This window comes from Nothoprocta perdicaria, unplaced genomic scaffold, assembly GCF_003342845.1.
Source record: "Nothoprocta perdicaria isolate Ctin4 unplaced genomic scaffold, notPer1 scaffold_169, whole genome shotgun sequence".
Classification (NCBI taxonomy): domain Eukaryota; kingdom Metazoa; phylum Chordata; class Aves; order Tinamiformes; family Tinamidae; genus Nothoprocta; species Nothoprocta perdicaria.
This window is the reverse complement of record NW_020454860.1, coordinates 420,171-492,259: the sequence shown is the minus strand read 5'-3', so window position 1 is coordinate 492,259 and position 72,089 is coordinate 420,171. Positions and strand designations below refer to the sequence as shown.

General features: G+C 41.5%; 2 protein-coding genes across 2 annotated transcripts in view; one reads left to right on the top strand and one right to left on the bottom strand.

The window, feature by feature from the left end:
* Window positions 1-8,528, top strand: part of LOC112944419 (cell cycle control protein 50C-like) — an 8,683-nt gene extending 155 nt beyond the window's left edge. Inside the window, exons 1-7 of the mRNA XM_026035859.1 lie at window positions 1-119; window positions 860-970; window positions 2,189-2,290; window positions 3,426-3,516; window positions 5,073-5,210; window positions 6,152-6,361; window positions 7,452-8,528. The exon at window positions 1-119 is cut by the window's left edge and continues 155 nt beyond it. Coding sequence (XP_025891644.1) covers window positions 1-119; window positions 860-970; window positions 2,189-2,290; window positions 3,426-3,516; window positions 5,073-5,210; window positions 6,152-6,361; window positions 7,452-7,639 — 959 coding nt within the window. The 3' untranslated portion in view covers window positions 7,640-8,528. The remainder of the gene's footprint in view (window positions 120-859; window positions 971-2,188; window positions 2,291-3,425; window positions 3,517-5,072; window positions 5,211-6,151; window positions 6,362-7,451) is intronic.
* Window positions 8,529-19,229: 10,701 nt separating this feature from the next.
* DCBLD2 (discoidin, CUB and LCCL domain containing 2) lies at window positions 19,230-43,659 on the bottom strand. The gene is made up of 15 exons (XM_026035880.1): window positions 43,611-43,659; window positions 42,346-42,573; window positions 38,637-38,774; window positions 37,434-37,485; window positions 36,011-36,083; window positions 33,730-33,863; window positions 32,281-32,321; window positions 30,542-30,757; window positions 30,278-30,402; window positions 25,058-25,205; window positions 24,516-24,686; window positions 23,475-23,568; window positions 23,064-23,113; window positions 21,821-21,958; window positions 19,230-20,893 (listed from the first exon to the last, which is right to left on the bottom strand). The coding sequence occupies exons 1-15, from the start codon at window positions 43,657-43,659 to the stop codon at window positions 20,457-20,459; spliced, it is 2,094 nt and encodes a 697-aa protein (XP_025891665.1). The 3' UTR covers window positions 19,230-20,456.
* Between the last annotated feature and the right edge of the window lie 28,430 nt (window positions 43,660-72,089).

The following is a 72,089-nucleotide window of genomic DNA, read 5'->3' as shown; positions in this document are numbered from 1 at the left end:
CCTGGAAGCCGCAGCTCTCCATTGCCACGGTTCTCTCCAGCTTCTTTGTCATCGGAGCGGTCTGCCTYGCCGCGGGAATCTGCCTCATCCTGTCCACAAACAGCGTCAGGGAGATCGAGGTTTGTTCTTATGTCCTGTTAAGGAGAAACTGGCCTGTGTCTGGGGTAAAAACATTCGAATTTGTGCTCTGGATAAAGGGGATAGCAGTGGCTTCCTGCACTGAGCACATGTTGAAGAGCCAATAATCCTTTGAAAATCTCCCGGGATACGTGGTCACCGATCAGAAGTGGTTAGCACTAGGCAACATCTGAAACACTGGTATTTCCAAGTATTTCATTACTTTCTGATATTTAAAGAGAAATGAAATAGTCTCTTTGATAGTGTTCAGTAGTAAAAAGGCAAAATACTTTACCCCAGCAGAAAGTGATAATGTTTAAATGCTGTCTTTCGGTGGATGCATTGTTTTTGCCTTTGTTGGTGCCCACAGACTTCTGCTTGGACATCCAGATGGTTGTTCACGAGGGACAGACCACGATTATGAGGGTGTTTGATGTGCTCGTTGAGCATTGCTTGCTGAGGAGTGAATGTAATAGTTTTCCTGCAGTCATCAAAAGGCACTAAACAAGTTTTTAAAAAGGGGTTCAATTTGTGAATGTGCCAGTCTATGTCGTGAGTCCAAGCCCTGATTCTTTATTTTTCTATTGTGGACTGGTTTATGTGTTTGTCTTACCAATACTTTTTGGCTATCTGGAACCTTTAGGAGAGAACTGCTCTGAGAATTCTTGAAGCAAAAGCCCCATCTTTTCCTATTTTCATGTCCTTTAGTATGATGTTCTGTCCTTGTTCACTTCTCTGACAGATTAATTATTCAGATAAATGCTCAAATTGTTCGAAACTCCGTGAAAATTCCTCTAACTGGAATCAAGAGTGCAACTGTTCTGCTGGCTTTGTGCTAAAGGAAGATATGTTGGTGAGTGGACGTGAGAATCCAGCTCAAATTGCTTAGTACTTATATCGCTGTATGATAAAATACATACCTTCTGTTCTGGGGCGCTCCTGGCTGTGTTTTTCTTTTTACTTTTCATAAATACGAAATATTCGATTTTACACTTTTGCCTTTCCTATTGGTTTTGGCCCATGTTAAAGAGGAATTCTCCAAGTTTCCAAGGGTGTCTCCAGGACTAAGGGGTGGAAGAAAAGCTGTTGATTCAGGAGGTGATTCCTCTCTCTGAGTCAGTAGCAAACCCTTGCACTTGGCCTGGTGTAAGTTGTTACCGCAGTACTAAGCTCTCAAGTGAGAAATGAAACTGCAGCTCTGAGCTCTTGTCCTAAGTAAGTCCCTGTGGTAGTTTTGACAGGGGTTATGCTGGTAGTCTCTAAGGTCCTGGATACTTCTCAGGGCTAGAAATGTCACTCTGCAGTTTCTTTTGGAAAAATTATCCTTCATTTCCTGTCCTAAACTGCTGGGTAATGTTGCTGATGCTTTTAAAACACCTCATGTTCTGCCAAGGAGATCTTATACTTAGTGCTGCATAAATAGTCCTGTAAAATTACAGTGTGATTTGAAATTACAAAGTCACTTCAGGGTGCCTCAGTATTAAAGAGGCTGTTAAAATATTTTGCGAGTATTCCTTCAGCTACAGTAATGCCTGGGAGATGAGAAAATTATTTAACTGAATTATGATTTTGAAATAGTTTAATAATCTTCTTCTCAGCTTATATTTGCCAGCCAGCTTTCTACTTCAAATCATAGGGCTGAACTTTGCAAAGGATTCAAACAGCTCAGGATAGGCCTATTGTACACACACACACAAAAAAAAAAAAAAAAAAAAAAAAAAAAAAAGCAGAAGGAATTAAGCGTTAATGTCTGCTTTTTGAAGTTGTTTGAGCACTTTGCTTTTATGGAAAGCAGGTGCCTCTGTGAAATTATTCATAATCGTTGCAGGCCAGTCATTACCATTTAGAGTAAAATAATAATGATGCATTTAAACTGTGTTTCACTTGGGGATTGAAATATGTTYAAATTTGTGCCAAAGCACAAAGACTTTCAGAGGGGTAAGGACCAGATTTTTAGCCGGAGTGTCTGGAATGCAGTTATSAGCACTCCCTTCCCTTTTTTTTTAMTGCGTAAGAGGATTTATCTTGTCTACCTAACTAATTAAAAAGATTTTTCTTTTTTGAATTCTAGGGTGATGTTTTTATGTACTATGGGCTGCAAAACTTTTATCAGAATCACCGTCGATACATGATATCGAAAAGTAATGAACAATTGTTGGGCCGAGATGTCAATGTAAGTTTTCTTCTTTATATTATGAGATGATCCATATTTTTGTCAGATGGAGAGTTAAGTAAGCATAACTATGAGTGTGTCGAGTTGCCTCCAGGGAGTAATGAGAAAATACAGATTTTTAGTGTTTGTCTCTGCTTTTCTGGTTGCTAGGGCCCATTTTTAATAAGTTAATAAGAGAGGAATAAAGTTATAAATAGAAGATATTGGTCCAATGTTACAGGTCTCTAACCTGTACCTTTTAATGATGATKATTTATAAAAAAATACTTTTAAGTATAATTACAGAAAGCTTTCCTTCGAGTGATTTTARTCTTCTTAGATATCAATATTAATCTTTCAAGATATGGTTTTGTTTGGGTTTAATTAAGCATTAAATTATTTTAATTGTTAGTATTGTCTTCTGGTTTTGGAAGTGGATGAGGAAAAAGTGTAAGATGAAATAGGTGATGCTGTACCATTCAAAGATATGCATGAGGAGGCAAATGCAGCATGAGAGCGTGGAGAAATTGGAGACTGCAATCACTTCACTAACTCTGGGTTTTAGTTACAAATCTTTAGTGTGTTTTCATTAGCTAAAATGTAGCTGTTAGCTACAATGTTTAGCTCTAGCTAAAATGTGATCCATACAGTGTCCTGTCAGTTGACAGAGTTGTCCCATCACAATCAGTTGCTCAGAAGCTTCTTGTAGCTCTCAAGACACATTCCTCACTCAGCTCCTTCTCCAGGTGCCCCACTGTGCCAGTTTGTGTTCAGGTGCCAGTGGCTTTTGGCTTTGGTRTCAATCACACAGCTTATCAGAATTACTTGGAAATGTTGTTTGTGTCCATAAATATGAAAATTTATAGCTTCTCAGAAGCTGGGGTAGTAGACAGCTGATAACTTTGAGATGAGCTTTTAGTTTCCCGTCTGTGTKCTCATATGTCAAGCTTACTTAGTCTACCTGCTATGTGGTATGGAAGATTTTCCTCAACAAGAGCCTCATTGGATGCATCTCTAGCATGACCAAAAGGTCCTGGAAACTTTTAATTATTTGGTGACTTTTCAGAAGAAGAAATGAGAGGAAGACATTAACACCAACCAACCAAGCCAAAACCTTGCAGGTTCTGTGCCTAACTGCTYTGTGACCTTGCATGCAGATTCAGAACAGCTACTGCGCGCCCTTCACGACTTACCAGAACGGCACGCCGATGGCTCCGTGCGGTGCCATTGCCAACAGCATATTCAATGGTAATTACCTTTCACATCTGCCTTATTGATTTCCACTTGAAACTGCCATTTCCCCAAGCCAGCGGATCCTKCCAGTGCAGGATTTCACCTAGGATATTGTCTGGCAGTGCTCCTAGAGTAGAGTATGGGACTCTGCTCCATCTTGCTCATCAGCTTGTCTCTCACTTCGCACCTAGGGAAGATTTTTTTTTTCACTTGCTAAGGAATTCCTCAATGTGAGTCTACTGCAAGACTGAGGATTTGAGTGCCCTGGTGAAACAYGGGAGATGTTGTACAGAAAAGACTTAGCATACTTCACTGCTAAAAAACTACTCTTCATATCTTCCATTCAGTAGTGGAAGAGCCTAACATCTGCCTCCCACAGTGGAAAGAGGTGGCATGTTTCTGAACTTGAATTGATTAGATTCTGGTTTTGAACCTGTTTATAGAAATCCTGTGAGCATAGTCTGCTTATGGATACCTATAGCTTGAAATCTAGAAAAGGGCTTTTAGCCATGAATGCAGGAAGATTTCAGAATAGATTTCTTTGAAAGTAAATAGGCAAAAAAAAAAAAAAGGGAGATTTTTTTCTTCTCCACTCCACCATTTTTCTTCTGACTCTTCTCACATGTGCCACACAGCAGTTTGGGGCAATGCAGCAGCCGTTTTTCAGCACCTTTTCCACTCAACCGAGGTGTTGGGAGGGACAGCAGCACACAGTAACTTGTAGATCCACTTGATCGTCGTTCACCCAGAACAGTGTGTCTGACTGTACGTGTTCAGAAGCTTTTGGTAGTGCTCATGCAGTTGAGTTGTGTTCCCRATGTTTCCTAAAATGCAGCTCATCCCCATCCATATCATTTAACACCTCTGTCAGTCATMCCCCTGGCTGCCTAGGTAATTACATAGGTACTAACAAGACCTGAAATGCTTTTTCCATGTGTTAAATTAATTAGTTTTAGCAATAAAATATCATAGAAAAAAACAAATACCTTTGTGCATGAAACGGGATGACAGGGGTCAGCACAATTTTAGCTAAGCGGCTTTTGATTAAAAATAGTATTTGTGGCCAGACTGGTAGACATGGCCTCATTAGTATAAAACTAAAGTGAAAACTAAGGGTCTCGTATTCCCTTAGTTGCACTTTCACCCCTCCTCTACTGCCTCAAAACATGTGTTGTATAGCAAAACAGCCAGCTCAGGACAACTGCAAACAAAATCTAGAGAAAGGTAAGTATCAGAGTAACTGTAACTCCTATTAACTCACATTCCCCCTCCAGCTCCAAAAGGAAATTGCAAAGGCATTAGTCACAGAGGAGTTGAGGGACTGAAGATATTTGCACGTATTTCTACACAAGGATGCAGCAGAATTTATTGGTAGGAATATGTTCAGTCTTTAAAAATGTGAAAGCTCCAAGGCTGAGGAAATTTAATTCTTCTTTGTGTGGAGTACACAAGCTTTCTGTTCACTTGAAAGGTGCTTCAGTGTGTCATTTTTCATTAGTCAKGTTGGCCATTAGACTTACTATAAACATCTGTTGTTTACTCATACTTATTGCCTCTCACATTCCCTACAGATACTATTGATCTTTTTTACAATGTTAAYTCATCTGTTATTCAAGTCCCACTACTGAAGACTGGAAACAGTTGGTGGACAGATAAAAATGTGAAATTTCGCAATCCAGTAGCGCACAATCTTTCCTCTGCATTTGCAGGTAAGTATGGTTCTGCTGGTGTTCCTTGTGTCCCTATGGCTTCTCCTCCCCAGCCACAGTGTATAGAGAACTCCATGCTGAGATGGAAAACACTCCTGGGAAAAATAGCTGCTAGAAGAAACTCTGTTTGTCTGACAGTAGAAGCCAAATTTAGCAAAAATCCATCTTTCTCTTTCCACTGAGCACAGAAGCTGAGAGAGTGGTTTCAGAGGACTCAAGTTAGCCTTTGTCATTTGCCTTTTGTATTACTTCTTCTAACCATATACTCTGTCCAGAAAAGGTCGGGATGTAATCTATCTCTAGCTTTCCTACTGAAAACATCTATGAAGGAGAATTGCACCTCATTTCCCACCTCTTGCCTTTGCAGGTTCCTAGGCAGCTGTGAGACAAGCAAGACTGCCATCTTCAGTAGTCCTTTCAAACAGTCATTCACTAGGGCTGTTTTTGTGTGGGGATTAGTCTCTGCTGAAGTGGAGCTAAAAATTTCTGCTGTGCAAATTTTTATTTCTGTGCTAGAAGCCATATGAAAGATACTTCTTCCCACCTCAACRAATTAATTCAGTAGTAACTGAGTAACTAAGTAGTTCATATAGCATATTTTTAATATCATGGAATGTGCTTTTTTTTTCCTGTAGAATTAATATGCAGAATTTAATGATCTTAGGGTGCATTTCTAGTGGTACAAGAGTGAACTAATGAACAGAAACTGAAGCTAAGCTGTATGCCAAACTGTTTTTATGCATGTTGGAGATGCATGGAGGTTTTTAGATGTGAAATGTTCTCTCACATATRTCATTTTCAAATACTGGGCTGTATCTTTTGTCACTTCCTTCTTATTCTGTTTTGGGTATCAGTAGGTGCCCAAGAAGTTAGCAGTTAATCTTCCCTTTTACTAACAGTACGAACCTGACATACTGACTGTTTTCTCTCTTCCTTACCAGGGACAGCCAGACCTCCTTACTGGCAGAAACCAGTATATATGTTAGATGAGGAAGATGAAAGGAACAACGGGTATATCAACGATGACCTCATTATCTGGATGCGAGTAGCAGCCTTCTCTGCGTTCAGAAATCTTTATCGCCGTGTCAGCCGCACAAGGCAGTTTGCTGATGGCCTCCCAGCAGGGAATTACACTTTCCGTATTTCCTATAGTATCCTTTCATATTGCCSAAGACACTCCACAACTGTCAAATAGTGGCCCATTGGGTAGAAGTGGGTTTCTTTGATAAAATGGGGGAAAAAAAAAGCCAAGCAAAACATCCCAAATAAATCAACATGAAAAAAAAAAGCTAGTTTTGAGGATGACAAGGCAGGACAACAGGTAGATTTCTGTTAGCCTGTGCAGATATTAGGATGTTTTACCCAAACAACAGGACATGGCTTCAGATTTGGCTTCTGAGATGGTCATCTTTGACCAGAAACAGAATGTGGCAGTAGCAGGTTTTACGCAAAAGGTAGGAAATTGAAGAGATGGCTGAAGATGTTGTTATACCCAAATAATTAATRCAAGCATAATCACAAGAGTGTCTACAACCCTCTGTGAAGCAAGAGGTGCAGAGGAGCATGTGCCACTGAGCTGGTTGGGATGTCTCCAGCAGATCTGAGCTATGCACCCACTGGGATCTTTCTCCTGGTGACGCTGTGCTCTCATGCTGAACAGCATAAGCATCACTAACACAATTGTCTGGTCAACAAGAGTTATGCCAAGATGACTCTACATTTATCCTTGTTCTCAGCCAATACAGCCATGGCATTAATATGCTATGTTATAGCATCTATAGCATAACTATATTCTGACAATTTCCACATGGAGAGATAATAGGGAAAAAAATCTGAATGGGCGGGACATGAGAGAAAGAGATGAGCATTTTTATGCAGTTCCCCAAAGGCTCTTTTTCCAATGAGTTTTACTTGAAAATATTACAAAAAAATGTCAAATAAGTGCAGTAGCAGCTGCATTTTATATGAATCTAAAAGAAAGTATTTCCAGCATCAGAGTGAGGCTGTAWGTGAAGTATCTGCATTTCTTTCCACCAGATGGCTGCTAGTTGTAGTGGGGATGGGGGCACCAAGGCTTTTGGGAGGGGATAATATTAGTAGGGKGCTCTCAGATCAGTTAAGGGACTTTTAAAGCAAATGCAGATCTCTTGCTCCTTTATGGCTTGGAAAAAACTTTGAGCACCTTGCCCTACTGAAAATGATGTGAACTTTATTAGTGAAGTCTTAACATTCTTCTGTCAGATTTCCCTGTTAGCAAATTTAAGGGGAAGAAGTACGTGATCCTTTCAACTGTGGTATGGAGTGGAGGAAGTAACCAATTCCTGGGAATTGCCTACACAGTTTGTGGCACAGCAGCAACCCTGATGGGTTTTGTTATAACTGCCATCCACCTAAAGCTCAGAAAAAAGAAGACTTACTTCCAGAAATGAGATGATTCCCTGGCTTGCTGAGCAAGAGCAAAGATCTTCTCTGAACACGGAGCAGGCATCACCGACCTTCCTCTGCTCTGGATCAACTTCACTCTTGGATGTGGGCAACATAAATGACCTCTCGAGGGGAAGTGCTCCTCTGCCATCCCAAGCCAATGRTTGTGTGGGGTTATGCTCTTATTAACATATATATACTCCTAAATATATGTTTCCTGAAAGACTTGTAATGAGATGAGTTTCCAGCAACAGAGACCTTAGTGATTGATTGCGAATTGCCAGGACAAAGAAATTATATAGTACTGGAGTCTGGCCAGAAGCCAGGGTCCTTATTCATTTCTTACTTAGCCCTTACAAAAAGACAGTGTTTCACTTAAATGGGAGTTTTGGACTGATAAAAAGTGAGATCTTAAAAAGAAAGAAAGAAAAGAAAAGCTTGAACAGGTAGAATTTACTGCTGAAGTCTGTTTATGTGCAGTGTCCATTGGTTGGATATCTTGGCTCAGATTTTATATAAAGATTGACTGTTCCAACAAAGCAGCTCTTTTATTTGCATGTTGACAGGGCATATTCATCATAATTTATAGTCATAATAGTATGACTATGAGGCCTCAATCCTTCTTCTTTCTATCATCTCACCTATCCGTGTAAAAGTTCACATGAACTCTTAGGTGACATAAACCATCTGTTCTCCTTTCAAACTCAACTCATTGTTAACTCATTGTCAATAGAAAGCATAAAACATCAGGAAATCCATTAAATTCCATTTTWAAAAAAAATAAGCACTGCAGCTGATGGATAGACTATTACCACTTTCATGTTTACTATATTCTTAAATCACAGATTCTGAACACTTAGATTATAGGTCAAGTATACCATAGTACAGGTGATTTTTGAATATTTTTTTAATTGCAAAAGTGCARATGAAATAAACAGTTTAATTTCTTTGCTTAGTATTCTGCATGTCTTAAAACAACACAAAGTACTAAAACAAGAAAGAAACCACTGAAATTAAGTTGCCTACTACCCTCTTAGAATAGGCACTGCCTCCTTAGAGCAAGGGAAAGGGATGAAGCCAAAGGAGAGTGAGTGACTCTGTCAGAACCATCCAAGAGGTGGATCCATCCAACTTTTAGGAGATTCTCAGGTGCTTAGGAGTGTATGGCATTCAGAAGATGACCTTTGGTACATTTGCTTGCAGCAATATAGACCTATTTCCTTTAAAGTCTGCTTCATAATTGTACCACGAGTAGCAAAAGGGGTGTCCCTGGGGTCACAGCCACCATGGTTGTTAGTACAAACTTACTCTGTCATTGGTTATACTGGGCTAAGGCCTATGTCACATTCTGCTTTTTCTGGTTGGGTCATCTCCATGAGAAAGCTGGAGACCTGAGCTTCCAGTGTTTCAAACCATTGCATCCACATTTGTCAAGGGCTGTGTGAGAATCCTGCCCCTCACTGGATTTGACAAGGCAGGGTAGGGAGCTGGACATTTAGTGATGCTTAAGCTCATTAGTCTAAATCCCTTCTGACAGTGAGACATGCTCCTAAACCTTTTAAGTGCTTTTGAAATTTTAATCCCATGCAGACCTCTGGAGAGCCCGGCATCGGAGTTGCTGCCAAAGCTGAACTCAGGATTTCTGGCTCCAAGAGGAGAACAGGATGACCTTTTCTTTTTTAATCCTCTGAGAAGCTGACTTTCAGGAACTGATCTATCATYTGGGTGTTTAAGTCACAGTATGTTTGTCATTGATATAATTTTTTCATGAAGTATCTGGTAAAATTGTTAGGTAAATGAGACTAACTAATAAGGTATGTGTTTCAGTGAGTCAGTGTCTACCAGAGAAAAAGCATATTTAGAAAACACACTCAGCCTCAGAAGCAGTTCTTAAAATATATCTGTTATCTCTCAGAGGTTTGTGCAAGAACCTTCATTTTTCTATTGAAGTTTATGAAACCTTCAAACCTGTATCATTTTGAACAAATCTTCTTGTTATTATTCCAGAAGTTACCTAAGTCTCGGTTTGTAAAAGCAAACACCCGTTTTCATCATGCCACAGCTTTATTTGCACCTTCCATCCTGCCTATACCCTCTGTATAGTCTCCGTGGAAGTTGCTACTGCAGCTCAGGAGGTTGCTGAATAGCTCAGCTGCAGCTTTCTTGGGTTGTGCTGCCTCATGCAGAACGATGGCAACACCAGTTTTATAAAACATTTGAATTAAATTTGTCTGGAAAGAATCTACCTTGCTCAAAAGGGTGGAGAATAAAATTTTAACAACCTCCTGATACTGTGTTTTGTGCCAGTTGGTCTGTTTTCCAGTGAAGTACCAACTTACWTAGGCTTGTTGAGTCAATACAAAGGTGTCCTGGTTTAACACTGGTGAGTGAAATTAAGAACAGTAGCTGGTAAGTATAAGTCAACAGCATCACTGTGAGCGCTCCATCACTAAGCCATGAAAGGCTTATTGCCTTTGTTTGTAATATAGGGRCACAACAAAATGATTAAATATTTTGTGTTTGAATCATTTTCCTACGTATGACAGTACTCCAGAAAATTACATATTACTCATAAAAAATGTGTGATTTGCTTACAAATGAAAATTATTCCTTTGTAACTGCTTCTTAAAACCGTATTCTGCATCACTGGCCTATATCCAGCCCCTCTTGAATTGATGAAACTCTGCTTATTTCTTATACATTCAAAGTGTAGAGTTGCGTGCTGGAAGTGGTCTGGAAGTTTCATGGGCCCAAACTAATATCATAGAAACTCAGGTAGTAGGGAGTGTGCTTTTCCTTCCTAAAGCAAATAAATAAAGGGCACTCTTCACTGTTGAATTTTTGGTTTTTTGTGGGGAGAGGGTACAGGGGGGATGAGTATATTAAATTATTGAATGGCAATTACACATGGCAGCAGTTTGTCCTCTGAAGTTYTGAAATTTAGTTTAAACAGTGGCAAAAATATCTGGAGGTGAAATGATTTCACTATAATAAAAATGTTATACCTAGTTTAAGTCTTCTTTTTAAATTAAAGGACAGCAAAAAAGGGAGCTGTAGTTTAATGTCAAAAACTGTTGCACTACTCCTGGTTCCCAGCTCCCTTCAGGATCAAATTTCATTAATGGGCTATATATGTATCTATATATGGATACATAAAATTGGAGCAGGAATTACAGGATATTTCAATAACAGTTTAGTTACACTATTTTGCCAAGTCATTTTCAGGCTTTTCAATTTCATTCAGATACTTAAAATATCTGTCTGCCTTGGTTATTTTTTCAATTCTAAGCCTAGACATTTGCTTAACTCATTTGATCCAAAAATATAAGGATGAGCGATCAGATTAGAATGATCACAGACCTGTAGGATCTGGAAAAAACAATTGCATGCTGCATGCATTTTCTGTAGTCAGCTGTGTTGCAGGATTTTGTTAGTACTAGTATGTGGATATGTGCCACATATTTTAATATGCATTATCATGTAAAGTCCATTTCCTTCCTCTGAGAAACCAGAGTAATAGAAGAGAACATTTTAGGATAGTAGTTCAGGGAAGAGAGGGCTTGGAAATTTTCGATAATGCCGAGGGAGATTGCATATCAATTTGGCTTTACGTTTAGATGTAAAGTAAGAGAAAGCAGTTCCTTGTCAGTTCATCAGAGGTGTCTCCCTTGGTAGGGGCGGGATGGTGTGAGTCACAAAACTGACTTGAGGAAAAAAAACAGTCTAACAAGGAGGCAGAACGGCGCCAGGGGCAGTGCACTTTGTCTGGCCTTGGGTGGGAAATTTGCCTGCCATATGGTACCGTAACACCGTATCCTGAGATGTGATTTGGAAAGTCCCCGTGACTTCAAGGAGAAACCAGATTAAGAAAAAGAAATTCAATATTGTCAATAGAAAGCACAGCATCCCTAAACTTGCAGCTTTTGATTCTCTAAATGTGTTTTATTCCCTACAATTTAAACAGCAGTTTTGGTGAGAGCTGGGAGTGCTCTGGGCAGCTGCCTTTGCTTTGAGGCCTTGCTGTTTGCAAGGAGGGGGTCTCCTTGCTCTGTGGCCGCCTTTCTCCCCACGCTGCAAGAATCATGGAAAAGTGAGGTTTGGTTGGCTTTTCTTTACATTCATAGATGCATGAGGAAAGTTTTCCCTCCTTCCCCATGCAGCCATCCAGGAAGATGATACAACCTCCTTACTCCCTTTTTTGACACCATCTATGTCTCTCTCTATGCGAAAATTGCATGCCATTGCAAGGAGAGCAGAAATCGTGGATGGAGAAAATGAGCATGGTTTGGGGGCAGGGGAGCTGCTGTAGCTGGAGCAGAGATGGTTTTGTCCTGTGGAGTCTCGGGACGGGAGCTGCTAAATTAAATTATAGCAGCCATGAAGTTAGCATGGATGTCTGTCTCCTTCAGCAGCTGCAGGGTCTGGAGGAAGCGTGTTAGATGCTGATTAAAACCCTAGATAAGGGAGTCAAAATTATCCTCACCATGGAAAACATATTTTAGCCACCTATCATCAAAATGCTTGTGTAGCCTCTAAGTAATAAGTGCTATGCTGACATAAGTACATAGTGACCAACATACAGCATGTACCAAGTCAAGATGACCATGAAAAATGGCCACTATGTATTATACTCCTGCTCAGTTGTAGCCGTTGTATTTTTGCATGAAAGTGTCTGTTAAGTGATGCCTTTTATAGCTAAAATTATTCCCTTCAAAGTGGAATAATTAAAAAAAGAAAAATAAGATTTTCTACTGTCAGACATGATTTTATTTGCCTATTTACCCAATGATTCCTGTATGTAAGGAGAAAATGTTCCTTAAACAGCTCTGTTAATCCAGTTGCATTACCGGATGGATTCAGGGATTAAGACTAGATTAAAAACTCTTGACATTTYCTAAATAATTGATATGGGCTTTCTGCAGACTATATTAGTAGTGGTGTTGTACCTGAAAACATGGTAAGAAGCAATGTGTATCAATGAAAACATCAACAAGGTGAAAAGGATCCATAGAGGTATCTAACCCCATCCATAACCCCCTTTGTTAAGGTATGAGGAGCATATACTGGTTGTGAGGTAAAATGTGGCACTTATGTGACAGTGTAGGGAGACTTTCCAAGAGCTCAGGGCAGAAATGACATCTGCAGTTAATAACACCCTCTCCTTGGTGGAGAAGTGCCCAGAAGGTGCTCACAGCTGCAGAGGACACGAGCACCGTGTTCCCTAATGCTGGGTGGAAGCAGGGGTTTAACACTGGACTCCAAGGGAGCGTGTCAGTGAGGCTTCATCTTGGTCGGGGTGCAGAATGTGTCTCCAAGTAGTGCAGCTTGGTTAACGCTCCTGCCTGGGCTGGCTTTTGCTGCCCTGTGTTGCTGTTGGCCAAGGACTGATGTGGACCATTCAAAATGAGATCCCTCCGAGGTGTTAAACTGGAACCAGTGCTCGCTGCCTGAGTGTTCTTGTGGCTTAGTGATACACAGCTAATCTGTGGTGAGAGTTGCATGCAGACTTAAATTGAGTGAAGGTAAAAAAATTGAAGGAATGTAAAGAGTACCAAGGTAGTGGCACATCAATTGGCAAGATGCAGTTTATGCAGTTTGGTGGCTAAAGAAATGACATACAGTCATGAAAAGAGTAATCCATGGASAAATCGAGTGGTGACACAAGGACTTTTATTAACTCATTACTTTTTGCTAATCTTAGATCCTCATTTTTTTTTTTATAAACAGTATTTAGGTCATAATCATCATTTGAAGCACTATTAGTTCAGTTAAGGGGGCCTTGCTTCAAATTTTGCTATGGTTCTGTTATTTTGGAGCATTATTATTTGGAGCATTGTTACTTTGAATTAAAATAATTAAAGCAAAACTAATAATAATCAGTGAGTAATGAGCAAAACATCACAATAATTAGAAGGCCTCTCTAGCAGATAGGTTTCTGCCTCTGATGTCCTTCATAGTGTTATCTTTTGACGAATAAGAAGCCTATGGTGGAGATCACAGAATGATTGAGGTTGAAAGGACCTCTGGAGATCATCTCATCCAACCCCCTTGCTCCAGCAGGGACACCCAAAGCACAGGGCACAGGGCGGCATCCAGGCAGGTTTGGAAGATCCAGAGAAGGAGACTCCACAGCCTCCCTGGGCAGCCTGTGCCAGGGCTCTGTCACTCTCACAGTAGAGAAGATCTCCCCTCAGAATACAGCACTGACAAAAATCTGTAGTCTTTCTATGTAATTTTGTTGTCTGACATCTGTTTTGACTGAGCAAAGGAAAGTAAAGGTTTTTGTTTGCTGAACGCTGTACAGAAAGGGTGAAAAAGAAAACAGTTCTTACAGACAAATTCCTATGTTTTAGGCTCAATGTTGCCAAGTCTCGTGTAAGATCCAAAGTGATGATCACACAAAAATCTTGAACAACTTTTCTTCACATACTCTCATTTCTARCTTTCTCCATTAATCATAAAAAAGCACCATTGATCCTATGCAGTTKATGAGCTAAGAAGTAAGGCTAAAGGTAAGATTTTATCTCTGCCTATTTTTGTTACTGATGAATTAAATAAAATGATTGCTTAACAGATGTGTAAGCTATAATTGTGSCAATGACTTTTTAGGCTGTTATTGAGGAAGTGGCTTGGGGAATTTATTCAGTTTTCTAAGTTCATAACCTCACCTCAGGCAACCATTGGAAAGAGAGATCTTAACTACAACGGCTGCTTTTCAAAGTGAGGTAGGAAAATTAGACAAGAGAGTGCAAGCCTACCGGGCATTTTCATCAACCTTTTTTTTTTTTTTGGTGTTGGGCAGGTAGGGGAGTGTTATCCCATGGCCAGGAGATTTAGGTGCACAACTGCATAACTGGAGCATTCTCAATGGCTGCAGGCATCATGTCAACCCTAATGCAGATGCATARCATTGTTGCTAAGCTGTTTCTGAAAGATTTCCCACTGGGGCAAGGGGATGGGGTGGAGGGGACATTTGTCCTGTATACCCTCAAGATTTCATACAACTCATAGTAACTGTAATATCCTTGACATTAACATARTAACTGTAATATTCTTGACATGTCTAGGGCAAAAAGGAGGACCCAGGCAACTACAGACCAGTCAGTCTCACCTCCATCCCTGGAAAAGTGATGGAGCAGCTCATCCTGGGCTGTTGTCTCCAAGCACATGGAGGACAAGAAGGTGCTCAGGAATAGTCTGCATGGATTCACCCACAGGAAATCTAGCTGGATAGATGAGGGCAGAGCGGTGGACTAGAGGAAATGGCCACAAACTGAAACACTRAAAGTTCCACAGGAACTTAAGGAAAAAAATCTTAACAGTGAGAGTGACAGAGCCCTGGAGAGAGGCTGTGGAGTCTCCTCTGGAGATCTTCAAATCCCGCTTGGACACAGCCCTGTTCCACGTGCTCTAGGTGACCCTGTGTGTGCAGGGGGGTTGGACTCGATGACCTCTAAAGGTCCCTTCCAACCATAAGGATKCTGTGATTCTATGACATGTTGACAAGTTTTCCTAAGACTTTGCGTGAAAGTTATTTGGGAGTGTGGTGGATATAGGTAGGCAGAGCACGATTTCCTTACACATCAAGGAGGAAAAAAGTCTTTTTGGTTCAAGCCTCCAGTGCGATGTTGAGACTTTAGACTTTACTGTGTTGGGAGTAAAAACTTGTACAAGGAAAAGGTTGTTGGTTGATTCTGGCCTTGCCCATTTCAGCTACTGCAGAGTCCTTTATATGACAGAGATGCAGGCACATTTGGACACAGTTCATTCTCTACTAAAAGAGAGACAGGTAACTTCTTGTGTCAGCACCACCGGCATCTGTGCCTGGCAAACTGTGTTTCCTTTCTGTTAACGATGTTTAATTAACAAAGCTTAATCAATGGATGCTGCGTCCAGAACTCAGTTAAAGCAAGCCCRCACTGAACGGTAAAGACAGGATGCTGAGCAATTCTTTGAGTTAATAACAAGCTCTTTTTTGCCCACTCCTCAGAAAGAAGATGATTTCCAGGACTGCAGCAGTTAAAACATTGTTACGTGGACTGAAAGCCACAAATCCTGTTCTGGTTACCTCTTTACATTAATGTTTGCACCAGTGCAGTGCTTTACTGTTGCATGAAACCGGTGTTTAAACTTGTGAACCATTTATTTCAGTGTTAACGAAAAAAAAAAAAAWTTTGTTTCCAATATAATGGTTACCTTTGGTAGAAGTAGATACTGGAATAATTGAGCATTTACTATAGATGGCTTAGGGACTTCTTTCAGGGGGTTCAAGTTTTTCCCATTCTATTTTCTCTTTCAAACTTATCATGATAAAATCCATAGAAAAAAATCAGAGGCATATTTGCAGTATTATTCTCCATTTCTGGACGAGGTTCTTACTTGCGTCCTGCAAATGCAATCCAGACTAGTCTACCMCAGTGTATATTTACATACACAAAGCAATTTTTGTTTCTGTGTGTGTTTATTTGGCCATTTATTTCTGATGCGGAATACTACTTTGCTTTCAAAAGAGGCTCTGAAAGCAAATGCCGAATCTCTTCAAGATTCTTGTGAATCAGAAATTTTCACTGCTCTGTCAACAGATTGACCAATACCTCATCAATTCAAGGCAAGTACACTTTGTCGTCTCTTTGGTGCGTTCCTGTGTTACCCGCTAGGCTGTGACAAAAGTGCAGCATCTTGGTTCCTGTGTGAATCCTGCAGAAGCTCTGCAATGGGATCTCCTATGGGCAAGTAGGGCACACAGTTGTTAATGTTTTTCTGTAGCTAAAAGGCTATTTTACCCGAATCTTTGTTGTTTCACACATAAGACATTATATTTATTTACTAATAAAATTAYGCTTTTTGTCTTTGTTTCAGGAAGAATCACGTAACAGTCTAGTAATGTGGAGGAGGAGCCTCCCTAAGTAGAAAAATGGATCCTGGCCCTTGGACCATTACCACCAACRGCTCCCCTTGGAGCGCCAGCTCTTGTGAAGCTGCAGCAGCTTCAGGAGCAAAGCAAGAGAAACGCAGCTGCTTACATGCAAACATCAGACTTCAGCATATCAACCAAACAAAATGCCTGGAAAACAGCAGATAGCACAGAAGATCTGCACAAGGTGGAACAGCGCAGAAGATCTGCACAACTAGAGAACTCTCACTTGARGAAAAGGGATTCTCTGCCAAACATTCACTGCCCTTTCCTCATCCTGCTCAAGYAGGGACTGCACTACAGTATTGTGAAACCTCAGCTGGAGACTTCCACTGGCCTTCTAAATTTGCTTGGCCACTCTACACCTTGTCCTGCTGAAAGCCACAAACAATGTGGTAGAAGAGCTAAAGGAATCACAACATTATTTTTTTGGTTTGTTTTTAGCTAGACAGGGGTTTTAGACATTTTTAATTATTATACTACAATTTGACGTTAGACTTCTTTAATATACTCACCTACACGAGGCAATCATGCAGGCAGATGTATGCGTAAAGGTTGTTCTAGGTTTTCTCCATTTCAACCTGATTGTGTGCATTCTTGTATGTAGGATTCTTTCATCCAGTTTCACCTGCAGTAGTGTTTTTGCATACATATATATATATATATATATATATACACACACACACACATATGTATGGCAAAAGGGAAAATGTGTTCCTTTTCGTCCTGCAAGGTAGCACAGCCGGCTGTTGGTGTAAATGTCTGGGTTTCCTGGGAACTGTCCTCAAGTTTTATATACCCTTTTCTTGGATCAGAATTTTTTTGCTGATCAGGTGGTTTCATAATCAACGGCTGTGCATCTGTCAAACAGCAGTGAATTTGACTGTCTTATAAATAAGAGTGTCAAGTCTTACCTGGTGAAGATTTTGAACAGACAGCTTAAAAGCTGGTTTTGACTTTTTGACAATCGTGTCCAATAGAAATTCCTCAGGGGATTCCTGGCAAGTCTCTTTTTGCCCCTTGTGATATGAGGTGGCAGAGGGGCGGGAGGAAAGGGCCTGTTCCCAGTGGTGGCTCCAGCAGCAGCATCACTGGGAGCCGCGGAGTGTCGCTCCTCGGGACAGGGCACAGGCCCCAAGCAACACACGGACACAGAGCATAATTCGTATGTACAATTTATTTAAAATACTTTAACATACATAAAAAAACCCTCACTATTTATACAGTCTAAGTTCTAGCAACATATACAAATACTGAGCAACTACAATACATGCTGAGGTAAGAATGTACATTCTGGGAGAACACTCAAGCCATTTTTATTCCAAACACAACTGAAATGCATTTTATGTCCATCTTTCTGTTGATGCAAAAGAACCTCATTAAGCACAGCTCTGCTAGGACTGTACGTAGGAAAAGGCTGAGCTTAGCCGTGTCATTTGCAGCTTATATTGGCAAGTCCACATTTAGCAGTTTATAACATACACTTTATAGCCAGCTTTGTACATATTCAACCTTATCTCTTTTCCTCTAGCAGATAAAATGTTCAAAGTTGAAAGCAGGGAGCAAAGTATAAGACCAATTTCCTTCATAAAAAGAACTCATATTCTTAAATAGCCATTTTGGCCAACTGCTCACACTGTTCAGATGATGAAACTATATTAAAGTTGCTTCAAAATAACCCAGGCCACTGGGTTGAGGAACTGCTTCATTCTCACACCATCTCGGCCTACGTTATACCGTAAGTTCGACCATACCTCTCCTACAGTAAAAAATAAATGCAGGTTTCCAAGAGTGTTACTTTTTCTCTCTTTGAACACATCCATTCATTTTTATGGCAAATTGGCCTAAAGTTGTACAGTTTGGGAAAGCAGAAGTTTCTTCATTTGCCTGGAATCGCAATGTCACATTCTGATGCCTTCCTTCCACATTTTAAATATAAAATCAGCTCAGTTAATTTCCAAGTCATAGTTGCTACTGATGGGTACGAACAACCTTAACCATTTTAAAGCAAAAAAACTACAAAGCTTGCAGACTAGCCTCATCAAGCAGAATAAGCTGCAATATTATCAAAAAATACAACTTATATGCAGGAATTTCTTTTYCATTAATAGGCTTTCGCATGCTACCCCTTATTTCTGTATTCACATTTAGGAATTAGGCACCCAATTCTTAAAAAAGTCATTCTCATGATGAAAAACCTGTAGCAGCAGCCTCTGGAGCTGGGTACAGGGTAGRTAATGACACATTCTGCATGTCGGACAGGCCACAGGTAGTTCTGCTCTGTGTGACTGTGTTACAGCTTCTGTGCAGACCAATTGTGCAGTGGCACAATTACTATTTATAAGACCAACTGTCCTGCTATGAAACATTTGTAACCGTATTTTAGCTTCTGCTTGGATGTTATCCATCCAGCACATGCACCATGGGCAACAGAAAAGGCTCACTTGAATTACATCACAGGGGAAGAAAAAACAGCAAACAAATAAATTAAAAAAAAACAGTAAAAATCCATAAAACTRGGCTAATGTATAACCCAGGGTTTTCACATTTGTAAGTTCATTCACTGTCTTCCCAACAGTGCGGTTACAATAAAAATAGCTTTATTTTTAAGAGCTGTTTCTACTACTTATGCTTTTATAAAAAAATGCTGTGCTTTCTTTCTAACAAGATAAAAATGGTAAATATGGCATCAGAATTGTTTTCATTAGGTGATCACCTAAATAAAACTAGCCTATGTTATCTCAGATGGGCCACAACGTTTACGGTTGGGAAAACTGGAACATTCAAAGGCTATATACTCAATTAAATGCTTCTGAAATTAGCACACTTGAAATCAGCCTGCATCTAAGCAAAGGTTTTGGAGTCTTTTATACTTCTAATAAGGAACATTCATTAAAAAAAATGCCCTAGGGCCAAGCTTTGMAATTGTGCTGAGATGTGCCTGATGTGCAAACTGCAGGTAGAACAACCCGAGCTCTAGGCACTGTTTGGGTATTTGTGTCCTTCCGCATGGACTCACCAAAGTAGGCACATCTCTTTCTTTGTATGTGCTCACATCTTCAAACACACAACAACAGACACCTCGAGGGGGAAAAAACTCTCAAATTTGGTCTCCTTGAGCACCTGGAAGCTTCTTGCCGCCTGTCTGCTTGGGGGGAGGTTTGGGTTCAAGGCAGACACAGGGCCAGTTGCTTTGGAGTTTCCTTAAAACCTTAGTCTGTGCCTACCGTTCCTCTGGAAAGTAACGGGGCTGAGTGGCTTGAGACTAGACGGAGGAGAAAAACTATGGAGCTACCAGATTCTGGTTTCAGAAAGATGATAAAACTGGCGTGGAAAGCATGTGAGGAACACACACACACACACACACGGTGATTCCCATTTCTGTGAACAAAACGGAATAATGCAGAATACATTATTGGAATAATGTAGATTAGCACTGAGACTGCTTTCTCAAGATGTTAATGTGTTTTTTCTGCCATCAGTCTCAACTAATGTGTTTTTGGAATATTGTGCAGCTATTCCTTAAGGGAAAATGAACTTTGGAGTCCCTCGCRCTTCCATATAGAGTTTAGGAGATTTTTGCTTGCTTGTTCTTTAAGAAATAGTACCATTAGCAAGACCTATATTACTGACTTTCCTACTTCAAGCTGCTTCTCCCAACTGATAATTCACATCGCTGAAGTAAATCTCGAAAAGTTCCTTCATTGCTGACAGACAACTGTAGAAAACAGAAGTCCTTGGCTTCTCCGGAGACAAGGCGGACTCGCATACAACGGGAAAGGCAGGATCGCYGCTTTTCCCAGACCTCCCTTGTCACGTGTTTTGCTTCGACCGTATTAAGACGAAGAACATTAAGACAGAGTGATTCCAAAAGGAGAGGGGGTGGCTTTCCCAGCGCAGCCGCCCGGCTACCTGGGCCGGTCGCCGGCGGGATGGGGCAGCCCCTGCGGCACCTGGTAGAGCAGCTCGGCCGCGGCGCCGGGCCCCGGCTGCCCCTTGGGGGTATCGTACAGCGCCCGCGCTGCCGCGGGGCTCTCTGTCCGACACGAGAGGCTGTCGTAGGGTCCTGCTGGCGGAGCGCCTTGGGCCCCCGCGGCCTTGAAGGTGGAAACGGGAGCGGCGCCGAGCGGCGCGCTGCCGTGGCCGCACATGTCCATGACTATGGGGGTGGCGTATTCGGGCGCCGTTATGGGCAGCGGCTCGGCGTAGGCGTGATAGAGCTCGGGCGCGGGGGAGCTGTACGGGTCCCGGTCGGCGTAGCTCCCCTCCTGGCCCTCCTCYGGCTTGAAGGTGGATCTCTGATGCAGTGCGCCGACCAGCCCCCCTACCAGCGGCTGGGCATACTCTGCGGGCAAGACCCGGCAAAGGAAAACACATGTAGACAATTTATGCATTTTTCATTAATCGTGGCATCACAATAAACAGATCCTATCAGGAGCGTCACAGAAATTATTATCCGTGATCAAACCAATGGGCTCTACCTGCCACTGCTAGGTGCTTCGGAAAATAACAGTCAGTTACAAGCTGCTAGGTAACTTCTGCCAYGAGATCCTGATTTCTTAGGTTTGTAACACATTTTTTCCCCATGTAAGCCACAATTTCCCTTGTTGCAAATCTGCCTCAAAGCAAACTTCTTAGTTTTTTGGAACTTGCTTCCCTGGAAAATTTGACTTAAATGAAGTTATCCTGGCTGGCTTTGGCTCAAGTGTGGCTGCGGGAGGGAAAGCCTGCACATGGTCTGCCGAGCTGTGTTAGTTTGACAGGTGATCTGAATAACAAAGGCTGGAAGTGAGAAAATGGGACAGCTGCCTAAAAACAGACGAGCTGGCAGCCAAAAAAGAAGCAATTCTGCCTGGTGGGAAGCCAGAAGGCTGCAGGTCTGCATGTTTCTGCCATCAATGAGTAAACACAGACCCAAAGGCAGAGTCATCGTCCTCCAGCGACTGGTTCATCAAATAAATGGCACATCCTGTTATCAGGAATTCTCCATTTTCCAAATTGAAGGGATGGCTTAATTTATATTATCTGTGCAGATACATGTGATRTATTACAGCCTTATGTGCAATTATGATGTGATGGAGTTATTTTCAGTACCTGAAACATGGCTAAAGAGACTTTCAATCCTTCCTGAGTTTTAAGAACAAGTAAAGAAACTTTGGGTTATTGCATTTACTTGCAAAAATATCTTTCCATCGTGCAGGATCAGTAAATTAATACCTACTCCCATGGTACTCTGAGATCAGATCTGTATTTCAGGAGGTGTTCGAAGTACCTGCAGCCTCTGTCTGTAACATTGCTGGGACTTCCCTGGGTCTTAGGCGACTAGTTTCACTGCTGCTGTAGCGAACTGGAGTTTCTTCGTGGTCTGCTGATTTGGTGGGGAGAAACTGCTTCATTCCTTTCCACCATCCTTTGCATGGATTAAGGAAAAGAAAAAGGTAAGAATCTTTATGTTCTATATTTTAAGCTACTGAAGAGAAGTCTTTTGTACTACACAGCTTATATTTTGCAGTAGCAAGTAAGGCAAGCAGTAAGTATTTGCATGACCAAAGAGCAGATTCAAAACCAGACAGTGTTTAACAAAATTTGAAGTAATCTGTGAGTAGGGTCAGAGAGAGAGAGGCCATAGATTAGAACAGCACTTTCTGAAATTGCATTTTGCTGAATTGCAGGTTCCTTTTATAACGGACTTGCATACTGAACACAGATATTCAAACAATCATGAAAAAATATCCCTCATGTCTATTATTAACGTTTAAATACCTCATATTTTGATTTTAACATTCTAATATAACAATGCTAGGATCTAGCAGAAATGGATTTATAATAAATAAAATCATTAAAAGATTTCTTGCCTAAAGGGCAAGGAACATTTAAAGCTGTCACTGAACAAATGCACAGATGCAGACTATTAAAATGAGGACAGAAAAATGAAGCACAATCAGATGAACAGTAAGAAGCCAACGGCTGCAGCAGGTCTCGGCTTAAGCTCTAGCATGAGGATTCTCAGGGCACTAGACAAGCACTGCCCTGCAGAAGTGCCTGATCTCAATGAGGAGGAACAGGAGCGCAAGATTGGGAAGTTCTACCCAAAAGGGGATTCAAGTCATCCCACACTACTAATAGGGCAAAAAAGACAGATAAAACTTGACAGGTCTGTATGCCAAGATGCTTTTTCCGGCAAAAAAAATACCAGGTACTGTTTAATAAACATTCCTTAGACACGAGTTTTTCTCATCTTGCTCTAAGTAAGGGGCTCTCAGCTTTGTTTACTAAAATAATTTTATAGTTGTAGGTCTGATTGGAGAAARGACTTTATTTCTGGAGAAAGTTCAGAGAACCAAAAGTAAAGTCTGCTCAGAAAGGACATTCAGAGTTTACTATCCCTACATTTATAATAAACCAGCAATAGAGAAGGGTTACTGCCACTGGAAAATACCTAAGCTACTGCAATTTGAGATACATATTAAAGCAAGAATGCCAAGCAAAGTATTTTATTAAACCGTTTTTGTTACCTGCACGATCCCAGTAAGGTAGATCATAAGTACCTTCAGTTTTTTTCTTGCTATGAGAGAAAGAAAAGGGAGTGTTTTAGCTAGTGTGCTTATCAGAAGATGCAGCTGCTCCCTTTGCTGTAACTGGTGGTCAAGTACAAGCACCAATAACCTGACTTCCCATTACCAGTCTGCTGCTACCGGAAAAAATCTGTTCCGGAAAAGCATTTTTTGATGAGAATAGTTACAGAAAGCAGTTTCCATCACATTAGCTATTAAAAAGGGCATTTTCTCACAAACACAACACAATGCTGAAAAGACTCTCCAGAAATGCAGGCCATGTAGTTCCCATTGTATTTCATGCAAAACATCTCGATTCCAAACACCAGACTAACATTCCTTTAAAGCACTTCTATTACTCCAGTCACTTACCGGTTTCTCCAATGCCACGCGCAAACTAAGATAAGAATCAGAGTAGTGAAGACCATGACGAGGACTGGAACCAGAACTGCTGCCAATGCCACGTCTGCAAAGTCATTAAACAAAGTGGTGTGAGACAGAAGGGTTTATGCTTGAAAATCACTTGGAGAAAGTCATTACTTGTCATCCAGTCATTTTCTAGGTAGCTTTCTGTCTACTGCATTGGCTTATTGGCAGCTATGCTGCCCTGTTGGATGCTCCTACAGCTCAAACAGCATTAACACCCACATTGTTGACACATAGGCAGCATTTCTGCAAGCTTTTTTTTTTTTAATCAAAGGTTTTTTTGATATAAATATTTTTTTCATTGAAAAGACATGGATTATTATGAACCAAGAAAGGCAAAAGATGTCAGGAGAAGACAACCACTTAGGTTTGACCCTCCTACAAGAAGCAAACACTACAGTACTGTTATAGTCTACGCAGGGTTTGCAGACCTGTCTGCTGCCCACTAAAGGATGCTCATCAGTGCCTATACTTGCAGTAATCTTTCTCCCTTTCTCAACATTTTCTTTGATAAACAACATGATCCTGCCAGACTGTATGTTTWTCAAACTTCATGCCAACACGTACACTCTGTAAAAGATAACCTATACCAAAAGTGTTTTGTCCTAAAAAAAGGTCAAATTAAACAACAAGGAAGTTACTTCTGATTAATTTTGARGGGAAAGCAAAAATGCAACTATTTCTTTTAATGGAAAATCTATTATGTAATTAAAAGCTGACTTTGATTTGAATAATAATTTTAAAAGCAGACAGTTGGTATTTACTTCTCTTTTYGAACTGGTTTTATTTCTGCATACTGTATGCAACTGTAAATTTTTATCATAAGCATCTTAGAGTACTTATATTAAAGTGATGATTTACGTTATATTAAAGTGATTATTTGCTACAGCATATAAAGATTTTGGAGAAAAGTTAAATTCAGAACCATTTAATGTATGCAAAGTACTATAAGGGGTTTTTGAACTTCTAATGCTTAAATGTAGGTACCTTTGGTTACACTGGGAGTCACTGTGGTATTTTTTATTTCAGGTGTGAAAGTTGTTTTATCTGTCTCCAGTGAAGTCCTCACTGAATGCATGAAGTCATCACTGAAGGCATCATTCTTGTCATCGTTGCTGTTCGGAGGTGGTGGCCGCATGGTAAATTTTGGAGCACGGCCTTCAGAAGAAAAGTATTTGTAAAGGTGCTATTTTTTCAGTTTCTTTTTCAAGAAAAGACAGTTGGACCCCTTTTTATTCTAAAGTTTGTGTTACACGGTGAGGAAAAGAAGAAGATGCGAGAAAAACAAATATGGAAAGTGACTGACGTCTTTTGAAACACACTTGTTACACCTAAAAAGGCCGATAAGCCTCATAACTTAAAAAAATAATCCACAAAAGTAGCAGTCAGAGAAAGACTGGTGTCTTTAGAGAAAGTATATTTTTAACTGTGGGTAGTTGAAAATCTACCCACAATATAATCTTTACAAACTTATTTCACTGCTTCACAGATTTTATCTTGCACAATTCAAAGGCGTTATGTTGTCTTACCTATACTAAACTGACATCCTAGGAGTTCCACTTTCATTGCAATTTTCTGGTGCCATTTTAAGGGGTTAATCCTGACAAAACGTGCAATAATAGGTGGAATGAAATTATTGCGAACTTCCTGGTAATATTCAGTGTTCCCTTGAAATATCTGCAAAATAACAGAACAAAAAAAAAGAGGCACAAGTGGGTTATACAAATCTAATGCTCAGTCTAATGCTCAGTACACTGATTTTAATAATTTAATTACCAAAAGGAAGCAGTGCTGAATCCTGGGAATATTTCACCCCGAAACAATGCTCTTGCACATCTCCCCTTCCCCTGCCCTGTGCRAAACAACAACGACATAAAACAACAACAACGACAACAAAGGGCCCAGGGAGGTGGAACCTCTTGCCTTATTTCACATAAGGATACCATGCAATATTCTCTTGATGTTACCCYAAATTTACCTTTAAAAAAAAGACCCTGCCCGCTAATGGTGTTGAAAAATAATTTTAACTCAGTGCTGTCTGGGCATTTCTCACTTATTCTTCAATTATAGTGGGCAGTTGCAACAATGGAAAAGTAGGAGCTACTGGTGCCTTCACACAGCTTCACAGTTGAAGCATGGCCTGCTTTATGAATGGGTATGGTATTCTTCTTAGAACTAAGAGATAAGTCAAGTATGGAATCACACTGGCCTCTAGTGGTTGCTATCTACAAAGCCTGAACTGCAAGCAGTGTGGAAGGCCTGGGGCTGGGAATGCAACATCTAGAGATCTTGCATGCACAAGCTCACTTGCAATTCTTCAGGTCAGGAAGAAAAGGAGATGAACTTGCGTAAGGAAGGAGCTCTAGGTCATCAGTCACTGCTAGCCCTTGCTATAGCCAAAGCACCTCTGGCATGTTATTCAGGGACAACGCATAATCTGACAATACAGAATTGCTTTGGTTGAAATTCGTAAGCAGGAAGCAGATAGTCAAGGCAAGATGCAGAGCAGGCACATCTACAAACTTCTGTCCAACTATTAAGTTTTCCATGGAGCTGCTTAAAACAATATAGACGACTAGGCCAAACACTCCACCCAGTGACCCATTCCCTTATCCTCACAGGGAGGGCTCGGGTTCAGTGTTAKGTCTTTTAGGTGAGAAGTGACTTCTCTTTCCATGGTGGTGCCAGCACAGCAGCTGCGCTTCAGCGCTGCCCACGCAGCTCCTGGATATTACTGCAACACGGACCACAGCAGAAGGGGCAGAGGGAATGAGGGGCACGTTTATCCTTAAAATGCCAGCACAGACTTCACAAATGATGTGCAACACTGCAGTGGAATTTTACAGCATCAAATTATGGCATTTACCCACCCAGGCCTGAAAAGCAAGTATCAAACACACCTAGGATTTTTCTGCTCACTCAGACCACTTGATAAATAAACCACTTGACTGATAAATWCTAGAGCCCCTTACAACTAGTAAGGGTAGTCACTGTATTGCAAAGCAGCTGAAGTGTCCGTGTCAAATTCAGCAGTTAAAGAGTTTTAATACACTTCTGATTATTCATGTCGGCATTTCATACTATACACACAAGATTAAGTATTTTTGTTATTACATTCCCGTGAGTGCATTATTACACTCTTTAAAGTCAAACAGAATGACTGCAATATCCAACAGGTTTGAAAGTAAACAATTATTTCAGGAGACCAGCAATTCAATACACAAAAACTGCAGCAGAACAACCCCAGGGTCCTTTAGGAACTCATGCCTGGGCTCCCTGATTCACACAGTGTGTCTGTCAGACACCCAACACCCATGAGTGTTACTTATGTGCAAAAATTTGGGTTTGTCCTTAAACACTCAGGAACTGTCCTCATGTTTGAAAGCCCTGGCTGCCGATATAAACATTTAAATCAATTTCATTAGACACAGAAAACTAATTTTAAATTTAAATATAAATGTGATACCTCAGGTAGGTGTTGCATTGTCTTTTCTTCATCCCAAATTAGTCACCAGCATTTTTATGCCTAGGCATCCAAATAACGCCACCAAATTAACTGCTAACCCTTTTGTAATACCAAAAAATGTGATGCCAAAAATCTAGGTACAATTGCAAGTGGTAGGAAATGCCAACTATTTGCCTTGAAAGCAGGTATTCTTCCACAACCTGCAGTTTAGTTTTACAAGTAAATGGCTCTCTGGGATATTTATCCTGTTTTTGGAAAGTACTCTGAATATAATCTTATTATGCTTAAATATTCCTAATGAATGGAGACAGATTAAATGCTGGGGTAAGTCTAGGTTACTATTTTGAGTAATACAAAGCAGGCTGCAAACCAGTCTGCCCGCGCAAATAGTCACAATTTAATGAGACATTACGAGAATGGAGAGACAAAATACTGGATTTCAATATATAGCAACTTTTCAGCATAGTAATAAAAGAATCACCTTCCTATTTTTTTTTATTTTTAGGTCAACAAGTAGCTAGAGCTTGCACCAGACAATCATTTCTTGTGATAACGATGCAAATGAGAAGCAAAGCACACTGGTGCATCTTCGAGAGGACATGGATAGTCCAACTGCTGCACTATGTTCTCACTTGGGCTGTATCATGCCAGTTGCCACTACTAGAGAGGCACAAGCAGCATTTGGATCCTTTAGTTATAAATACAAAAGCCAAAAAGAAAACCTACGAGCCTGCGCCTCTGCTCTCCAGCACCCCAACCCTGTCTGACAATTAGTCGCACTTCATGTTTCTCATGAGTGAAGGCAACCAGAATTGTGAGGGTTGGCTGTTACCTTTAAACAATACCAATGACAAAGTAATTCCTTCCTCCAGCCTTATTCTGACCTCCATCTGACATTGGATGTGAGGTATCAAGATACTAACTGAGCCTTGCCTGTATTTCAATATGTCCTGTCGACTCGCTTTTAGACCATCATTTGCTTCTGTGCTCAATACAAACAGTGCAAGTTTACTGATGAGAAAACACTTTCACAGTCCATTTAGATTCCAACTTCCTAAAGATGCCCCTGTGCTTTCAAACAGATCTTTTTAAGAGAACAACCACTGTTGAAACATCCTGTCATGTCTCCCCAATTCAAACATTTTCTCCTGTTTTACAAATAAAAATGTAAAGAAAGAATGCTGGTACACTTCTCTGTGACTGATATTTTCCAAGAAGAATAGAGGAAATCCTTAGAAAAGCTTCCAGTGTCCTAAACAACAGAGGCAACCATTGACTGTCAGTTTTAATCACTCTTCAGAAAACAACTGAACAGTAAGTCTTGATTTGTCTGGTGTGCATTGATGTGATATGCACAGGGAAAGATAAAAGTGAATCTAAAAGCAAAGCTGTATCAAATGAGATGAGGCAGAAGAAAGAGCTGCTATTCTAATCTTAAAGACTATAACTGTGTCAAGCTCTCCCTTTCTTTGTCACTTCAATGTTTTACCTTGCAGCTGATACTTTTCGAAGGGCCAGTCATCTTCGTACATTGTACACAGTAACATAAACAGCATCACCAGAAAAGTGCTACCTATAATTAAGCTCAACATTTGTTTCACTTCACGACCGTGCAAGGAAAAAAACATGCTCAGACTATAATGCAATAGCAGCTGAGGCTTCCTAGGAAAATAATATTAACTATGAAGTCTGAATCTAACAAATCAAGATTTTACTGTAAGGCCAGAAGAGGGCACTCAAAATCTGGTTTTGTTTTGAATTCTTATATTAACAGTTAGTTCATGTGTAGGTTCAAAGAGAAGGACAGATCCTGTCGGTCATTGTATTCTCCTTTCAGGAAGGTTTCCCTGCGTGATTATGTCCAAAGCTCTTAATTTTACAAGGCAGATATTTATATATCTAACCTTGTCAATAGGAGGGCTGGAAGTGCAACAGCAAAGGTATTTTTAACCACTGAAATCTGTTCTATTTTCCTAGGCAGAAATCTGCAGCTCAGATGATTAAACTTCACTAGGAACTCAGCTAAAACAACTCCTTGGGAATCTAACTACAGCCCAGATCCCCAGCACTTTCCTGCTTGCAATGACTGCTACCAAGTGCAGAGGTTTTAGTTCCTCATGTCAGATGCTGATGGATGCTCTGTGGCTTTATCTATGGGCTGGGGACCATTTGCAAGGCTGGGGACTGGGAAGAAATGGACATCTCCTTGCAGAAGCTTTTGTAAGTCTCTGTAAGTCACTGTTGGAAGAAACGAGAGACAGAACCTAGAGGCAAGCTTGGAGGAGGCAGCTGGAGTGGAAATGACTGTCACAGCCCACCTGGAAATACTTTTAATCCATTGTAAACGGAAGAAAAATTAAGTAGGGCTTAAGACTTCCCCTTCCCAAAACACTCTGCTTTTATCTGTCTAAAAAGSAGTGAAGTGGACTAGGAATTTTTATGGAGGAAAAACATGCCAAATGCTTTTTGTGGCTTACATCTGCAAGCTGCCTCAGTAGCTACACAGACCATTAAAACCAAATATATCTTGAATAGGAAGTCTGAAAGACTGATTTAATGAGATCAACTGACAAAGGATCCTAAATGAACTAAATAAATCTTTTTTATTCCATCTGTATGTGACACCACAGGCCTATAAAAGAAAGGCAAAATGTATCTAAGAATTTTAAGAAAACTGAGGAAAAGCTATTTCTAGTGGGGTTAGCAAGAATCCATAATTTTTAACAAAATTTGTCATTAACCTCTGTGAAGAACAGGTAGTGCATTCATCTTCTCAGTTTTACAGTGTATGAGGTACTGAGAAATCTTAAACACGAGGAAAAAGAGATTATCTTGTTGATTACATTAGGTAATTCTTCCTAAAGCAAGAAGGCATCTGGAATCTCAATGTAGCACTGCTTTTTCAAAAAAATACAAAAGGAGAAAATAATATAACCCCTGGTATTTATACTATGTTCAGAATATGATGAGAATCAGAAATCCTACTTTTGAAAAATAAAACCTATTTGGAAAAAAGTCTAATTATTCCACAAGGGATGCAGTGCCAAATGGTGTACTGCAGGAAACAGAAGCCTCTTCACATAGTCATTTCTCCATTTCAAAACTATTCTTCAAATCCTCACATATTTCCACATTTTCACATTTCCTTTTATATAAATGCTGTTTGTGATTCAAATCACACTCAAAAATAGTTATTTAATGTTCGTCTCCATACCAAAGCTAGTCATATTTACAATTCTGAAATCTATATAGAACATACCTAGAAAATGTGTGGTATGTTTACCTTATCTTTATCAATGCCAGGTTCTCTGTACACCATCCATTTCTGTGCATCATCACTGTATAAAATTCTGTAGGCTGACACATAATAGTAGTGCTCAGGTAAGGTTGACCCAGTGGTTATAATACCTGTGAAAGTGAAGATTTCCAGTTATAGAAAAGGCTCAAATGTTAAGGCTCCAGTAAAAAAAAAAAAAAAAAAAAAAGAGACAGGATTTGCTTCAAGAATTCCTTCCCTGAATTAAGGGGGCACAGCAGGTTCACTTACCTGTTATTCTCTTTTCCTTATTCAAGTCTATCTGCAACCACTGCTGCTCATTGCTGATAAAAGCAGCCCAAGGAGGCCCTGGCCTTTTCAGCCTGGCGTTCTCAGGTTTCCAAATGTTCACTTGTCCCATCTGGTCAGACCACTCAAGGACAGATGATGCCGTAATCTGGGAATCAGGGATTACTCCAGATTCCATCCCCAGCGTCCCATAGCAACCTAGGCAATGGAAGAGGTAAAGATTCAAATGGAAAAACCAAGGTTACACGAAGATTTTACTTGCTCCGCGTTTAAAAGCTGACACGCAAACGTTACAATCACAGACATTTCTATAGGAACGACACTGCTGACAAAACTCTTGTCCTCCCCTGCTCTCTCCCAGTGATGCTGGGCCCAAGCTCTGGTTTTCAGTATTAAATGTTATTTTGCTTGCCTCAGACTAATGGTGAGAAGACAGCTACTACAAATTCCAGTTAAATGCATGTGGCGAGCAGGTATCCCTGTGCTCTCGTACAGATGGTGCCCGGCAGTGCCAGCGGCCTTCCCCTCTCCACTAGGTATTCCCGGGATGGCTCAGCAGGGAGCCCCATCTGCCCGCAGCTGCTTCCCCACCGCTGCCGAGGGCGCCGTGGGGCAGAGTTGCAGCAAGGCCCTGCCAGGGCCCCACCAGCAGCATCCACATTCCCCATCCCTGCACTCGAAACACTGTGACCCACAGCTCTGACAAGCAACGTGCCYGGTCACTGTGCTTGTGCTTTAATAGTCATTAGGTCAGCCGACATGCAATTCCTTATTCCAAGTCTTGCAGGGGTCTGGGAGAGAAATTACTGGAATACTATGTGCATTGTATTTTCTAATTTTTGCTGAGTTGTCTTAATTTTCATCTCCAAACACTCACATCTGTCAGCTTCCTGCCCTCACTCCCCATGCAGCACAACTGACCTTCGTTGATGCATTAGGAAAAGTATTTGTTTATTTTGGGAGGGGGGTAATGTATATGATTTTCCATATTTACATTATCCTTGCTAAATAGGCACCCACTGCTTTTGTTAGATTTGTTATTTAAATGGCATTAGTTACAAGATCAACATCTTTATTGTATTTCTAACACTCACTCAAGGGTGACATTTAGAGCGATCAACAGAAAGGCCGCTTTCTTTCTAAAACCTACAGCTAATCTTCATCTGAAGAGAAAATAAACAATTCAAAGTAAAAACATGGAAAGTAAGGAAAGCTTTAAAAACGCTGCTTTACCAGTGAGTTTGAAGTAAAGAAACCAGATTATAACACCTTAAGAGAGATTGTAACACAAGAACCAAACATGAAAGAATTTTTCTGCAGATGAGCAAAGCTTACTAAATACTAGGCAGCAGCAAGATTTTAAAAGACACTGGCAGGACAACCACCCTACATTCCTGAGAGAGCAGATTTTGGAATATCTTAAATATACCTAGGGAGAGCATTAACTTAGCAGAACAAACAGGTATGTGGCTATAAGCAGCTGAATAAAAACAAACTTAAGTATTAAATACAGTATTTGTTTATATATGCATGAAGCACTTGGAGAACCAGTGATCAAAACAAGCCAGTAAATTAAAAATATATGTTATTGAGGAATGTCATTTARAAAAAAAAACTCACCGATCAGAACAAAAATTAAGCAATGAACCACACGGACACTTACTTCTCCTCAGAATATTTGTACAAGAATAGCAATGTGTACTTCATGTGCTCATGCTTACCGCTTGTCTTAAAGGTGAAGAGACTCGTAGATAATGGTCCCCTGTGGAGAACAAAAGAAGCCGGGTTTTGTGACGGTCACTAGGCAAAACTGGAACAAACTGATGGTTCCTTTCTCTTATCTGACTCCTGCCTTTGAAGCCCACGCACATATTCCTAAAGAAGCGCCCGTCATGATCAAAGTAACACTTTCCACTACCAAGCTGAAGCACTTTAAATGCAAACCCCTTTTCACCTGCAGTGTAGTTGGGAGACATGATCTCTATGAAAGCCTTTCAAACAAAGGCAGCAAAATATAAAAGGTTCRTTAAAATGCTTTGTTTATCAAGTTAAGCTAACAATAGAAACAAGAATCAGTCCCYTTGAGTCACTTTCAGCACTGGGACACTGGTTTCCCTTGCAAAACATCCCTCTTCCATCCACATCCACACACAGCTACTACAGAAACACCAATATATTGATCGAATGCAARCACAATTCTGCAAGCTCCTGTATTCTTACTAAAGTTTTCATGCTTCAAGCTCACAGAAAGCCTAAGGACAGGAAGGGGGAAAAAAMCCCAAGCTTTTGATTTTCCAAAAGCATTGTATTCAAACGCTTAGAAATTTCCACCACCTCCACAATATGATGTACTGATATTTTCCACCCTCCCCAAGAATCTGTTACTCATTATTCAGATTTCATCTGGCCACGTCCCGCAGCSAGTTCCCCACCAATGCACAGAGCTGCCTGAGCTGCCCAGCCTCGTGTCAGGCMTCCCAGGACAAAACGGCGCTCGTCCAGTGCAGGGGACCTTTAGGCCCCAGATTCCTCCCATCACTACCAAACCAAGCWATTAGCACTTACCACCTTACTTTTCTAGGGTCTTGTGAAAAAGACAGGGATACTCTGCTGAATTATTCCTACATACTGGATTACACTATAGAACTGGAAAAACAAAACAAAACAAAACCCTCTTCTCCCTCTTTTCCCTTAAGGGAATCCCACGCACATTGTTCTGACATGAAGACAAGATTAGCACTGTGTGCAGCACTATCCTGCAAAACAATTCTGTGAGAAAATTACTATCTACCTTCTATATCTATTGTCCCCTTCTTTTTATAGAAAGAGAATGAGAGTATTCTATAAAAATAAAAAAGAGTTAGGAATAACAAACTAGAAGAACGAAACTGGGCTGTAAATTGCATTCAAATTACTGTTTCAGATGTGACATTCACATCAGTATTTCAGAAGATAAAATTCCTTGTAGAAATTGGAAAATTAATCTTTATGGTGTAGGGGTTAAAACATGAAGCGATAACCATTCCACAGCAAGAGAGCATCAWGAGGACATTACAGAACAGAATTTGYCCACGGAGGAGGCAGCTCCACTATTTAAAATTACTCTCAGGATCAGATGTTGCCCAGATCTCCAGTGCCAAAGATAAGGAGGACAKAGGAGATACACTTACACTCTTGAGGTGACATTGTTAGCCAGAGAGCCTTCGTAATAGGGAATGCCTTTGCTGATGACAACATTGATCTGGCCGCCCAGAGTATTCGACACAACGCCCGCGTGAACGCCAGCCATGCAGAGGGAGGAGGACTTGAAGAGGGAAGAAGAAAAACATAATGCTACACTGTGAATCAGTAACTGTAGATAAGCATGACGCTGTAAATAATACACTGTTATCATTATTATTATAAATAATGTTCTGTTGTTATTATTCCATAATGCAAATTGTTGTTACCTGTGCTCCTGTTAGAAGCGACTCATTTTTCTTTTATTATGGAATTTATTCTTTTACACCAGAGAGCAGATGTGCAATAGACACACATAGAAATTCTTTTAATAGCACACAAAGTTCATTATCTCATGATTAAGGACTGATGCACAGCCAACTTTCCAAGTTTAGCTGATGGGATGTGTTTCTTGTTTTAACTCACGGTTGAGCATGCCGTAGCCATCCACCAGTGTGACCCACACACAGGGACAATAATATGTGACTAAAATGTGCTCCAAGGACTCCCATTGCCTACGTAGTACAGGCCTGCAGAGATCAGTTACTCAGAGCACTTTTGCAGGACACTGTTCCTCCCTTCTGCCCCAGAATATTGTTAGCCTGGATCTGCCAACACCTGTGGTAGTGAGTGACACTTGCACTTTTTCTACCCAGACACARGACTGGCTTAACCCTGCAAGTCAACACTTACTGCTTAATTGTCAAGTGTTTTGGAGCAGGCCCTCAAACCTATAACACAGCTAGAGCAAAGCTAGAAAACAATTTTATGCACAACTAGAGCAGCGTTCTTCTCTGCTTCCCATCCTCAAAATATCCCCCCAAAATTCCAGTAAATGTAAATAGTTCTGGCTGATCCATTCATAGCTCCCCTTTCCCTCTTACTCCTGCTTGGAAAGGGCAGGGGATTCTGCAGCCTGAGGAGGTCTCCTCACTGTGTGCAAGAGGATGTYGGCAACAGGCGCCCCAGGTCCCCGAGGCCTGGGGACCTCAGGGTCACACACAAACGAATCAAGGGTTCGGGCATTTTTAAACCAACGAGCAGCTCAGATCATTAGAGAGGGCTGCAAGAGAAATCTCTACCTGAAACATAGTCTACAGTGAAGGACAATTTCCTTTCCTTCTCCATCACTTGATGTCTTGGAAATTCTCTGCCTTCTATTCTGAGCAATAAAATATACAAAAAGGTAGTCCCAAGGAATTTACTTCCCCAAACCTCCTTTTCCTTCCACAAAAGTATTTTTTTTTCCAGATTTTAGGATTAAAAAAAAAAAGGAAGGAAGGAAACTAAGAAGCAGAACTCCTACAGATGCTGCAAACCTGTTAAGCAGAGAATTGGCTTCGTCTTACTGACAGACACAAGAGCTATCTGACTGCCATGTGGGAAGGAGTCACTGGGGGCCAGCACATGCAACATATGTGGTGGCAATACTGCACCTGGGCCTAGGATTTGCAAATATTTGAGAAAAGAATATCAGAGATAAGCATGCTTTAAGTTCATGTTAACTATTAAAAATCCTTGCTTATTAAAATTTTTAAATTCTTTCTTTGTACTTGAGCTAACTGCTTATTAAAATAATACTTTAAGAAAAGCAGGTACTGAGGTTTAATTTSATTTAATTTTATAGCAAAGTGATACTCTTTAAAAATAAACAGAGTCAATAACTTCCAGTCCTATGACAGATATCCTACTTCTGTTACAAAAGCTGACATTTGAAAAGTAGGGACAAAAGCTTTTGCAGATTTCTTAGTAAACATAGAAATTTCATAGCTGCTGAGTGCAAACAATATTCCTTATCTCATTTTGTAATAATAAACAAGGCAACCACTGACAGGCTGAGTGAGAGGTATCATGGTGTCATAAATTAGATGACATCATTAAAAAAAATGTTTTTTTTCTTTACATACGTGATGTTTTCACACTTGGGAAAGCCAACAAAAAAAATGGSAAGCATCAAGAAATATTTTGATGATGCCCCTTTCTCAGCAGACTTTGCAAAAACGTTTGAGTCTCTAGTACACTACGTCACTTGGAAGGGCCTGCATCTGAAGCACCAGCCATTCAGCTGGTGTGTAAAAAAACAGTAGCTTATTCCCTTCAGGGGATACAGCTTCCAGAACCCAGGCAGCAGAGCTAACGTGGGTAACTCTAATATCATTTCAATCATATATGTTTTTGGTTTCTTTAAAAATCAAAATTCACATGAGTCCCCCTATTATTTCRTTTACTTACATCTCTGTATCCATGGGGAATAGTCCCAGAAATATCAGCAAAAGGAATCACGCATCCAGCTGGGCAATACTTACTGGAAAAGAAAAAAATATCAAGACAAGATATGCATRTGACCACAACTCATATATGTATTCACATTATATATATTTTTTAGAGGAGCAGTATTTTTTGATTTGCAATTCACTATGTTATCATTCATATACAGCTATGCAATGATACATCTTAAGACAGCTATCAAAGCAGACAAAAACATACTCATAAAGACAAGAATACAAGGTAAGATGCCTTTGAGAAGACAGAGGAATATCTCAGTTGAAGGAGACAGATCCAGTTTGAATGCAGTGAATTAATATAGCAAGCATTTTATAATATAAATAAGGCACAACTAACATCAATTGGAAATTACTTGCACATGTAGGTCCCCAAAACTGTGGATGTATTTTGTGAGGACTTCCATATCTACATATTCTGCTTCTTTTAAATAGTGTGCTTGAAAAGTAATGCTATCTTATAGCAGCTCCCGGCAATGATTTGATTATAAAAGAATGACCAAATTTAATTTATACTATCTCATCAAAAGCAAGTGGAGAGACAGCTGTGCCTCTGCTGTACATTTGCACTCTAGTGCTGTTTTATACTGTGCATACAAAAACCATTAAAACGTGACGATTCTAAAGTGAATTGTCACATTTTTGCTGCAATTCAACCACAGCTGTAAGATACTACACATGTCCCATGGAAGGGAGGGGGTGTGGGGACTGCAGCCCATGTTGAATAAGGGCAGAAGCTACAGTGGCAGCCTTGATTTGGGACTTGGGGTAACGAAGAGAAATGCAAAGGTTGCACCTTGAAAGGTTTAAAGACATCAGGATTTAGCATCTCCAAAACTTAGTTTACAGAATTCATAATAATCTAAAGTTTTGAACACTGCCCTGACTTTAAATGGAAGTGAGGAAAAAGAAAAAAAGGGAAATGATCATGTTTCCTTTATCAGAAGAAACAGCATTTTATATCTCATTAATATTTATACCTCATTAATTTACCCCAAGCTGGGAGATGTGCTTGTGATTTTTTAATCCATTTTGCAGTTTAGTGCTCCTTTGAGAACTGCAGTACAAATTTCAGTACTTAAGGTACATATGTGCTGTAACACAACATTACAGGAATAAGACACTCTAAAAGCTTCTGTGTGGTAGTGCAAATTAATGAGATTCTATCGTATCCTGCATGTAAGGTTACAGAATGGTAGATAGGAGAAAAGAGAAGTGTAAATGTCAAAAATATGCAGCTCTAATCCTAATTATTTTATTTCTTAAGTCTTCTGGACAGCTAGCTTTCAACACGTATCAGGTGTAAGCAACAGAGTGAAGAAGAAACCTTACAGTGACTTCAGCAGAGAGGAGGACAGGCAAAATAGTCTTACTTGAATTCTGGTTCAGAGAAGTGACTCGCATTCTCTAAACAGGTAATTAGATCTGGAAAGAAAAARAAAAAAGTCATGTCAAAGGGGATGATAAAGAAAACAAATTTGAGTCTGATTTTTAAAAGTACACAAAAAAATCATGTATCTGAATCTATCTCAACCAAAAGCCTCAGATTGAGAAAGCATATTCTAATGAACAGCAGCATTGCAACAGATTTTATGTTACAGTAAACCTTGATAACTTGTCTGAGTAACTGGGAAGCCCAACAGGATTATAGTGATGACAAGCAAAGCAGCACTAAACCTAACTCATATTTCATGCTGTCTAGTTTTCATGTATAGTTATGCTTTACAGAAGCTATGAAGGTAACACATGTACATCCTTTTCAGAAGAAACAGAGAAGTAAATAGGTCTGAGTTTTAAGTATTTAACAGTACAGTCCTGCAGCAATGAAACAGGCAGCAGAGGGAACAGAGTACCAAATTACTGGTACTCACAAGTGATATCTCAAATATTATGGTTCTATTTGTGTTATATCAGAAAAGCCACATAATTAACATTAAAAATATAAATTCTTCATTTATTCTTTTCAGAACTATTTCTTGCAAGGGTCTTCCTCAAACACTGTGCCTTGCAAAGCAATTGCTGGCAACCCTTTGTTTCTTGACGGCCTGCCTGAGTTATTCATGTGTACAGTCGGTGGAGAGAGATGCAGGACAAACACAGTAGCTTCTGCTAAAGGCTGGAGTCACCTGAAACATGATGGCAGCAGGGRAAAAAATGGCAAAGAAAACTAAAAAGCAGTAGGTATATCACATAAAGAGTCATGGATATATAGGAGCCTGTTAATGAAATTAACTTTTACAGGAGGTGGTTTGATATGAAATATAGACATGTTCCCTAAGAAAATCTTTCAGATGGTTCAGAACCTTTCAGGCTGCTGTCCTGATTATTTTATTCTGAATATATTTATTCATCCCTTATCCAGACAGCAGTTTCACTCATAATAGCTGACTGTGATTCTTACTTTGTTACACAGGGAAAGCCTCTGATCTCCTATTCTTAAACTACAGTAACTTAAGTAGTWATTTAGCCCTCCAGTTTCCTTGGCAGAAGTCTCAGGAAGACGGCTTTAATATCCTTCCGTTTGGAAGCTAAGGCAGCATTGGGGCCGCTTTGTGAGGCCAGGCTCTGATAAATACCTGACTTGTCGGTGGTTGAATACGAGGCCAGAAACCCTCGCCCAGACGTGTGCGTCCCGCTCATGAACTGCACCGTCACTTCGTTGCTTCTCGATTTAATTAAACCATCCATCTGAAAGCCAAAGCCACAGTATTTTCCTGAGGGAGGGACACACACACAAAACAAYGTAGGTAATAAGCATCTCTTTTTTTTTCATATGTAATGTAAACTCATGTTACACCTAGTGCACAGCTGGAAACAAATCCATGGAGATGATATTAATAAATGAATTCAGTGTGCATTTAAAGCAAATAGTACAATCACCATCTCTAGTAGATTTTGTCACCATCAAGAGGCCTCRAACACCTTAAAGCACTTGCAAACAAATGTGATCTTATCTATCTATCTACACGTAGTGCTCACATTCAGTTTTCAAAGATCATGAGAAAGCTACTAAGAAAAAGCAACAAGTTAGGGCAACAAAAATCATCTACAGAAGGGAATGTAAGGGAAGGGCCCCTTCCTCTTTCCTCTGTTGCAGGGGTGGCTCTCCCTTGTGCACTGTTTCAGAGTTTCTGTCAGCTGCTTTTCTTAATTTTGTACAACAGCATCATTCAGTCCACTTCAGCATTAACATAAAATCATATCTGCAAACCATTATGACAARCTGTCAACCAGTTAATTTTCCATTTCCCATTGGTGCACTCAGAAAATCTGGGAGAAATACTGGAACCAAAAGAATAAAAACAAAATAAAAAAAAAAAAGCTGTACCAGCTTGCACTAGTTTTGCATCTGAATTTGCATTTCTTCTGTCACCCAAAAAGATGAGAAATAATTCATTTCAAGCTGGAACCTGCAGTTTTGAGAATATTTGCCTATAAAGTTTTAGAATTACCAGAAGATTTGATATTACTTGGATGGATGCCTGTTAAACAGACTCAAGTCAATACGAAGATCAGCAGTCCTGCTAACAAGGAACTGTAACAAGCTACTAGTAAGTTTATTAAGTAGTTCAGAGAAAAATATCTTGTCTTCTGCAGGCTCTCAATGATATAAAACATCTACGATCCTATTTAAGATTCTTGCAGCAGATCAGCAGAGTTGCAAGTCCACTTCACATATTTGTCATCAGTGGGTAAGAACTTTATCACACTGGGAATAGCAAGAGAGAAGCCAGACTCCCTTCTGAATTATAGGGAACAACACGACTAAGATAGAGGGACTGGGATAACAAAAAGAAACAGCTGTAAATAAATATGCTAATATATATCAAATGCCTTTAACAAGTGAACTGCTCTCTCAAATACTATTAAAATAAATTATAAATTCCTATCATTCTTCAGTGAGTGTTTTCAAAGTGTTGCTTACTCTGATTAGGTATTTTCTAATGGAAATAGAAAACAGATAATTTTAACATATTTTAATTAAATTTCTGAAATTATATAAACATCAGCTCACTTTAACTCATTGTGCAAGCTGCTCATCAGCAAGAATTGCAAAATAATAAATTAGCTTTTGCCACGGCTCCACATCGATCCCATGTTTTGCTCCAAGTCATATTTCAGTGATTTAAGTGAATTATGACAAATCACATCATGTTCCCATCTGCTTTTTTTTTTTTTCTTTTTTTTAAATATATAATTTCATTTTCAGCCACTGGATGTCATTACACCATTGACGAGCACAGCCCTCTCAGGGCAGGCTGTTCAGAGTGCCCTCCAGATCCATTTAACCTCTTCTTTGGGCAAATGCACACAGCAAGACCTTCCAGTCTAGCYTGGGAAAACCATGCTGTGTGCCACACACATACAGCCGCCGAGGAAGAGCAGAGTGTTGCACCTCATGRTGCTTTGTTATCAGCTATAAATCATCCTTCTTGCTCTTCCCTGGCTTCTCTTCAGCTCTTCAACAAATGTTTCAAAAAGGTGGCCCCACAAATAGGCAAACCCCGCGCTCTGGGTGCCCTGGCTGGAGSAGGGGGTTGGACTAGATGATCTCTGGAGGTCCCTGCCAAYCTCAACCATTCTGTGATTCTGTGAAAATGTTATCCTTAATGCTATATATAGGAGAGGTAAAATTACTGATTTCCCTGTGTTGATGCATTGAAGGAGTCCACAGCCCTTTGGCTACAGGAGGTGGGGGAACTCCCATGGCCGCTTGCRCCTTCTGCTCCTGCAGAGCCAGCCTTACACAGAACACGCAAAATTAATCTGTCTGGAGTCTGCATTCTGCTGGGATTGCAGTGGCATCTGACACCAAACACCCTCTGCTCTCATTAAACTAGAGGATACAGATCTTCTCGTTTACTAGCAAGTATTCATAAGACCTGGAATGAGAGCTAGCCCTYGAGCTTAGCTTACTGGAGACTTTATCCACTTATCAATGAACCAATCTACTGACAACTCTACTTTGAAACTAAGTAGCTATTTTTAACTCATTTTGTATTAAGAATGTTACCACTGACTTCCAAATTCTATTTCATAGAAGCTTTCCAAGGTTAGATCACAATAATAGCACGGAATGMAAAAAACAAAGGATAAATCCAGAAAATAATTTCTTCCAAACARATTTAAGCCACTGTGTCTAATCTCACCACTGCTCCTTGTTTCAAACATGAGCGTTCAAGAAACTGCATCATCTTTATCTGTCAGGATTACTATCTCTGTATGTTCTGTGAGTTAATTTATTAGCAGCAGAAGCCCACACGTGCTCGCTCAGCACACTGTGCTGCCACACCAGCTGGGAACAGCTCAAAGTCCAGAGAAACTAATGAAGGAGAAAATTTACTCGAGCCCATTAAATCACTTGTAAAAGTGAGTAATAGACTTATCAGAACTGGACGTTCCTTGCCATTTAAGGACTTCAGTGCTTTGCTATTTTAGAGCAAGGCTGGCTCAGCAGCTCCGAGCACATACTTATTTTCAGACACGCTTACCTAGGTAACAGTTGGACAAGAGCTTTAAGCTAACGTTCCTCTAGCCTCTTCATAAAAAGAGTGATTTAGAGAGAGCAGGATTTGAATCAAACAAAAACCAGGTTACTGAAGTAAACACCTCTCTCTCTCTCTCYACAGATTAAAGTGGTTAGGGAAAAAAATTCAGCATAATAAAATCTAAGTCAAGCGAAGCAAAAATGACAATTCATTTTGAGTTTAATGCAAAATAGTGACAAAGATTTTAAAAGCCCTGCACACACCTCAGAGCAGATTGGTGCTATCTGAAAAAAAAAAAAAAAAAAAACACCAAAAACAGTCAAGAAGTTCAATTTGGTTTAACCTGTGCTGTCAAAAAAAAAAAAAAAAGAAAAAAAAAAGGAGAAAAATGAATAAAACAAAACCACCAACAACAAAGTAAAACAGACAATGCCATGATAAGATAAGTTTGGCAGGGTTTCCCCCCAGTGACAGGCTCAGGAAAAAACACAACTCTGATTACGAAATTACTAAAATTCCTTTCTCTTGCTCATGCAAAATTCCCGTATACAGTACACACCATTTCTCCTAAGACTCTGAAGCCCACACAATACAAATTGTTGCATGTATATATCTAGCAAGGTCTCTGACTGCCCAAAATACAACTGACTTGCAACAGGTTTTCAGGACCTAGCAGATAACTRAGTATGACACACAGTGCACTTGCTCTATGCCCAGAGCAGGTTCATGAAGGTCCCTAGGAGCAACAGAAATGCTGCCACCACAACAGCTTTCAAGTATGGAAAACAACTCCTACCTATCTCTGTCCTGGCGGGGCCAATCCCATTGTGAACCCTCAGGTAGCTGGAATGACAGGAATCCGAGTCATCGATATCGAAGTCGCCGAATCTGAGCTGAACTCGCTGGCCAGGCTTCACCCGAATCTCCCACTCGCAGACGGTGCTGTTGGGAGAGGTCTGCGGGTAGTTTATGGAGGCGAGGGTCCCGCTCTCGGGGCCCAGCACGGTGTGGCCGCATCCGTCGCCTGCGGGAGGACACAGAGGCGTCAGCTGCAGGGCGCTCCCCTCGCGGCTTCGCCGGCCGCTCYGCACCCACGGCCCAGCAGGGCCCAGCACCCGCTGGGCTGCCCCTGGGCAGGTCACGCACAGGGGCGACAACGGTGACAAAAGACCCTGTAGCTGTCGCTCCTGCTGTTCAAGTTGGGATCATGGCTGATCGGAGGGTTGCTGCAAATTTCACGGTCCCTCAACACTTGGGTACACAGGAAATCAGTCTGTGGAAAGGAAGGATAAACGCCCCAAGGAAGCAAGAGTGCCTTCCTGTTGCTTCGTTCTTGTTGGGGCATTCCTAACAGGATAGGAGAACACAAGGGGACACAAGGACTAGGGGCATCAAACATTGTAAAGAAAATAACTGCCAGCTAGCTCTGAGCATCAAATGGTTGTGGTGTTGTTTTCTATAGGAAAACAATTTTAATGCTGTAATTAACTAAGCCTTTCTTCCTTTCATGAGACATGGTGTTTCTGGCTTTCTATGATGCATTCATTTATAACTCCAACCACGGGTCTAACACAATACTATTCATTTTACATGCCAATAACAATATTAAAGAAGATTTGTTAACATGGGGGAAAATTAGCACAAGTTCAGAAATCTCACAATCCATCAAAAAAGAGCAAATTGATACATCTAGCTACTCAAAAGCTCAAGGGGAATTGCCGCCAGCAGGTAGTACAGGAAGCAGAACAATTTATATGTTTCCCGAAAGGAAGAAKGTTCTTAGCAGAGCATCCACCCTCGGTGGCTCCTCAGGAGTAGCTGCATCAAGATACACGGAGGTATTTCTGAGCACAAGGCCACATGCCACAGAATTAACAGCTGCAGTAACACAGACCAGTCAAGTAAAATCTCTAATTTAGGCTTTTTAGCCTGCAGTGCTATTGAAGTTATCTATTGAATCTGAGTACATGAAACAATGTTAAGCCAAGCATAGTATTATCACCCTCAGGATTTGACCSTAGAAGGTCCAGGGTTCTTCTAGCAGAGAGCTGGACACGCTACCCTGAAAGTGATCAGAGCCCTTCATGATCTTGACAAGATCAGACATCATCTTGAGTAAAGTAATGTAAGCAACAAGACTACAAGCAAAATCAGCTCACATACACTGCTAAAAAAAAAAAGTGTTTGCCAACATCTCAAACACATTTATTACTTGTAGATCCATGTTGTTCCTCAAAATTCATGCCATGTGTGCAGAACCTACAAAGGATTCCGACAGAATTACCCTCCTGTCAATGTTTCCCACTCCAGAAATCCACAATGCCCAATACTGTGAATATCGGTAGGTGTTTGTGTCAACAACAAAAATTTATGGGCTGAAACTGTTTCACTGTACAAATTTATGCTCCTCTTCTAAACTTTAARAAGTAACCCATGTTTTTTAGACAAAAGTTGTACAGCATTGACAAACTCCTAACACGGATGGCACGCAATGCTGAGGAAACAGCAGGCCGAGCGTGCGTGCTGAGCAACTTGGGAGAAACAAACCCTGCAAAACTGAAGCATGTTTGATTAATGTGCTTGCAAAAGCACATTGCCTTTAGTAAGAACAACTRTTCTCTTTATAATCTGAGTACCTCAGATGATAGTTGCAAGTTCTCAAAGCTGGCCTGCTGCGGGCATAGCTGCTATTGCAAACAGATGGACACTGTGAGCTTCTTTCTGCTAGCGGCCTTGACTCCAAACAGCTCCCCTTCTTGTAGGAAAGGTAACTGGAACATCTGCTTCAGTACAAACAAAATGCTTCTCGCTGTCTATTTTCAGTAGCTTCCTTTAAAACGGCCTGTTCCATCCCCTGGCCTGTAATATTTCCATTTGGGTGATGAATCACACTCCTCTTAATTTACATTTTCCCTTAGCAAAAAGTCCTGTACTTCACCTTCCTAAATTGGCACATRAATACGCAATCACCCAGTGTTACCAAAGGGGCTTAAGTGGCACATTTTGTGCATTTTTTTAATCCTGGTTCCTTTCCAAAGAGACGTTATAAAACTAACAGCAAATGAAAAACGTTTTATTCAAAACTCATATGGCCTTGGTTTATTAGTTAAGAACTTCTGAACGTCAGAGGCCTTGTTATTTATAATATTATTAACATTTGGGAAAAACACTGGCTCCTTTGCTAGAAAAAAAATGGCTTTTCACCAGCAAATATTCATGAGAGTTACAAAAGATATGGCACATACTATTTTATCAACAACTGTAATGATAAATAAATGCTAAGGCTTTATTCATGCTGATATCTGTGGCCAATTTTAGTTTATGGCCTAAATAAAAGCAACAAGTCAGTGACTCGGTCCTCTTGGCTTTTCCTGACTTGGAGCAAGCAAGCAGCTTCCAAGACCGTGGTAAGCAACTGTTCACTCATTCATAAGTTGAAAACACCATGCAGAAACACCACTGCAGGGGCCTTTTGAACATGAAATCATGGTGTTGACCTCCCAGTCAGATACATTATCCTGTATCCGAAGAACATTCGCTGAGGAGCTAAAACGCCTGCAAGCCCTACACCACCTTCCGGGTAACAACAACTTGTTTCCATGGGGGAATTATTGCAATGAAGTAACCACTCAGGAACACTATTTCTTACAACTAGGAATACCAATAATGCAGAATTACTATTTCTTACAACCAGGAATACCAGTAATGCACAGTGCTGTTCCCCACAATTCTGCTTCTTCGCCATATGTTGCTGGAAGCCAAAGGCAGGGAAAGTGCCGGTCTCTCCCTGGACTAAAACTATACCCAGATTGCACATTTCTCCCCTTCAAAGCAGCAAMGAACCTGCCTAGCACACAGTTAAGCCACTCTCTTCCCTGGTTTGCTATTCAGCTGTCTCAGAACATGGCAAGAGAGCAGCACTGCATTTACAAGGTGAGCGTGACACACACTTGTTACGAGAAAAGCAAAAGAAGTGCAGCCCTCCTTTACAAACAAAAAGCAAACAAGCATAAAGAACCTTGTATTTTTAGGCCTTAAAATGCAAATAAAACATTGCGAGTTTCGAAAAGCTGTCAAGATACTTCTTGTGAAGACATGTTTATGAGAAATATCAAATCTCCCCTCACAGCCTGGAATATTCAGTCTTGCTTCCAGCAGYAGCTAGAAATAAAAACTTTCTAATGTGTGCTACACAATTTGCTGAGTATACAAATCTCTCATCTCCCTTTTGCTGCAGGTTTTTGTGAAAACAAGCAGGCCAAAATACTCCTCTAATCTATCTGCACTCAAGAACTTGCTCTCAAATCATGCTGAGAAGGGAACCAAATGCCCCTGAACTGCACCTGCAGCATCGCCTAAGTCACTGTACCATGATGTCTTAATATTAAAAGCAGCTCATTCTGACCAAATTATTTTAGATCTCTTTCTCTTCTTTATTTCTCTGTGTGTTTCGCTTGGGTTGGTGATAGCAGAAATGCCAGACACTTCATGCCTGAAGAATTTCAAGATTACCATTGCACGTCTGGCATGCGAGAGAGTCTGCCAAGGACGGCATCATCATTCAGAAGCTATTTGAAAATTTCTACCATTTACTTGCAGTGAAACCTGCAAGAACAACAAAACCTCGTGTTACTTTATTGATTCGGAAAGCGTAGCTCTGGAGCCTTCCTGTATGTGCACGTGCTGCTTCAGCATTTCTGCCCAAGGTGTATACACACCACCAACCATCCCCAGAGACACAGGCAGCACAGATACATCCTCTGGCATGGAGCAGTCTGCAATGCTCAGTGATTGCTCCAGGAAAAAGGGAAAACTCCGTGGCTGGGGTCCCTCAGCCACAGGCAGCTGAGTGATCCCTCGCCTGCCTTCTGCTTTGCCCATCCCAGGGCAGACCCAGGGCTTCTCCAAAGCGCCACATCTGTTTTGCATGTACCCGTTACCCTGACGCTTGCTGTGAGCGCCACACGTGTGCATTGAGCTTGGTGCGTCCCGTGGTCCCAGCAAACAAAGACACTCGGATGCTCCGTGGAGCGGCAAGCCAGAAGCACCAGCACCTCTCAGGAAGCTGGTGGAAGAAAGCAGGCTGCCATCATGAGGAAAAGCATCCACCGCCTCCTCCTCCTGCATTTGGAGCCTCCAAACGCGGCCTGCATGAATAACCCTGCCACTCTACGCGTGACCCCTGGGCCATGGCACGTGGACGGCTGATGTAGTCACACCCATGGTCTAAAATACCTTCTCATACCCAAGCGCTTTGCACCAACAAAGTACAGAGCTCATACCTGCGCAAACACATGAGAACATGGTCACTCACTCCAAGGAAAACGTGGAACTTAATATTATTAACACGAGGATACGCACATGCAAGAGTAGGGGCTAAATACCCCGTTAATACCCATGAAAGACACTGACTTCAACTACAAAGATAATCTGAACTTTATTTCTCCCCTGAGACCAGCTGCACTTAATGACTGCTGATTTTGTTCTCAGCGCCAAACATGTTTAAAATTAATCTGGAAGATGAGAGAATCCTTACTCAAAGAGAAAGGATAAAACAGGATTCAGACAGTTTAAGATTACAGTCTATAAAGCTTAATTGATGCATATCAAAACACCAGTCTCAGTTTTAACACGTGGCACAGCCTCTGGCAGAGAGTCAATTTAACCACTGGGTTTCCTGAGGAAATTTTACATGTAGAAGCTGCAAGTTTATGACCACATACAGGAAATAATTAAATCTTTCTTAACTGAGCGATGGCAAAATCAGGTCTACTAGCCTTATTTACGCAAAAAAAGACACGGTAAATCACCTATTTCAGCTCTAAATATATGGCTATTTCTGATCTGATACACCACTATAATCCCTCCCCTTCTCTTCAGCTGCTATGCACGGTATTTCCCTCCTCTCTGCCCAGAAAGGCGCTGCATCGCCTTCTGGTCCTCTCGGGTGAGGGGACAAGAAAGTCTGTACAACCACCAGAAAACTTCCATGGAAAACAAACACTGAAGAATTGAGGCTGCAGAGAAGACAAACTGCAAATCGTTTTTTAAGCTGTCGTGTTTTGTTTCTCTCTGCTGTGTTTGTTCTTTTTGTCCTTCAAACTCAGCGCTGTTCCTACCAAATCCACAGAACTACGCTATTCAGCAGGGAATCTGCTCATCTGAGAGAGTTCGTTTTCCTAACGAGCCCAGTCTGCCTTGCCCTTCAGTCTATTCATTTGCCTTGGTAAAAGCCCGGCTGGGAGCACTGCATCCTCCTGCAGGTGTGCCAGCCAAAACCTGGCGCAGGGCAAGGTGAGGAAAGGGCAGAGACCACTTCCCTCAGCAGCAGTGCCCCTCTGGGCAGCTGGGGTATTAAACCCTCCCGAAACTGCATGGGTCCCAATGGGCACCACGCTGCTGGGGGGCACTCCTCAAACAGTCACTGCATGACAGGCTTTGGTGCTAGAGAGGCAGGAACAAAAAGAAAAAACACAGTAAGGATCTGGCCCTTCAAGAAGTTCGCTGCCCGTGGTATGGGAGGCAAAAGAGACAGCTGCAGCTTCTTGTTGTTAGAGCAAAAGGACAAAAGTTAAGATGTCACTGTAACAAAATTTAACTGTTTTAATTCGCAGCCCTAGCCACATGCTGGGCTAGTGATAGTTAGCACTTCATCATTTTCATCTGCACACACAGCTTTCCAATTACCATCCCTGCAAACACAGTCATAGCTTTCAGCCCCTGGGCTTATTTGACATAAAAGGCTGAGCATGCAGCCCTGCTGAGTTCACCATCCAGGAGATGGTAACATTTTAAAGCAGAATGCCCCGGCAGAGCAGGTAAGATGTTTGCTTCCTCTGCTACCAGGACTGCTTCAAAAGAACAGAAGAGAAAGGTCAGCCTGGGCTGCAGAGCTTTTTCTTCTTGATGCCAGAGGGATGACAGGAACGAAGGCCCGAGGAAGCACCAGGACTTGCTCAGGCAGCACCCGGGCACAGGCAGCCTGCAAAGGCAGGAGAGCCGTGCAGGAGAGCGCTGTCCTGAGGCTTCCGCAGTGCGGCTCTCCCTGCGCCAGCGCACGCCGCGGAAGCCGCCCGAGCCRCCGGCAGCGCTGAACCGCGGCGACCGTCCCGGCCGCGGGGCGCGTCGCCCGCTCAGCCCCGCCGAGGCACCGTCGCTCCGCGCGCGACCCCGGGGAACGACGCGCAGACGCTCGTGCAAAACTGCACGCGAGAACAAGCAGCATCCGACGCCAGAACACACCTTAAACCTGCGTCTTCCAAAGCCCTCATCACACAGGGCAGACTGAAGTTTGCAGTCCCACCGACGCCGCACCAACGCATYGCACTGCTCCCTCAGCACCCCCTTCTCGCTGCGAAGTCCACACGCAGCAGCGCYGCCTTAGTTGCTCGCATGCCCTTGCCATGTTAATTCCCAGCATGATGGGCTGTTTGGGGGGTTTCTGTTACGAAAAGCATGGCTTAATTCCAGGGCCATTAAACACAATCCACAATTTTTCTTAAAGACCTTGTAGTTCTTTGCTAATTTTGCCCTGTAAATGATCCATTCCAAAGGAAGGTGTTTTCACAGTTGAGATCTTCTATGAAGACAATCCATAAAACAGACATTAAAAACTGCTGGAAAAAACTAAGAGGATTAAGGGGAAAAGTGACAGTAAATTTACACCTTTTGAGTCCCTGCTCTTCAAGCGGCAAAATTACAATGCTAGGCCTTGAAAACAGCTCTTCAAAAATGAAGAGATAATAAAATTAATGAAAGCACTCTATCTGACCTCTTCTAATCTATTTGAAAAAAGACAAAATTGAATCACTACTGGATTTCATATGAAGTGTATAAAAACATTAGATTAAATGGACATCTTTTCGCCTGCTTGTGGTACAGAGTCACGCTCTGACATCACTATGCACCAAAACACAAACAGCAGTTAACAGATAATGGGGCTGTGGGCTTTCTCATTTCACAGAAACTAGATTTATAAGAGAAAAATCATTTGCCCATGGCTACATTGAACAAGACAAGAGGTTTTATTTTCCACGTCCTGATGGACTTGGAGCAAAGTTAAACCACCCAGACCGAGATCTCACTTGCCACTGTCTCGCTGCAGAGGCGGGAGCTGCCAAGGCAGAAAGGCTTCGCAGATATTCAGGTGGGCAGAGCGCTCCCCGGAGCCGCCTGCAGCCMTGCGGCCACCCGGCCTCTCCAGGCAAAGGCTCCTGTCTCTCCAGAGCAGCCGAAGGAAACTGTACCAGTGGAATCCACCTTCTGCTATTCCCCTAATTCACCCCCTTTCCCTTCAGGAAATTGGAGAACTYGCATCTCCCTCACGCTGGTGGGTTTGATCTGTACAAAAAAACATCTATAACCAAGTCAACATAACAGTCTCAACATAGATTTACCAGTATCTACACCAAGTCTGATGTATATATGTACATACACACACACACCCCTACATATATAAATATATATATCAATCACTGTGGTTCTACTTTAATATAAAGAAGTGCAAAACCAGGACATATTATGTGTACTGCAACAAAACTGTTACATTACTAATTAAACTAGTAAATAAATAAAATAATAAACTAATATATGTTACTAAAATGTTACTAAATGTTACTAAAAGACTTTAAGGCTCTTATCCCCCCTTYCTCAGTACCTGAGGCAGCAATTGGGCCCCAAGACAAGCTACTTCACTGAGAAACAGCCCTTAGGAGTGCAGAAAAGCTTTCCTCTTCGTGGCAAGGCAGCAGTAACCTGGCACGCACAGGGGGGCTGTAACTGCCAAATCTGGGAGTAGGAAAACCACACAGATCACCGAGTATGAAGAGGAAATGGCATTTAGAGATGAAAATAATTAACCTCTCGCAATTCTGGAACAATTATGCAAAATATTTACAGGTTTTGTTTAATTACTAGTCCAAAAGGAACAGTATCAGTGTAGCATGACCGACAGCTTCACTCTGGGAAGCTTTTACAGCACGATCATTTTTGAAACTGCACAAGCAGAGTTATCTGCTCACATCCATTTACAGAAGCACACAGAGCTGTTCAAGTTCCCTGACCCACYACTAAGTATTTGATGCATCTCTGAGAAATACCAACTCTCACAGCACATCAAGAAATCAAGAAAACTGGTGTATCGGTTAGAGAGATGGTTTTATCAGAAGAACTGCTGTGAGAGAGAAAAGTTGGAACCAAAAACCTATTTGACCTCATGCATAATATACCCATTTTCAACAAGGCTGATGGCCCAAAGGCGGAAAAAGATAACCCTTCTGATGCGCTTTCAATGTGGGATGAGGAACAGCTCCTCTGGGAATGTGGAGTTCATTTGGAAAGAACTTGTCCAGTAAGAAGGTTCAACAASGAAGAATTAAGGAGAGGCGTTATAAAGCACATGGGTGATCTGACCACTGCATTTATTTTTTAGTACTCAAATGGTACGTGACCTGAGGAATACGGTTAATCCAAATGGTCTCCTATGATTTTGCTGAATTTCACACATCTGAGTTTTTACATCTCAAAGAATGGAGAAAGGCCAAAATGCAATAAACTCATGTAAAACTTCTCTTGGTCAATGAAATACCTTTAATTTTGTTAGTTTATCACATGACAGAAAAAAAAGTCTGAACTCCACAAAAAATCTAAAATGTTCAACTGATTTTCTAGGTTTTTACTGCTAGAAATTACAAAATGGGAATTGTAACACCCTCTGCCAGATGCAAACAAACTTGTTTGGCATAAAAAGCACACAGAAAATGTTTATTTAAAAARCAACAAATATAAAAAAACCCAGACTTTTCAAAGAGAAATAGAAAAAAAAGTAATGAGATTGAACTTCTCTAATCGTTATTTATAGATAAGGATTTATAGCAGGATTCACAAAACTGAAAATCTGAAGGGTCATTTAGATTAGAGTAAGATTTTTTTTGTATACCACTGCTCATTAGAGTTGGCTAGTCATTATTTTAACCCAATCAAATTTAGCATGTTCAAATAAGTATCCAGAAAGTTTTCACATTTGATTTAAAGATAGCTTCAAAAAGGGAATTTTTGAGCGTTTCTAAAAGTAGCGAGTTTTAAACACTTGGGATAAAGAAAAGGTTCCTAGCTTATTTYTAAAAGATATACCTACTTTATTTACAACATTTGCGTGAATTCCTTATTATTCAGTGCTATTATTGCCAAGAATGACACAACTAAGTTCATCAACTTTATTCAGCTTACATAAAAACATTTACTAATGCAACAACTATGTAGGCTATCGTAACAACGGTAGAGAACTGGAATTTTCCTAATTACATTACCCTTCAAATAACAAGACGTGTGGCATTTCTATTAAAAGGACAGAGATTTGTTCAACTGAAAACTTGAAGCTTACCTCTTTCAGTAAGGTTACTAAGAACAGGGATTGCAAAAATCAGCAATCAAATAATTCAAAGAAAATAATGCATAAACAAGCCGGTTTATATGCCAAAACATCTGTCCTGCAACCCACAGCGCGGAATAGACTGAAACAGCCTTTTCACGTCAGCAAAATTTGAACATGAGCACATCTGATCACTACATATTCACCTCCACTTACACAAATCCTGCTTCAACTAACCCTTGATTCATCCAGATTTTCAACAGGATTTATCTTGTTAAAAAAATTAGGAAGCGCCTAAGTACCCCTGTACTTCTGAAGGCTCCTGCACTTTTGTGTTATACTTTAGGGTGCAATTGCAAATGTATTTCAATCATATATCTAGARAACACGATTAAAACGAGAGTCTTGCTGCACACTCACAGTGAAACATTTATGAAAATAAGCTGTCACTTATTATCAAAGATAAGCCCTCAGATACTTGATTTTCAGGGTATAACCAGGCTCACCTAAGTCAAAGCGGACAACTAAGTCTTAGCATTCATCAACTGTTCCCTGGTCCAAACCCTCCAGACTGAAAACCTGAAGTAAAATTACTGAAGCCAGATTGTGCTAAGAAAGAGAATCCATCTAACAGCAGCAAATGTGACAACCATAGAAGGGGCCGTTTTGTAAGAAAGGCCAGCATGGGGAAGCGTGCAGATGCTGCAGAGGAGCGCAGCGCTACCACGTGCTGGTGCATCAATCCCAACATGCAGCCCGCTGAAACAAGTAGGGAACCAGCAGCCAGAGCCGTGCAGAACAAACCCTGCCTCAACTCATTAATGAAGAGCTTAACAACCATAAAGAAACATCATGTTTCTACTGCTCTTACAAAGATAAAAAGAAATTAAGCAACTGTGCAGAGAAAGAGTGGAAGTAACGAATGCACCAAAACCAAACCAAACCAACAACAGAAAAAGCAGTACTGGTAAAACCTTTCTCACTTACCCAAGGTCAGGATTTGTTTCACTTTTCCAAATCCCACGCAAAGATTTTTCAGATAAAAGCTGATTCCAAAATCAGTGCAGTTTTTGTGGTCCAAATGGCAAAACAATCTCATGCTTTCAAGTGTGATATTTAATTTAAATGGCAAGCAACAAGTTTGAAGAGAGATTTTTGCTACAAACAACAGGCACAAAACAAGAAGCTTAGCAAAATGTGATATTTTGGTCTTATGGCATTAATGAACAGGCATCAAGGATAACAATCCACCTCTCTATAAAAATTTGTGATGAATATTTCACAGAATATGGGTTTCTATACGATCTTTCAGGTAAACTTTACTGCCTTCCCCACCTCCTATAACGGCAGTTCAGCAATGCATTCTGCAGTCCGCACTCGCACAGTGGTTTGAAGCACATTCCTGTCAAGAAATGACTCACTGATGTTTTACAATACTTGATTAAAGAAATTACTCTGAAAGCAACTCTTCCTTAGCAAACAGCAGAAACGGAAGAAAATCCTCCGAGCACAAAGGAGTCTTCTGGCAATGCCGAGCGGCGCTTCCCTGAAGCGCAGGGAGTGGCCACAGACACCACAGCTAAACGCGTGGGCAGGTCTCGCTCTGGCTCAGCTTTCACTTGAAAACCCTTCAAAATACTGATAAAGTAACTGATGCTGAAGCACTCGCAAAGGAGTCGAGCAGCAGCTCCCCCAAGCCCAGGGCCGCAGCTGTATGGATAACTATCTGGGTTCTCAGAGAGGACGCAGCTGAGGCAGCCGAGGACAGACACAGCAGCCAGCAGAGCGCAGACATGGCGCATCATTCTCCAAGCGCGAGGCAGGTGGGAGGCTTGCAGAAAAGGGGACACTGGTTTTTACTTCCTGCTGATGAACTGTGAAAACGCTCTTCCAAATTGCAAAAGCCAAAAACCTCCTTCCATTCCAAGGAAATTATTTCCCTCAGAGAGACGACACTACCACACTGGAAGGTCAGTGGTGTGAGTGATACACGGTAACATCAGCTCAGATATTTGCTTTTTAAAAGTGCACAACTATTTCCATGTGCACGTTACTGCTTGAGTCCCAAGCGAAATGCAGTGGCTCCTGGGAGCGAGGATGGGCACTGTAGGAAATGGCAATTCCTCCATTTGTTAAGGAGGAGCTGGTTCCATCTTTACACACAAATCTTCTGCCCGCCAGACCACTTGATGACTTCAAATAAGGCTAACAGCAACTGAGGGAGGAAAAATARCTTTGTGAGACTCTTGTTTTCCAAAAGTCCCCTTGTACTTTCACCATTTTTAGGTTTATGCCTCTAGAATCAGCTTGTTCTCCCCCAGGAAGAAGATTCTTCCACACTTCTCCACCTCATTGCATCTACCTCAAAGGCGCAATGCTGGGTAGCATGGAAAATAGAAGTGATCAGAACATTAGAATCAGGAGACAATACCTTAAATTTGGCCAGATAAACCCTGCAGAACTTTGTGCTTCRGTCTTGAGAAATCCCTCCACGAGCCTCAGCACAGGGATGAAGGGGTTCGCCTCTGTGCTCCCGCCTACACCACACTGGGCTCTTCTGAAGGCCTAAGCAGCCCTTCTCTGCGCAATTGTAGCTCCTCAGCACCGCACCTTCCTAACTAAAGCAGGGCTAGCAGCGAACACCAAATAGCTCAAATGAGGCACCCCTTGCTTCTGTTAGACTTGCTCTTACGTTAATTCGAGGATAGAATATATCTCATCCAGCTATTAAAATCAAAATAATCCTTTATGGGTTGATCCTTTTCCTCCCAGCCAAGCCAAGCCAAGGGCAACATTGGCCAAGGGGGTGGAAGAGCCACCACCCAGTCTCACTGAGCGAGGGCAGAGGCGCAGCAGCGTGCAGGGCAGCACGCGGGCACTGCGTGTGCGGAGGGGGCTTCGCAGGGCTGCTTCAGTCTCGCCCCAGGGCCTCTCTGCCAAGGCAGCAGGAAGGTGGGCACTGCAATGGGCTCCTTGGGTTGTGACCCTCGACAGCCCCGTTTCCGAAGGCAGCCGCCTGCTCCAGGACACTCACAAATGGATCTACAGCTGTACATCCACCACCTTCTCCTCCTCTGGTCAGGAGATCACACTGGTCCCTACTGTCATATACCCGAGCACCAAGGACCGAGTGGCAGCGAGCTGCTTTGGATGCCACGGAGAGGTGTCCGCACTGAAGCTGAAGCAAACGTATTTTGCAACTACAGRGATGTATCATTTCCTTTTACTTTCTTCAATTAGGTTTGAAATTGAAAACAAACAAACAAAGGAATTCTGTAATAGCTGTAATATTCCCTGGAAGGTTGTTAACGGTCTAGAACAAGGTGTCAGAGCAAGTTTCAGAAGCAGGTATTTCAACTTAAATGCTTTTAAGAAAAAGTGACAGACAAAACCAAACCCACTTCAAGTCATTTTGGAACTTCAGAAGCAGAAGTTTATTTATTTTGAGCTTAGGTCTTAGTTGCTATTTTGTACACAAGTCAGTGTTCCCTAAGGAAGCTCCACAGATGACTATTGACCTACGTGTGGCAACAAAACGAAGTTCTTGCCCCAAAACCATCCAGTCTTCAAACCTTCAGAATAGCCAAAACATTACTTAAAAACCTATTGTAATGGTAGATATGGGGAACCTCTCCCTCAGCTGTTTTTTATGGATTTCTATGAACAAAACAGGCTACGTTTACTCAACAAGCAGGCCACACTGAACTTATGTCAATAGCCAAACATCTGCGAAGACCACTGTTTTCCAAAACACACTCCATGAAGAGCAGGAGGCTCATACGGTGCTGGCCTGCCTTCATCCTCATCTGCTAAACTACATGAAAACCAACTGCAATGAACTAAATATCTTCTTAATCTCACTTTCCTTGTAATGAAGAATCACCACAGAATGCGTGTAGGAAGGAGAGGAGGTGACTTGCACAGCAGTCAGCTGGACAGGGCGAGATGCACGAGGATCTGTAACATAGTCCCGACTACCCCCCTGCTGAGCCTTTTTCAGCATTTCTGAAGCTGCTCGACCTTGTACAAAACGCTCCCGTTTCCCAAGACACCCAGGTTCAAGACCCTGATTCTTTGTGGTATGAGCATCTACCAGATGATTTTCAATGTAGCAGGTGGAGAGGGATCCCAAATCCTAATCCTGCAAGGCAGGACAGTGAACCTTTAGGTTAAASGCACATTTACCACAGCATTACCTATGCCTTGTCCATTACCAGTTTTGGGTCTCTCGTGGAGCAGGAGGAAAATACGAAGCAGACATCTGACTGCAAATTCAGCAGAGTTTCAAACTGTCCAAAATCATATTATTAGTTTTAATTCGATTCATACTAGTTAAAGTGCTCTCCAGAGCAGTCTCTGAGAAATGAAAGCACTCCATCTTCACAGCAGGATTTWAATACCATACAATATGGGGCTTACAGCTGCTGAACAGTGGGAAAGAAAAGTAATAGCTTATTAAGAGAGGAGCAGCCTCCCTAATGGAATGAATGCAGCTGAGTTCGTACATAGCATCATTCACTGTACATTTCTTTTAAGGAAAAAAAAAAAAAAAAGCTTAAAGGCAACGTTAACTGTGGAATTTCCTACACTTTTGGTACTTTACTTGGCAATTCAGGCCTTCTCTTAGAAGTCTGTGCATGTATTCAATACACTCCTTCAGCAACAGCTTTGGGCAGATCCCCAAGAGATGGGTTTCATTTCTATGTGGGATTCTTCACCCAAATTACAGCTACGGCAGCAGCATACAGGCTCCCCAACCTGCTCTGGAAGAGGATAAATTGAAACCTTTTGGCAAGGAAACAGTCACTCGCAAGCAGAGCTTTCCTTAGAAGCGCGGGCAGCCTCTTGCACTGACGAGCACTGTACCAGCAACAGAGACACCAACCTTAAACAAGCTCCGCTTTTGCTGCCCGATGAAACGACAGTCGTCAATAAAACGAGCTCCCCTCCTCCTCAGGAGGGAGCCTTCCGAGCGAGTCTTGAGGATTCAGGCGCACGACGCCTTAGGTAGATGCCCCGGGCGGTGGACGGGGGGCACGGCCGCACTCCTTGCCGCACGCTCCCTGCCCCGGGGCGCACCCCGGGGCGCGCACCCGGCCGGTCCCGCTCGCTAAGCTGACGGGAASCCTCTCGTTTCTGAACCCCRGGGCTCGCTGCAGCATCTCCTGCAYGGCCGGCTCGCCGGCTCACGCGGTGCCCGGGCAGCGCCGGCCCGCGGCCGGGGCTCGGCTCACGGYACCGAGCCGCGCTGCTCCTGCGGCCCCATCCAGCGCCTTCCCGCCCTCCCAAAGGAGCCTCGCAAGGACTCCCCGCAAAAGCCCAAAGCCGCCCGGGCTCCTCTCAGCCCCCGGCGGCTCCCCTCCTCCCCCAGGTCGCGTTTAAAGCGGCGCCGAGTGCCAAAAGTGCCCATTTCTCCGCACCGCGCTGCCCCCGGGCGCGGGGCTGCCGCCTCCCGGGCGCTCTGCCCGCCAGGTCCGGGCCCGGGCAGCACCCACCTTTCTGCGCGCGGGCGCCCCGCGGCAGCGCCAGCAGCAGCAGGAGGAGGACGCCGAGCTCGCGGCGGAGCAGCGCGGCCGGCCGGCGGGTCCCCGCGGGGGGCGGCCGCCCCGCGCTCACCATGCCCCGCGGCGTGGCCGGCGCTCCCCGGGCATCGCGGGCTGCGGGGCGGCCGGGCCGGGCCGCGTCTCTGCCCTGCGCCCGCCGCCTGCGAGCGAGCGACGGAGCGAGCGAGGGATGAGGGAGGAGACAGAGAGCGCGCGAGCGGGCGCGGCGCCAACCGCCGCCAACCGCCGCCAACCGCCCCCTGCGAGCGGCCCAACCGCTTCCGGGAGCGCGGCGCGGGCCCCGCCGCCGCGGGGCTGCCCGCTTCCTGCCGCCCCCGCGCGGCCGGCCAGCGGCGCCCGGGATGGACCCGCTCCCGGTCCCGCTCCCGGACCCGGACCCGCTCCCGGTCCCGCTGCCGGCCCGCGAGCTCCTCCCGGGCGCTGAGCGCCCCGATCAGGCTGCACCCCGGCCTCCCGCCCTTTGTGCCTGGGGCCAGGGCCGTCTCCTGACTTTTTTCCTTTTATCATTATTTTTAATGCTTATTTTTTTTTTCTTGCTCACCCCTCCCCAAATAGGYGAGTGAAACTAAATGTGCCTGGAAAAAGAAGTACACCTCCTCGGAAACATGAGCACTGCTGTTAATGAAAACGGTTTTGCCGGTCTTTACAAATGTTGTAATTTCAGCTTAAAAAAAATAAAAAATAAAAAAAAAAACAAGAGAATGGCTAAGAGGTGTCCCAGACGTTACAATTTCAGCTCTTCCCCGTTGTCTCCTGGCTTGGGAATGGTCACCCCATGTAATCAGGCAGGCTTGCTTTGGAAGGCTGAAATCACCCATGAGGGTTAGGTACTTTTTATAAATAAATAAATAAAAATAATTAAAAAAAAAAAAAAACCTTCATGTCTTACGATCACGGCACAATGGCAAAATGCTGGTTTTGCCAAGACTTGCAGGAGGTGGCTTCGCACTGAGTTAATTCCCAAGGTTGCTATGAGGCTGCATTTGGGGAAAAGCAGCACCCTAAGCCTAACGGGTAAAAGGATAAAAGCATCAGCATCATCATYGCAGAAGGGCGTAAGCGCCCTCGTTACATATCTGTCAATGGTAGATAACATACATGTAATCTGTGATGCTGATGAGACATTGTCCACGCTTATACATTGTTGCTTCCACTCCCAGCAAGGCACCCTGGAAAACATCATTTCCCATTCCTTTCATTTCTTTCAGCTTCAGAATAGGCACTTGTCAGTCCTTTGCTGACCCTGCTCTCCATCACATGGAGGCAGGTGGGATTCGGGATTGCCCAGTTTCCAAAACCCAGCCTCTCGGCCAGCACAGACATAGGGGATTCCTCTGTGGCACTGCTGCAAGCCAACAAGTGTTGTGGCACCCCCAGTTGCAGTGGTGCCAATTTAAAATTGTTTTGTGTTTGTTATTATTTCTTTACATTAGTGCTTTCTGTTAAGATGATGGAAGCTGAGCTATGTCCAAAACCTATGCTTAGGGTCAACTGAGGCTTTTATTTCACCAAGAAACATGTGGGGCATTATCCGGCTCTCCACAAGCAGGTCCATGATATCTTTTGAATCAAATCATGGAAGAGAAAAGAATAGATTTTATTACTCAGACTAAGGATGGCCAAATTTTGATGGACATTTATGAGTTTTTTGATCCCATGGTCAGAAGATGGCTTCCTTCATGCATAGGGACTGATTTGGCATCAGGATTTTAGTTAAGTTCTGTGTTTTCCCCTTTTGATATATTTTTAGCAGCACCAATGAAACTGAAATCAATGGAAAGGTATCTCAGATGAGGCTCTTTAAAGAAATTTGGCAACACATAATGGAAGATGAATCAAAAGTAATTTGTACACAGGCCTTTTTACTCCACGCACCAGATGCAGAAGATGGTACTCCAGGTCACATGAAGAAGTAACATCTCTACAATAACATCCTTTCCTGWGCTGCACAGAGCACATTCCTAAGATCAGCAATCAACAGCAGAATCTGTGGTGTATTGGCAAAATCACTCCTTGGATAATTTGTGGCTCAATACTGCCATGCATTACAGGGGCATCTGAACAGCTCACACATAAATCAGTAACCGTCTTTGGTTGACCTGATAACAGATTTTCTCTTGTGTTACTGCCTGTTGTGAAGGCTGTGTGTGGTATTCTGTTAGCTTGATTTGACAGTTCCAAAGGCTTTTATAGTTTGTCTGTATAGGATATCTGAGTTTGTCACGGAGTTGATTTCTAAAAGGGGTGGGAAAACTTGTAGCAATTCCTAAAGCAGCCAGAGACTGGATTTGCCTAATCTGTCTTGGAAGTTTGTCCCAAAGCCACATTCCCTGACCACAAATGCTTTATGTGAGTCCTAACTTACTTATTTTGCAAAAGAGACAGTATCCTGATGGAAGTGGTGACAAACTATGAATGCTTCTACACTCTAAATGCCTTAAAGATTTATGGATTCTACAGAGCCAAAAAATTAGGAGTATCATTCCATTAGCAATGCAACTGTTTGGATGGCTCCTTAATATACACTTTTGACACAACAAAAAAAATCTGAAGAGTTGGATAAATCCAGATGGTCTCCCTGGCTTTCAGAATCTTCCTTCTAAAAAAATTCACCACAAAGCGAGTTTAATTAAACCAGCTGCACAGCACTGCACTTCTCAGCCGGTGCAAGTTCTCAGGCACCCCCTCCTGGGGAAGCAGAACTGTACGGAAGGGCTCCATTTCATTTTGTGGCTTACAACCGTCCCTGTCATCAAATCAGAGAGACACCCAATGAACATGCTTTGGAAGGCACATATAAATACAGTATCATAGAATACCAATATCAGGCAGTCAGTTGACAACAAGCATTGAGAAATGAATGCAAATAGTTTCTTTCCAAGAGAGTAGGACAGAAGCTCAAACTCACTTCTTAATGCTGACAGAAGAAGGCTTAGCCAACCAAACATTTTGGTAATGTTTCTTTCCCATTAGTAGTAACTTCCAGAAGTAAATGAAACTATGATCTCCATCTGCTTTTCTCTTTTCCCTGGAGAGGCTTCTGGGCCACAGTGCTTCTTTCCCACCCTGTCTCTTTCTGTTACTGTATTTCAAAACCTAAATTCAGCTGGAGGGCAGGGCTGCTATTCAGAGGGATACGGACAGGCTGGAGAAATGGGCTGCCTGGAGGCTCACGGTGTCCAACAGGAGCAAGGAGGTGTCTGGCAGTGCAAGGAGTCCTGCACTGAGCATGGAATAACCCTATGCCACATGCCAGGCTGGGCAGGGAGTGACTGCCTAGCAAGCCTCTCTGCAGAAAGGAGCCTGGGGGTCACAGTGGACAGCAAGTTGTGTGCGAGCCAGCAGCGGGCCCTGGCAGCCAAGAAGGTCACCAGCACCCTGGGCTCTATTAGCAAGAGGCCCAAGGGCCAGCAAGGCGAGGGAAGGAAGCCTTCTGTTCAGCACTTCTACGACTGCATCTGGAGAACTGTGTCCAAGCTTGGGCTCCCCACAGTGCACGAGGGATAATGACAGACAAGGAGTACGGTCCCCGAGATGGAAAGGGCTGCAGTGGATGATGTACGAAGCAAGGCTGAGAGAGCTGGATCTCTTCAGCTTGTAGAGAGGAGACCTGGTTGCTGTCTATAACTCCCTGATCAGAGAAGAAGATAAAGAGAAGATGGAGCTCGACTCTTCTCAGAGATGCACAGTGGTGGTGCAAGAGGCAACAGCAAAAAAAAAGGCAATGTGGAAAACTCCACACTCCAGATAGTAAATAAAAATGTCACCATGGAGGTGGTCAGACCTGGAACAGGTGCCCAGGGAAGCTGGTAACTCTCCATCTTTGGAACTCAACTGGACAAAGACTCGAGCAACCTGATCTCATCAGACCTGTTCTGAGCAAGGTCTGCACTAGGTAACTTCTGGTGATGGTCGCCAACCTAAATTATGATTCTGTGATTCAAAATTACTGATCTCATGCTCTTAAAAGAGACTCCTGCAGTGACAGTGAATGGACTAAACAAGAAGAAAAGATCTTTTGTTCTCCAGTTTCCATAGTTTCTTATCTGTGTTCTCTAATTAAAATTAGGATTTATTCTGAGGTTGACTCTTCTGCACCTGAAGAAAAAGAATAATACATTTAAAAGAGACAAATTATTGAATTCTTTCAGCATATTAATACATCAGCTCTTTGCCTCCATCTCCTTATCCCTTAAGCTCTAAACCTTTAAATCTCACATATGTCACCAGATTTGCTCCATGAAAATAAGTACCAAGGCCCACGCACCGAGCTAATAGCAATGCATAATGCATATAGCTGCATCTAAAGGCAATAACATCTCCCTTTCGATATCAGCACATACCTGGAAAGTTAGTACTATAACTGTTTCCAGGTAATACTTGTGAGCAAGTCCAGATCCATACACAGGTTCACAGTTTCTTGCTGGTACCCGCTGTATTATTATTTACTTTTCTTTTTTTCTTTTTTTCAGAAAACACTCCAGTGCTTATGATGGGATTCCAGCCAAAAAGAATTACATTGTTTGCTTAATGGGCATATCAAATGTTATCTTAAAGTTGTTTAGATTACAGCTGCAGTGGCAGCATGGTCAAATTTGGCTGATGAATTTAGTTTTAGCACCAGAGAAACAGGAGACAAGAGCATGCCTACTGCACATCAACTTTGTGGAAGTGCTTTCTAAAAATCCAGTATATACTTTTGATCTTGCAATCTGCTGAGAAATCATGCCCAGGTATGCAAATAATTCTAAGCATATAATATTCAAAATTAAATTACACTGTGGAATTTTATTTAGCCAAAATATTTTTCAGCATTTACCAAGAGTATAATTCACCTCATGGCAGAGGACCTGAGGAAGGTCTTCTGCTCTGTTAGTATTTCGTAGTATTCTTGCAAAGCCACATTAATTAAATAAATAGTCCTGGATACTACAAATCTCCAGCAGATATACTGCAAAACAAGCATTTTTTTTTTTTTCACAGTGCTGGAAAGTCGTTGTCATACTCTGGAAAGATCATTAAAGGAATTGTTTAGTCTTAGTAGTTTTTTTTCTAGCTAAAAAAGCTGTTGCCTGCCCATGAAGAACTGGACGCAGGCTGGTTTGACATGCCATGGAAAAAACGCCACCTCGGAAACTGTCTGGGATTTACAGTATAGGAAGGGATTATTCACTGAAAAATGCTTTATAGTTTAACAGCTACAACACTGGAACATAACCCTACCCACTTCTTATTTTTAATTGTGCAAGTATTTGAATTAAAGCAGTACAGAAACCATTGAAATGGTTATTGTTTTGCTTTGCCATAATCCTGCTTTTTGGGAAAAATGTTTTGATAAATGCTTCCACAGCATTTGTCATTAAAAATCCAAAGAAGAACAATGAAGGATGGTGAATGATGGAACTTAYAGATTCAGAGATATGGAGTTTATATTTCAGATGTTATTTCATTAACTGAAATCACTATGGATCTTCAGCCAAGCTGTATGTCTGATGCCCAGTCTTGCAAACACTTGCCAAATCTTGTAGTCTCTGCGGCCTTAGCTAAATACACATRGACAAAAGTTTGCAAAATATAGGTCTTAGTTTTCATGATTATTGGTTATTCATTTTCATATAATTTTGCAGTTCTACTTTTTGCTAATATACTAATTCTAATTTGCTAAATTCTAATTTAGTAAAAATTGTAAAAATTCTTCTAGCTCTCTCTTTAGTCTCATTTTCTCTTTGTTCTTGTTTTAACTGTCTATTATACAGATTTTTTAAAATCAACAACAAAGCCTTAGTTGCCCAATGGACCTGATTTCATCCTTTCAGAAAGGAAAACAAGTATTGATTGTTCATTATTCATATCAATGGATGTAATTAATCTCATCCTCAGAAACACATTTACAAACCACTGACATTTTCTTCCAAGATTAATTTTTAATTCACTTTGGGTAGCAGCTTCACAACCATATGTAAATKACATTTATTTGATGCTCTACAGTTACGTGGTTGATGGTTGTTTTCTGGTTTTAAATGAGCCACTTCTTTAAATTTAGTTCTGGGTTATTTTGGTAAGAAACATCTGTTAATTATACTGGGTCTAAAAGTCATTACAAGGGAAAAATGGGTAGCGTAATTTCCAAGAACAATTCTCTTTTACATTTTTATTGCATTGTAAATGTGAAACAATTCAAGAATGCTGGGAAAAAAAAATAAACTATTTTTGTTTAGTTAAACATGGTAACATAGAGAAAGAAAATATTAAGCAGGATTTCAGACTGTCTTCTGCCCTTGAATCAGTTCATGTTTATTGGATCACTGCCTGGTACTACTAAGATCCTTAAAGTAAAAACAGTTAGAAAAATGTTTAAGAGGAATTGTGTGTTGTATGTGTTGTAACTACAGGTTTGGCACTCTTCCAAAACAAAGGAAAAAAAAAGACAGTATCTTGAAAAGCCGAGCAGCCTACATTCCCCGGAGGAAGTGAACACTATGGTTCAGCGAAAGCTGAAGGTTACTATCGGACTAATTTATGGCTTACTCACAGTAAGATACTGCATTAGCTTCCAYGGAAATGGAGAGCACACTTAAATTTCTAAGGATTCCTCTGAATCAGGATCCATTAATCTCCTAGATCAGTTATTTCCATAAATCCTCTCTTTATTTTCTAACAGCTCTACTCTTCTCCACATTCTTTTCAGTATTTGTATTTTTTGTCAGGATCTTCTGAGATTTTTGTCAGGATCTTCTGAAATCTTGAGATTTCCTTTCTCAGCTTTGCTTCTTTTATGAAAACCACTTTTTGAAATAATCTGTCAGACGTTGGGCAACTTCCCCAAATTCTCTATGTTGCCTAAATCTTTTATTCCTCTTCACTGCCAGCAGCCTTATTCATTCGTACTTCTGATTTCTCTCATTCCACTAGGTTGGATCATACACTGATTTCTGCTTCCAAGTTAGCAACTTAGGTTAACTAGAGATACTATCAGCTCCCTAAAAGATGGAAGTTTTTACTGATATATTTCTATGCTTGTAGAGAGCTAGTCACATTTATGAAATTACGAAAATGATTCAGAACAGATAACCTTTATATACATTTTTAGGTCTTTTATGAGAATGAAACAAGGGAGTTGTGCTGCATGTTTCAATATATAATTCCAGATTAAAGAAAGTGTACATATACATGTACATATATCAAAGTCAGATGACAACATTTAGTCATAGTATGTTTAGGCCTAATGTTTGTCTACAGAGGAGCCTCAGCGATAAGCATAAACTTAAGGTTAGATTCTGATGTTACTATCTGGGTACTGCTCAGACTATACCCGGAAACTAATAGATCCAAAAGGTAAAACATCAAGCAAATTTTTGTGTTCCAGAAGTAGAGGCATTATTTTGTTTTGGTAGGTGAGATTAGTAATCTCTGTAGCAAAGAAGTTTAGTTTTTCAAGAGATTATATTTTGTCTGCTCTTAAAATTGTGAATCAGACCATGAACATAACAGTATCAGCCCTGTCTGTTCCAGATAAAGATTCTGGACTAGAGCCTAATATTTTTTGTTTGATTGATTGCAGTCCCACCAAAGCAAAGTAATCAGAGCTAAGTGGCAACTGCATCAGTACTGTGATGAGTAAAATGTTTCTCAGTGTAAAGAAGAATTGAAATATGAAAATAAAGCTGAGGAACACCAGAACAGTGATAAAAGCTGATTATATCTTTTGGATAAAGTAATGCACTTCCAGCGGACAGCCCTCACTATTTGGTGCTGATGAAATATGAAGCTAAAACTGCAAGAAAAATGACTCCAATTAAAAAAAAAATGGTGTATCTTTTAACYGAAATAGCAGAGAATTGTATCTTTAAATGAGAAGAAGGTCAAATATTAAAAGTTTTAAAAGAAATATTTCACCGTCTTAATAAAGACATACATGAAATTGAGACTTGTGGCAGATGGGAGGAAAGGAGAACTGGCAAASTAAGAGAGTAAGGGGCACATAAGAGGATCATATCTCCTCAAGAACAACCATTTTGGAAGTTAGAGCAGTAACTTTTTGTTTCTTTTAAACTGTTTGGAATAAAAGCCTGTGGATATTTTTATTGAGAAGGAAAATAGTGTCCTACCTGAGAAAATGTGAACATATGCTACATAGAACGGCTCGATAAAACCCTGCACATCAAGAGAGTCTTTTCACTTTTCAGGTTTAGAGCCTAAAACAATACAATTAAATACATGATTATATCTGAGACTGTAAGCAGAGATATCCCAGCTTGGAATCCGACTGAGCTCAAAAGATTGTCAAAAATAGGGATGTACAAACCTCCAGTTTCCCCCAAAGCAACCACTTCCCGCCGCCTCCCACAAGGCGGTAAGTTCGGGACTGAAATATGAAGTACAGTGCCCAGTCTCCTAAACAGCTTGGCAGCGACAGGAGAAGGGAGATGAACTACAACAAACCCTTTGTCCACCAAGACCGTGAAGTCCTCCTGAATCCTCTCAGACACATCTGGAGCAATCAGAGTCAACCAGCAACACGAACATATTTCTTCAGCACTAAGATCTTCATCTGTATGCCGGTGTGCAGGGAGTTCCCTCGGATGTATTTTGCATGCACGCTGATTTACAGTCCATCTGCGGCAGTAGCGGACAGACCATCACTTCCCTTAGGCAAACGAATGTTTGGGGACAGCACGGAAGATAGTCGCACCAAGTGGCAGAGAGAACAAGTGCCCCTCTGTTCCAGGTGCTTCTTTGCTCTACTCCTAGACGCTTTCCGTAGTCGCCTTACTTGAAAACTGGTATTCTGGGGGAAGGGTACAGTCAACTGGAAGGTGATGAATCAGGTTAAAAGCCATGTCATAGAATCACAGAATGCTTAAGGTYGGAAAGGATCTCTAGAGGTCATCTAGTCCAACCCCCCTGCACATGCAGGGTCACCCAGAGCACGGGGCACAGGGCTGYGTCCAACCRGGTTTGGAAAATCTCCGGAGAAGGAGACTTCACAACCCAGCTGAGAATGRGCTTACCCCAGGAAAGGGACATGGGGAGTATTAAAGATGTCCAGCAAACAAAARCCTTGTTATCTTTAGACTTCTATTGTACATCAACTCTCACTGGTTTAACCAAACAGCCTTAAAAACTTGTTTGTTATTAAGCTAGAGAAGGGCTTATTTTAAGAAAATACAACTAACTAGGAGATTCGTGCTTAGGAAGAAGATTATAAACAGCATACATGCAATTTTCAGGGAAATGTGCATCACACAGAAGAGGGTTTACTTCTGCTTATATGTCTTAAGAATTCCTATAAAGGAAGAGTTTTTCTGGCCAGCAGAATTGCAGGAATGCAAATGTGCCATTTTACCTGAGGCAGCTTCCATTTGGACACACTGTATTATGTCCAACTGGCTTGGTACAAGACATCACTTCTCCTCACAGACTATGCCTGCAGAGAGAGAAGATGYTAGGTATAATGACAAGACCTCAAAATCGGTTAAATGCTGAAGTCCTTGCCGAGAAAATTGCTCTTGCAGTTAGCAGAAGTTTGGCCTAGTGGGACAAGTCAGGTTTTGGCCCTATGCTTCTAAAATAAAGCCTTTCCCAGAAGACYTGAATCAAAATATCTATCAAAAATATCTATCAAAAATAGCTAGGATTAGTCAATATCATATTTATACATAAAACAGACAGAGGGGCACCCTTTGACCTTCCGGTAACAGACCCACTCAGAAACGCAAGGTCTTGCAGAGCTGACCTCTTCATGCGCCAAGTGTGGGGCAGCAAGCCAGTGTAACATCTGCTCAGTATTCACCGCAAACCAAATGTACAACGCTGACACCATTAATCAGCTTGTCCAAGTGAATAAAATGTCAAAAGCTGATGTAAGAAAGCTTGGCTTTAAAAGCAAACATTTCCTACAGATCTGCATGGGTCCATCTAATGATGGATTAGCTAACCCTGGAAGATGAAGAATGGCTCCAGCCTAATTTTAGGGGTGGAATGCGTGTAAATCCAGCCCCCRTGCGCAGTAAGATTGTAAAGAAATTAGAAGCATCTAGTTCTACAAAAATCTATCTCCTGCCATTGGTGCCACAAACTTCATTAAAMAAAATGAATAAAAGCACTTTTGTTTTGGATCACACCTGCAGGTTGCAAGCTGTGCCTTGAAAATAAATCACTTCCATGCACAGAACTGCCACAGAGCAGCTAGCATTTCCTTTCCCCTCCCYTCCCAGCCACAGGCAGAAGGAGTACCTAGAAGTCAGAAATTAGCTAGATCTGAGGTCAGTGAAATAGGGACAAAGCAGTGCAACAGTACTTAAAATTCATGGTTAAATTATGGGTGAAAACTGAGGAGCAGTCAGTAAAGGGTGCTGCTATTCCCCGTTTAAAGAGGAGTAGAACATCTGTCAGGGAAAGAGGAGATAGGGAACACAGACACGTGTGTCAGGAGTCCTCTGGAAGCTAGCGCCAGGAAGCTAGAAATGGAAAAAATCTGTGTTAGCCAGCTTAAAAATGCAGGACATATTCTATTGCATTGTCAAATCTGCTTTTAAAAGTCCAAGGCTTTTGTGTTTCCAAGATTCCCTTTGGGAGATAATTCTGGACTGCAGTGTATTTTAGCATCAATATGTTTTTCCCGATATGCTTTTATGCTATGCTTTTTACCTGATTTTTTTTTCCCCCACAATTGCCAGTACATCCTTCATAATACAATAAAARTTTCCCCATTTCACAAACTCTGTAGCCTTCACTTCTTTTAGGGTCATAATTCTGTTATGACTTCCCAGAACATCCTGTCTTTTACTGTAAACTAGCCCTATTGAAAAACATGGGGATTATTCATGGGATAGAGGTCTAACCTTAATGAATAAAGTGGACACTGCTGAATCAAGTGKAATATGTCTTGAATCAATAGGACAAATGTTTTTCATTGTGAAGATAAGAGTATGGATTGAATGAAACACTCTTCGCATAACTATAAATCAGAGACCTGCTAGACAGAGTTGCCTTCGTGTGTACTGAAAGGACTCCACATGACGTGCTGTTCTAATAGAAGGAATACATGATATTCCTGTTGTACTGTTTTCCAATTACCTTGGGGAGGTATCATGTTTGAGAATTTACTGTAAAATGCTATGGACTAAGCACTGTGGGCTTCTGCTCCAACTAGCTAAAGAACAAAGGTGGCATATAAAAACAGTTTGGGCCAAGTGATTGTGAATGAATTCAGATCAATGTACATGTTTACATGAAATTAATTAAATTTTAAAAGTCATGCCAGAAAAAAAGGAACAGAATTTGAATAATAAGAACTTTTTGGTAAAGTTTGCTGAACTGAAGAGCTCAAAAGGCTGAACTGTGAGAAAATTTTGGAGCATTTGCAAATGGGAGAGGCAAAATTCCTCTGTAACTTGAATCCCAAGTAAAGGAAAACACTTTTAGAGGAAGGCCCTAACTGTACTAGCTGTAGCTGCATGAATTGCTACCTAGAAAAATACATTATGGGTAAACATAGAGCCTTGAGAAATGGAAAAGGAAATTAATCGACTAAAACTCCTCTTCCTCAGAGGTTAGAGAAGGGAGCAATAAAATATGAGTTGCCAAAAATGCACAAAAAACCCCAAAACTTTAATCGTTAAAGAAAAAAAGGCCGGGTAAACTGCAATCAGAACAGAACAGAAATGAATGATTTTCTCCCTAAGATCCTAAAACTACTTTTTTTTTTTTTTTTTTTTTTTTTTTTTTGCAGCTTGTACTGCAAACAGTACTTCTGTTTTTAACAAAACAAAGAAAATGTAATGAGGCATTTACAGACTTTAATAGTATACAAGGCTTTAGAACATGCTGTGAAGGGAAAAAAAATAGTAGATGACATAAAGGAAAATGAAAAAATAGGACAAAATGTGGCCTGGGCTTACCAAAGATGGGCTGTAACACATACATTTGGCATTGTTTCTGACAAGATAATCAATTTCTTTTACAGAAAGAGTACAAACAAGATCTATCGGGACTGCAACAAAGCTTTCTTACACAATTCCACAGTATGAAGGAATATAGAAAAGAGCACAGTGGTATCTAGTACAGGAACCACTTGACTATGGGAATACAAATTAGTCTGCCAATGACAAAAGGACTTGGCAAGGAGCTGAACGAGGGAACAAGAATATGGGTTTATCATTGAGGATTTGAGGAAGTTTTCAGGGAGACATCCTCAAGGACTGGCTATGACATCAATATTCTAAAATATTCTTTACCTATGGTCTTGGCACAAAGACTAGAGCATATTAAAGAAATCTGTGGATGACACGACGTCGGAGGCATTTTCAATACAGTGGCAGAAGACTGAATGAGAGGGAACAGAACATCATGCAGGAAACAGGGACTGATTTTAAAGACAAGAGTTAAAGAAAAGTGAGGAACTGTGAATAAAATACAAAGATAAGTCAGAATTTCAGCTTTAAGTTGGCAATTTATCTGCTAGAGGCACCCAGGGACAAGGACTTGTGTGTTACGTGCGCAGCTACAAGATGTCACTATCATAAAGCCATGAAAAAGAGAAAAGGTGATCTTCGTGTCCGGTAAGATATTTTAACAGACRTAGGGAATTAATAATTCCATTTTACATGCAACAACAAGATTCCCCCTGAAGTGCTAAACACATTTCTACCCCTCATTATTTCAAAGATTAATTTGACCTGGATCATGTACACAGAGCACATTCAGAGAYTGGACACTAGGTTGGTATTTAACTCTTGTTAAAGATGGCTAAAAGACCGAGGTTGCTCTAATGAGCAAGCTGATAAACAGGGATTTGACTGCAGGCCATGAATGCATCAAGGGATATGTATGGAAGAGGAATTGCTCTTCATTCCAAAAGAAGATACTGGCACGGTGTCAGCRGAAGGAAGGTTTCTAAAGAGCAGATCGAAGACTTACTAAAGCAGCCTTCTGAGAGCTGTAATAGGAATGAGAAGTCCAATTAGATTTTAAAAGGATTGCCAGCATTTTGCAAGCAGATTTTTATTAAATGATTGTTTGCAGTATGAGATCATTGCACTTTGTAGACCTCAGGTCTGTTCTTTTTCCCCTCACTTTCTCCCAAAAGAGAAAAAATCAAGCCCAAAAAGCAAGGAGACATTTAAAGTTGCTGAGACATTTAAAGTTGCCACTATTGTTTAAGACTGAACAATGTACTTTAATTTAGATAGTTTAGCTCTTGGGCTCAGAGCACTTTGAGCAGGGTTTAGATTCCCCTCAGGCTCTGCTGGATGAGTTCTCTTTCTCTGAGCCTTGACCAGCTCTCTGCCTCGTTCTGTAGGATTCCTGCTCCTTGCAACACTGCGCTTCTAAACTCAGCCTCTCCTGGTGAGGCTCAGGTAGCTCTCAGACTAGACTGGGTTTAGGTACAAACTCTACAGATTTGGGAAATCATATAACAAGATGTCTGATCTTGGCCCTCCTCTGCCTGATCATGACCTGCCTACGGAAAATGATGTACCCTTGGCTTGTTGCCTTCCCAAGATAGTCAGTTCCTCTGTCTCAGCTTTCTTAAGCTCTATGCACTTCTGATAACTCACAGACACCCACAGCACTACAGAGTGGGACACACAGTCTCATCAAGTAGAGCTGTGGCAGCCTGGAAGTCTATCTGAGATTCAAAAATTGTGTCTAGAAGTATATCCATAAGAGAGAGGCATGCCCACAAGTCCACTCATCAGAGATGAATTCTTCAAAAAGCTCCAGCACAGATTGGGAAAGGAACCCAGAGATGTGCCCTTGCTTGGCATGTGCTCCTGCATTTGTCTTGGTCTTCCCCTTTATGGGCTGTGGATAACTTCTGCACAGGGACTATTTGTGTCCTGGCGGGATGCTGTGGCTGYAGTTTCTGTTCCAAACAATGCACAGGATAACCAACAAAAAGATGTCAGTACTGAAAGAAAATGAGAAAAGAATGGTCTGGGCTTCCATTAATACTGCAAAATGCTATCCACGGCAAGTGTGAATGAATCTTAGGCCTGTGCAATGGCAGCTGAATTTTTAACTTTATGTTATAGCTATTTAAAGAAGCTGCCCTTAAACTGAATATAAAATCTCATCAGCACTTACACCAAAGGTAGCAGACTGGTTAGATAATTATGCAGGCAAGAAAAAAGTAGTATCTTTAATTATAACTATACCAAMACAACAATGATAAAGGCTTCTTTAATTTTCAGTGTTACCTATGACCTCATTGTATTTCCTTGAAGGAACTGTGTAGTGCTTAGCTTTGATGAGAGAAAGCCCTTCAGGTTATGGAGATATTTCTAGAACTATAAAAYAGCATATGCATAAATTATATTTTGCACATTAGAGAAAAAAAAAAGTATAAAGTGCTTCTTTTTTTCCCCAGCTAAAATGTCATCAGAGCATAACTTGGCCTATTTCAAAGACTCTGGAATCTGACCCATGTCACCAGGATTCASATACGTTAATAATATTCATAATCCTAGTTGACTAGTAAAAAATAACGATACTGCTTCTAAATGAGCATCTTTCTTTTCTAAATTCCCTCCCTGCGCCATCCACTCCAGATGATGGGAGCTTATCCTCACAGCTAATATTAAAAGCGTAGTTCCGTACACT